At 38.3% G+C, this 72,089-nt stretch overlaps 1 protein-coding gene across 1 annotated transcript; it reads left to right on the plus strand.

The window, feature by feature from the left end:
- Positions 1 to 7,643: 7,643 nt before the first annotated feature.
- Positions 7,644 to 41,236, plus strand: LOC130874685 (olfactory receptor 10J1-like). Its single transcript, XM_057770107.1, has 3 exons — positions 7,644 to 8,143; positions 33,043 to 33,942; positions 41,218 to 41,236. Exons 1-3 carry the CDS (start codon positions 7,644 to 7,646, stop codon positions 41,234 to 41,236), a joined length of 1,419 nt encoding a protein of 472 aa, XP_057626090.1.
- Positions 41,237 to 72,089: the final 30,853 nt, after the last annotated feature.

The raw sequence follows: 72,089 nt of genomic DNA on the forward strand, positions 1-72,089 counted from the left end.
AATGGGGCAACCATCCCCAGACATAGAATAACAGATAATTACTTTTTTTGGTATGTTTATTCTGGGTTCACTGGTTTGCTAACAAAACATGTTTGAGATTCCAAAATACAGGTTGTTCCTATGAGTCAGTAATCAAAGACAAAAAGTTTTACTCTACTAATTGTGAAATTCCTAACGAGGCCCCTGGGGTAGGGCCTCGCACTAGTTCTCCTGTGCCCAAGAACAGTTCTCAAGGGACGTCTTTACAATATTGGATTTGATAGGCCTGTTTCTTTGTCTGGGTAAACCCCAGATAGCACACTCAGATTTAGGGTTTCCAGAGCTTTCTGCTCTGCTGAGAGACCTTCTGGGTTCAACAGAACCAAAGCTTTAGCCTGGCATTTGTCATTGCACTGTGAAAGCCCTTGCGACCCTCTAGAAATGCTGACCTGCTGGCCTTGGGGTTTTTAACTTTTCCCACTCTGGCTTCGTGGAACATCCATCCCAGGTCTTTCTGTTTTCAATTGCAGGCACCCCAGCCCCTAAGTAAATATCTATGGTGTCCTGTTCCAAGTTTTCAAGAAGTAAGTGCTTGTTGGAATACCACAAAATAAAATAGAAAAGCATAAGAGAATTGATTTTTAAATTTTCTGGGTTTCTTCCATCTCTCTCTTTTTCTTCCTAACGATTTTAATGATAGTGAAGTTTTAGACTTTCCTGATAACTTTCACAATGGCTGGTGGAGACCTAAAGTGATATATAGCATCCTTGCAGGCTTGTTTTTAAATAATGGAAGAATCTGTTGACCACCAGGCAAAGACAGTAAATAGACCACCTTTGTAATCCCAGAGTTGCCATCTGCTACTCAGGACCTGGGTGTCTTTGGAGGCAGCAATGCTGAGAGTTAGACATTACTCTCACAGCCAGTGTCTCCTTCTCTTCTAGTGCAAACATCTTGCTTGAATATTCATTCTGCAGGATTTTTTTTTCTTAATGGAAATACTTCACATGTATGGTCATATATGCCAGGGCCTCACTTGTCTTGCCAATTAGTAGATATGTGTGTCTGGCAAATGGTTTATCCCACAAGGCCTCAATTTTTCTATCAAAAAATTAAGAATGGTTTGGACACTTGCAGAATAATTTTAAAGATTTAAATCATGTAGCCTGTCTTTATTGGATAACACATTTTAACTGAATGTTACTTACTATATATGTTTCTAACTATTTCAGTCATAGCTTACCATCTATAAGCTACTCTGATCCATTTATTATGATCAGTCCTGGGTCAGGGGGCTTGTTCAGTATCTTTTCAGAAAGATAATCTGGGCATCTAGAAAATTATATATTTCCTCGCCCCCCCCCCTCTCTCTCTGTGTGTGTGTGTGTGTCTGTGTGTGTGTGTGTAAGTAAGTAAGTAAGTATATAATATATTGCCTCAGGGATTCTATACACACTTGGAGCAGAAGACAAAAAAAGAACAACATTCTTTCCGGATCTCCTCCATCTCACCAGGTATTAATATCTGTGTTACAAGTGTGTAACATCAAGTCCTCTTCACAGAGAACATCCAAACCAACCCTTAAGAAAATAAACAAATCCCTGTGTCTAATACCACTCTCCTAAAGAGAATGCACTCACTTTCTGGCATCAACATTTCATCTGTCGGTCCCTCAGCTGAGACAAATTTTTTTGTTCCAGTATTGAGATTTTTTTAGTAGCACAGGGTTTGAAACTAAAGGTCAGATTATCCAGGCTTCAGACTTAGTTCTGCCATATCTGTGATATTGGCAATTATTTTGTCCTTTTTGGAACTATTTCTTCTTGTGTCTACCATGTAGCTACTTGTGAGGAGAAAGGGAGATCTTGTAGGCAAAAGTTCTTAAACATTTCTCCTATCATTTTTTGAAAATGGAGCTGTTTACCAAACATAGACTGAAGCAAAAACCAACTCTAGATCCATCTGTGTGTCCCTTCTGAATTTTAAGTGGTAAGCCAGCATTTACATCATCTGTCTGTCTTTCTCTATATTATCCCTTTGTGACTGTTCTCTCGGCAGCCTTCCAATTTCTCCACTTAAAGAGTGCTGTAGAAATTACTGCTTCCTGACTATCTATATATCATCAGCTTTTCTTTTGCTTGGCTGCTTCAGACACTCCTTACATCTGCAATGCTCCTAAAGGTAAGAGTCATGTGCTCTATCTCTCACAGTCCTGAAGATCCGAAGTCTAGATTTTTACCTAACTACTGTGTCCTGACTCTGGGTACCCAAGGCAGAACTTTTATGGACATCCAACAAAATGATGAGTTTCTTCCTGCAGAAGGGAAGTGCTCACACACATTCTATCATTTACTGGTTCATTTAACAAATATTTGTCAAGTGCCTAAAAGAAGTCAAATATTGGATTGGTTCTGTACATCTAAAAACTAAACTTGTATGAGTAATCAAAGAGCTCATTTGAAAATCAGACTCCTAACACTGAGAGTCGGTGTATCTCTGATTCTTTTGCCTGAACTTGGAACTCTCTTCTGCCTATTGGGTTACGATGTCCAGACTTGATAGGAGAGCTTCTGCCTTGCTGTACCTTGTTTTTGTCATGTTTGGATTTTTTTTTTCTTTTCTTTTCTTTTTTTTTTTTAGGACTGATCTTTCTGAAGAGGAAAGAGACAGGAAGTGGATCTGGGGAAGAGGGAAGGTGGGGGAGAGAACCTGGGAGTGGAGGGATGGTAAACTGTGGTCAGGATGTATTTTGTGAGAGAAGATTCTATTCTCAATTTTAAAAAAGAAAAGTAAAAAAGTCAACAAATAATTGCAACCATATGTGACAAAATTAATCAAAGAATAAATAAAATGTCAAGAATAAATGATGAGAGAGATATACAAATAGAAAATAGAAGGAAGACCAACATTAAGGACATTTTTTAATCCCTACCTACAATGTTACATGTATTCATTATCATCCAACCTTCATTTTTCTTCCCTCTGTGATTCCTTGGCCCTGTGCCAGCATCAGTTATTAATTACTCTAACATTACTGTAAGTCCAGATGTTTGAAATATAAATCCTCTCATTTTCATTGGATGCTCCTGGGACTTCGATCTTGTGCAGACATATTAGTATAGTTGTTAATCCAACAAATTAGAAATAACAAATTAAAAATAACCAACTGAGATTTGAGTGACTTATATTGACTCCACAGATCAATTTGGGACTAGGTGAAACAATGAGAGTCTTGTACTAGAATTCATAAATAAAGCCATTTTTTCAAACTTCTTTAAATGCTTCATTAAAGTTTTGGAATTTTCTCCATAAAGGTCTTTATTCATGAGTACTTGATATTTTCTGAAATGATAATAAATGATACATTTCCTAGATTTAATTTGGTATCAGTTTGCTGAATACAGAAATGCAGGAAGTTGAACATAATAAGTTTTGTGCCCAAAACCTTGCTAAGGTCTCTTAATAATTCTGATAACTTGTCAGCACCATCTTTTGAATTTTCTGTAAATGCAATCTGGGGGAAAAAGGCCAGTTTTATTTCTTCTTTCTCAATCTTAGAATCTTTAATTTTTTTCTATTTTTTTTTACCTTACTGGGATAGCTAGAATATTCAATATAATGTTGAAGAGAAGTAGATAAAGCCATCATGTTTATCTTGTTCTTAATCATGAAGGAAGCCATTCACTACCTTGGCACGAAGTATGATGTTGACTGTGGGATTGCTGCCTGCTTTTATCAGTTGAGAGAAAACATTTTATTCTCAGCTTTCTACAGGTCCTTCTCAAGTGCAAATATTGAAAAAAATTAAAACCTGTATTAGTAGCAATTCAAAATATCATATGACTTTTCCATCTTTAAACTCTTCTGCAATAAAACATATAATTGGACTCTTAATTTTAAACAATTCTCCTTTCTAAAGCAAATCTTGGTCATTTAACCATTTTATATACTGGTAGATTTAATTTGTTAATGCCTCACACAAGAATTTGCCTTTATTTCTGAGGCAAATTGATTTAAAAGTGTTGTCTATGATAATGTAACATTGTAACTTTATTAATATTGATATTTCGAATTAAGTTTCTTATATTTTCCACTGATTGGAAAATGTATTTTCCATTTATTTTTGAGATTAAAATGTAAGTATGCCATTTCTCTCTTCTCGTTCCTGCTTCCAAGTATTGTCATATGCCTGTCCCTTTTTGTTTAAAATCCATGGCCTTTAAATCTCATTAACTGATTTTGTTTGCATACATATTCCTAAGTATAACCTTCTCAGTCTACATAATGTTAGTTTTATATGTGTTTTCAGGGCTGACCATTTGACACCAATTTACAAGCTCTTCTCTGGAGATGACTCTCTCTTTTTCAGCACTTCTCCCATGTCTGTTTCTTTGTGTACGGTTGAAGCCTTGTGCCCCAATGCCACCTGTTTTGATATATCCTTTGGTTTCATCTTTATTTATATCATATTTGGACAGTCAAGTTGATGAAACTTTATGGGTGTAGCTTCTGACATTACTAAGGACCCAAATCTCATCCCAAAGTCTCTAATCTTACTTTGTCCTCCCCCGCCCCCTGCTTTGGCAATGTTCAACGAGCTTTGGGTACAAGAGCGCATTGTAGATGTATCCATAAGTTCTGGGCTCCACAATCCTGGATTTTGTTTGGATATGGCTTTCCTACCTGAGAATTGATGCTACCCTTTGTGGAATGAGCCTTTCTATATCAATTAATTATTCAGACAGCTCCTCAAAGATGTAATCACAGACCAACCTAATCAGTTGAGGATTCTCCTTCAGACAGCTCTATCAATTTGAGAACTAAGTTTGACCAAGACACATGACTTTTTAGAGGTTTGGTTTCTTTGTTTTTTATTGTTTTTTTGAGAAGTTCATACAGTATATTTTGATCATTTTCAACCCTCCTCAATGGTTCCCAAATATATCCCTTCCCTATCCACCCAAATTTCTATTCTTTTTTAAACCCAACAAATCCAATTTGTTTTTCTCATATATTCTTAGATTTTTGACCTTCTACTTATGTATGGTCAACTTACCAGGGACAATATTGTCTTAAAGAAAACTGACTCTTCCTCTTCAAGAAACTATCAATTTCCAAGAGTTCCTTTGTTTGGGGTGGGATTTCAATATATACCTCCCTTCTCTGTGTTGAGATTTTGTCTGAGCTTGCACAAGGATTGTGCATGTGACAATTGCTCTGACTCTTATGTGCACCTGTTGTATCTGTTACTTATGTTGATTAACCACTTCTAGCTCTTACAGACTTTCTGTGCTTTCTGCTGCAATGATCCCTGGGCCTTGGGAGGAGAGGTGATTGATATAATGAACATTTTGTGAGCTTATTCTAAACCTCAGCCAGATGTAAACATCTGTGTGAATCACCATCTACTTCCAATAGACACATCCCTGATGAAGGCTGAGATAAGGCTATGAATATAAGGATAAGTCATTAAAAGTCAGTTTGTATATGATGTGTGTATATGTGTGTGTCTATTTAGAAGAAAGATTGCCATAGGTCCTCCACTAGGGTTTAGAACCTGACTAACCACAGGTTTTTGTCTCAAGAATTGTACCAGGTATGAAGTTTCTCAATTATTGATGACTAATTTATTTCTAGAATTGTAATCATTTCATTTAACTAAAAATATGTGAAAATAAAATTGTGAAGCTACTTTTTCTCTTTTTAGCCTGAATCTTCTCTAATTATGTTCCTTTATTGTTTGCCAAGAAAATTTATTTATGTGTTCTCTTATTTTCTTGATCAGTTTCACTAGCATCCTATATTCAAACTTATAAATATTTACTTGTATTTGCCTTATCAATTTATTTCTCTTTTATATTATTATCATTCAATTCATATTATTTTTCTTTCTATTTTTGTCCTACTTTTTATAACTTTATGAGATAGACATTCTGCTGGTTAGTATAGCCTCTTTCTAAAATAAACATCTTAAAATATAAATTTGCTCTAATAATCATCTACGAATAACACGTATGTTTTGGTATATTATTATTTTATTACCATTTGGTTCTAAATAGTTCCTGATTATCACCATGAGCACTTGCAATCATGGGTTACAAAGACAAACGTTGGCTTTTTTTTTAAAAATAAACTACCTATTTTTTAAAAAAAATTTCTAAGTTGATTACATTTTACTAAGAATATGATTATCTTTTTAAGGATAACTAATTTTAAGAAATTTTCAATATAAATTTTATGAACTATAGGCAATTGTTTTCATAAGCTCTAAAAAGGGAGATGTACTTGGACAAAATTCTTTAAATCAGGTTCTTAAATAAAATGAATTAAAATTTATCTTTAGTTCTAGTTCAACGACCCAATCTGTCATTTCTGAAGGAATAAGTTGGTTGTTTTTTTGTTTATTTTGTTTTTGCTTTCAAGGCTGGTCTCCAACTCAGAGATTTGCCTGCCTTGACTCCAAAGTGCTATAATTAAAGGTATGCACCAACACTGCTCAGCCTTGCTTTGTTCGTTTGGTTTTTAATTTTATTTGTGTGTGTGTGTGCTGTTCTATGACAAGTACACATGTGTGCACATGTATGTGCAGGCATGTGTGCACGTGCGTGCCTGAGTAGAGGCCAGATGCTCCTCAGCTAATGATCCCTAGATGTGATCCACTTTGATTTCATTATTTTTTTTTTAATTTTCTAACAGATAGTCTTCCATTGACCTGGAACTAACTAATCTGACTGGCAAGCGATTTCCAAGGATCCATCTCTCCAGTGAGTGGATTACAAGCATATATCCCCATCAGAGAGGCTTCCTTGAACTAAAGATGGGAATGAGTGTGAGACCCCAGGCAAACATTATGCAGAGACAGAGAGTCTAAATTGGATGTTTCCTTCAGGTCTTAGCCTTTGGAGGTCAGGATACTCCACAACAGAGGGAGTAAAAGATTACAGAGGTCAGAGTGGGTGGAGGCCACCAGGAGACCATGGCCCAACAGATCAACTAAGCAGGGCTTATATGGTGCACACAAACTGAAGAGGCAAGCAGGAGACCTGCATGGGTCTGCACCAAGTCCTCTGCATAAATGTTATGACTGTTACTTTGGTGTTTTGTGGTACTCCTAACAATGGAGCACATCTATCTCTGACTCTTTTGCCTGCTCCTGGGACACTTTTCCTCCTGATGGGAACTGTCTTGTTTAGCCTTGATATGATGGCTTTTGGCTGACTGTGTTGTATCTTGTTCTGTCCTGTTTAGCTACATCTCTTAGAGGCTTGTACTTTTCTGAACAAGAAACAGAGGAGAGCAGATATAGGGAGATAAGGGGTTATGGGGAGCTGGTGGAAGTAGAGGGAATGGAAATTGTGGACAAGAGGGATTGTATAAAAGAAGAATATATTTTCAAAAAAAGCAAAATATATTTTTAAAAAACACATGTCACCATGCCTGGCTTATATTTATGTTTTTAAAATATAAGCTCTATGGATTGGACTTGGGGTGTCTTTCTTGAGAGATGAGGAATTTATGGATTGAATTTCCTTACAGCTCCATCCATTCCGCACTGAACTCACACTACTGTACAGAATCTTTCCTCTGCGGTATACTCAGAGTCATTCCTGTCACACAGACTTAATGCTGACCTTCTCTTCGTCTTTCAGATCTGAGTTCCTCAATGAAGAGAGCCAACTTCACAGGGGTAAGAGAGTTTGTTTTCCAAGGTTTCTCTGATTTCCAAGAATACCAACTCACGCTCTTTCTTGTCTTCTTTGTCCTGTATATCCTGACTCTGGCTGGCAATGTCATCATTGTGACCATTATCCGTATTGACCACCACCTTCACACCCCCATGTATTTCTTCTTAAGTGTTCTCTCCACTTCAGAGACCTTCTATTCTCTGGTCATCATCCCACGAATGCTTGGTAGCCTTGTAGGTCTAAGCCAAACCATCTCCCTGGAGTGCTGTGGGATGCAGCTCTATTTTTTCCTTGGATTTGGAATCACCAACTGTCTCCTGCTAGCAGTCATGGGTTATGATCGTTATGTGGCCATCTGCAACCCACTCCGTTATAGCGTTATCATGAATTGGAGGGTGTGTGCCATTCTGGCATCTTCAGTCTGTGCCACAGGGTTCCTTCTCTCACTAGTTCAGGCTGTGTCCATTTTTAGGCTGCCCTTCTGCAACTCACTGATTGAACATTTCTTCTGTGATATACGACCTATCCTGAATCTGGCATGTACAGTGCCAGTCATCAATGACATCTTGACGTTAGTTATCACCCTCCTGGTAATCACAGTACCTGCCACCTTCATATTTGTCTCCTATGTCCTCATTATTTCCACCATTCTCAAGATCTCCTCAGCTGGTGGCTGGAAAAAACCTTTTGCCACCTGCAGCTCCCACCTCACTGTAGTTGTGATCCATTATGGTTGTGCTTCCATTGTCTACTTCAAGCCCAAGTCAGAGAACACCAGGGACCAGGACCAGCTGATCTCAGTGACTTATACTGTTATAACGCCTCTACTAAACCCTGTTGTGTATAGTCTGAGAAACAAAGAAGTCCAGGATGCTCTACGGAGAGTGATGGGGAGAAAATCCTTATCATAGTTGTTAATTTATGTCCAAATAGTTTCATCTTTTTCAAATTGAACACGATAGGTAAAATTATAAAGCCATGGTCTCGTGTGATTTGAAGTCTCAAACGTCATAGCCAAGGCCAGGGCCAAGACCAGAGAAGAGCTGGGAGCCAGCCTTTAATAATTTTGTTTCATTTCCTCAACCTCTTTGTTAACATAATAAAAAAACACAGGTCCTTTGCAAGACCTGTGCACAGACAGCCATTGGCCCTACTCCAGAAGATAATTACAAGGTCAAAGTATGATCTTATGTTCATTTCAGGCTTAAATTTAAAGGAACCAATCTATTTCTCATTGAATTATAAACCACACGTTAAACATTACTCAATAGAATATTCTCTTAATATAAATTAGATGCTTCAGCAAGTGGTGAGTAGGAAGTAAATGCACAGACATCTAACTGCCTTGTGTTCTAATAATATAAGCAAGGCAAAACTAAAGAGATCTTTATTTATTTATTTATTTATTTATTAAAGATTTCTGCCTCCTCCCCGCCACCACCTCCCATTTCCCTCCCCGTCCCCTGCCCTGTGGGAAGTCCAAGGACCACCCACCTCCATCCAGGTCTAGTAAGGTGAGCATCCAAACTGCCTAGGCTCCCACAAAGCCAGTACATGCAGTAGGATCCAAAACCCATTGCCATTGTTCTTGAGTTCTCAGTAGTCCTCATTGTCCGCTATGTTCAGCAAGTCTGGTTTTATCCCATGCTTTTTCAGACCCAGGCCAGCTGGCCTTGGTGAGTTCCTGATAGAACATCCCATTGTCTCAGTGTGTGGGTGCACGCCTCGCGGTCCTGAGCTCCTTGCTCATCCTCTCTCTTCTTCTGCTCCTGATTTGGACCTTGGGATTTCAGTCCGGTGCTCCAATGTGGGTCTCTGTCTCTGTCTCCTTTCATCGCCTGATGAAGGCTAATATTCAGGAGGATGCCTATATGTTTTTCTTTGGGTTTACCTTATTATTTAGCTTCTCTAGGATCACGAATTATAGGCTCAATGTCCTTTATTTATGGCTAGAAACCAAATATGAGTGAGTACATCCCCTGTTCCTCTTTTTGGGTCTGGCTCACCTCCCTCAGGATAGTGTTTTCTATTTCCGTCCATTTGCATGCAAAATTCAGGAAGTCATTGTTTTTTGCTGCTGAGTAGTACTCTAATATGTATATATTCCATACTTTCTTCATCCATTCTTCCATTGAACGGCATCTTGTTTGTTTCCAGGTTCTGGCTATTACAAACAATGCTGCTATGAACATAGTTGAGCATATACTTTTGTTCTATGATAGGGCATCTCTTGGGTATATTCCCAAGAGTGGTATTGCTGGGTCCAGGGGTAGGTTGATCCCGAAATTCCTGAGAAACCGCCACACTGTTTTCCAAAGTGGTTGCACAAGTTTGCATTCCCACCAGCAATGGATGAGCGTACCTTTTTCTCCACAACCTCTCCAGCAAAGGCTATCATTGGTGTTTTTTATTTTAGCCATTCTGACAGGTATAAGATGGTATCTTAAAGTTGTCTTGATTTGCATTTCCCTGATCGCTAAGGGAGTTGAGCATGACCTTACATGTCTTTTGGCCATTCGAACTTCTTCTGTTGAGAATTCTCTGTTCAGTTCAGTGCCCAGTCGACCAATGGAATCGAATAGAAGACCCTGGCTTTAACCCACAAACTTATGACCACCTGATTTTTGATAAAGGAGCTAAAAGTATACAATGGAAAAAAGAGAGTATCTTCAACAAATGGTGCTGGCAAAACTGGATGTCAATCTGCAGAAGAATGAAAATAGATCCATATCTATCACCATGCTCAAAACTCAAGTCCAAATGGATTAAAGACCTCAATATCAGTCCGAACACACTGAACCTGATAGAAGAGAAAGTGGGAAGTACTTTACAACACATGGGCACAGGAGAACACTTCCTACGTATAACCCCAGCAGCACAGACATTAAGGGCATTATTGAGTAAATGGGACCTCCTGAGACTGAGAAGCTTCTGTAAAGCAAAGGACACTGTCACTAAGACAAAAAGGCAACCCACTGACTGGGAGAAGATCTTCACCAACCCCGCAATTGACAAAGGTCTGATCTCCAAAATATATAAAGAACTCATGAAACTAGACCGTAAAGGGCTAAAAAGATCTTTTAAGCAATGGATTTGGAATCAACTAAAACTTCCCAGACAAACTATCTTCATAGAGCTCTAAAGGAACTCTAGGTCTCCTATCTGCCACATGTGGAACTCCTAATGAAGGGGAATGTCCTGAACAAGGAAGGGAACATTCAATATAAAAACTTTCTAATTGGCAAAACATAGTCATGAGAGTCTGGTCATATCATCTGAACACAAGTGACTTGGACTATTCTTTATTTCTTACTGAAGAGAAGTCAGATGGAGGAGAGAGGTTTCTGGGGCTAATAATAAAAGCATCCTTCATAGGAAAAATTTGTTTTAAGTTACAGAAAGGAAGAGGTGGTTCTAGAGGAAGAAGATTGCTGAGAATTCTGTGAAATTGGTGAATCAGGAAAGGTTAGGAAGAAATCTGAGAGTTGAGTCAGTGTGTTAGATAACATGGTGAGGAAGGCTAAGAGGAGCAGAAGGAATTTAGAAAATGTCCTTCTAATTGAATTCCTTGTAGGCCAAGTTACCAAGCCAAGGAAAGGTATTAGGTGAGAATTCCAGCCAGGAAAACTCCTTTGTGAAACAAATCAGGTGATACCATTACCACTGAATAACTGAGCTATGTAAATAGTAAGGAATTCTGACATGAAGACTTCTATAAAATTTAATTAACTGAGTTAGAAATGAAATAATAACAATTTACTGATCCTTACTTCAAAAAATGAAAACGAAAAGAACAGTGAAGTAAGTTTTAAATTCAATATGTGAGAAAAAATAAATGATGAATAAAATTTAGTAATTGGAAGTCATAATTATTGAGCAACTCAAAGTCTTTTATTACACTGAGAAATTAATTTCAATAGCCACAAATAATACATAAATATATATTATTTTCTTTGTTAAGTGTTGTCAAAGTACATAAATATCAAATAAAATATGCAAAGCTGTTGTGCATGCAATATAATATGTATGCAGGTAAATAAATTTTAAAAAAGTTCCAACATTCCTTCTGTATTGTCATTCAGAACTCCTAATACTCCTAATGAAGGAAAAAATTACCTAAAGTTTTTATGTAAATCTAGTCAGTCAATGATGAGTAATCCAGTTTGAGTAATGAAAGATATTTGAGGTTCTGCTCTTTGCTTTCTTTCTGCTTATCCTCACAAGGTCCTGGAGTAAATCTAGATTCTCAGAAACGTTTCCTACCCTGAAGGAAAAGGAACCTCATCCTTCCTCATTTCTACTCCTGCTTGTGGGATTTCAGGAAGATACATGACCAACATCAACCTTGGTGTCATGCATTGAGAGGACTTTGTATAGTCTTCAACTGTTCAACCTTGTTTGTGGTCCTGTGATGTAGTGAACTAGAGTCAACTTGGCATCCCCAAACCATCCACCTAACACCTCACTACCTACTCCTCCCTGCCAGGACCCAAGTCTTTCTGAGAGACTGCTCTGGGAAGTGAGGAACATTCTCACTTCCCTGTTTCAATGACTCCTTTCTGTCCTTGATGAAGGCATCACAGTTTAGCTGGGGGCAGGGATGAGAGTCTGCTCCCCAGTATCCCACTAACTGCAAAGCTGTCTTCTTTAAAGTTTGTATATCTTTATGTTATTCAAACCCTGAATTTGTTTCAGTCCTACAGAATATATTAGTGCTCATATTTTGATATTCAAAATCATTCTCTCCAAAGTAAAAGAGACTTTCTATTCTAGAAGAGTTTGCTAAACTTAAACCCTCTTTCAGTTTCAATACAAATGTTTCAGTTATGAGTTCTTAAAAGTCTTTTAAAAGGCAGTTGACTTCCCCTCTGGATTCTTCTGATCTTTCCCTGGGGCAAGTATCGTCACCTAGAACAATGTGGAATAATGATAACAATTTGAAAAAAAGAAGCATTAAGCTGCCACCCACAAAATTTCTATCCAGAGGTTTTTTTGGTTTGTTTTTTGTTTTTCTATTTGTTTTTGTTTTGAAATTCAGAAATCATTTACTTTTCACTCAGAACCTTCAAGAAAAAAAAAGCTCCCTGTCATAAGAAGCTCACTGCCCTCAAACAGAAAATCCCATTGTAAAAGTATAACTTTTCAGTAGTATAGTTCTCCTTCAGAATGGAGTTTGAGTCTCCCTTCCTGGAGGTTAATCTTGTCTGCCAGCTACATCTCCTTCTAATCTGTAGGATGAGGGTTTTTCCATCTTCCTAGTGGGAAAGATGGCCTTTGCCTGTGTCTGCACAGTTCTAGTTCCACAGAATGGTCCATCCAATCATTGGGTTGACAGAGATTTATTTTCCTGCTTAAAAAAAAAAGAGAAGCAGTAAGAAAAAGACTTAAAATACAGCGTGTGAGGAGGGGAGCTGTTAGGACCAAGTGCATGGCGGGGAAGGGATGGAGAAGATGGGGATTATTTGAGGTTGTTTATCCATGGTCACATTTCAGAGACAGTATCTTCAAACTGTTTCCCAAGCATTGTCTAAGTACATGTAGGGACTGATATGTTTCTGTGACATTTGAATAGATGACTGTCTTTTCACAATTTTTTGTTAGATCTACACATTAGGACAAACCTCATTTTCCTGAAGAAGGGCGTTAGTCTAGAAATACCTAGTATAAAATGGACACGATAGTCACCTGCCCCTGCTTCCCTGCTCTTGTCTGAAGTGGCAAGTTAATCTGACAGTGGGCAATTTTATTCCTTGCCTCCTACTATTTCAAGAATATCCTCTTTTAATCCAGAAAAATGTATATAATTGTCTAAGCACTTTTTTACTTTCTCTTTATTTAACAAATATATCTTGATTATCCCTCCCTCTTCTCCTCCCAGTTCCTCCCCAGTCTCCCTCACATCTGGTTCTCTTCCTTTCTGTCCCTTATTAGGAAAGAACAGGCTATTAGAGACAATCCAACAGAACCATAATAAAATATAATAAGATTAAAAAAATCTTTGACATCAAGTTGAACAAGGCAAACCAACAGAAGGAAACATGCCCAGAGTGGTCACATGAATCAGAGACCTACTCATTAACACTTTCAGGGGTCACACAGAAATACTAAACTGAAAGCCATGATATATATGCAGAGGACCTGGGATAGACCCATTCATGCCCTGTCGTTGCTTCAGTCTCTGTGAGTTTATAGGAGCTTTGCTTTGCTCAGTTGGATTAGAGGACCTTATCTTACTGCTGCACCTCCAGCTTTACATTCTTTGTGCTTCCTCTTCTCTGGGGTTGTCTGAGCTCTGAGAGGAAAGAATTGATGGGGACTTCCCATTTAGCGCTGTGCATTTCAGGTTCTTACTCTTTGCATAATGGCCGTGGTAAACTCAGTCTTATCACAGTTGATTTCCTCACTGATGATAACTCCTATTTGCCTTTAAAGATTGACATTTCTTAAGAGTCAACATTTTTTTCATGATAACATTTTCAGTGATAAACTATTCTTTATCCCACTTCAAACTGAAACAATTTATATTCTAGGAATCTTGATATAACCATAAAATTTCAATTCTAGCACAATTTTGTAGTCATTTAATTGGTCAACAGCATTTACACCCATAAATTTTAAAATTTTAGTCATACATTCTCATTCTTCTTTGGGTTTTTTGGTTGTTATTTATATCATTTCATACAGATTTTAAAAGCAACATGTTCGACTTATTCTTCTCAGAACACAAAGCACTAGATGGCAATTTATTGAAAGTCCATTGCATTGACAAATAAGGTTATAAAAGTTTATTTAATAATTTTGATTCTCACTTATCATGAAAAAATTATTTTCCCTATTAAAAACAAGGTCCCTATTGAACCAGAAATTTTCACATTTCTTTACATTGTTTTAATTGTGTTCATTTTGCACTGTAATCTGTGCTGCTTCCTGTGTTAATTTTACATAAGGCATACAGTGCAGATGGAGAATATTTTTTTCTTCACAAATACTCAGTTGCTTTGGGCCAATTCTTGCTAAAGATTTTTTTTTTTGTGGAACTGAGCTTGCACCTTTGTGGAATGTCAATCAAGCAGTTATGTGTGGATCAACTTCTGGGTTGTCTGTATTGCTGTTGTAACCTGGGGTCCGGTTTCTACCAGTTCCCCTTTCTGTGAACTAAACAGGAATTCTTCCCACTTTTCTGTTCCTTCTCCAAACACTCTGCTTAGCCCAAGGCCTGTGATTTTTTTTTTAATCCATATTTTGTAATAAGTTCCTCCATGTCTACAAAAGTCTCACCGAGATGGGAATTCCATCAAATACATAAATCAATCTGATGTATGGTCTTTCTGCCTCAGTAATCTCAGTAATGTTTTGAGGTTTTGGATTGTAAGACAATATTTATCTTCAATTATGTAGTTTTAATCTAATTTTTCGCACACAATTTTACACATATTTTGTTAACTGTAATTTATACTTAGGTAATTCATTTTCCTTGGAGAAAGTATAAATGATTTTCTTTTGTATGTCTATTGTGGCTGTGGATGCGTGAGAACCCCTCTGGGTAGCTCTGGCTAGCTTTGAATTCACTATATATCCCAGGCTAGCCTTGTACTCATGGTCTTCCTGCCTCAGTATCCCAAATGCAGAAATTATAGGCAATGTCTCTACATTTGGCTGCTATTGTGTTTAAAACTTTTATTTCATCATGCTTATTACTAATCTGCCCAAACAGAATTGAATTTCTATATTTTGATAATATATGCTTTGTTTTTTCTTAATTTAGTTACACAAAGAGTTTGTTATATCTTACTTCTATAGATATTCTGAGATTTTTAGAAATACAAATGAACATATGTAAAAAGAGAGAAGGTGTTTTTCTCTCTCATTTATATTCTTTTTATTTCATTTCATTGCCTATTTGAATGACTAGAATTTCTGCAATTATGTTAAATATGTATGATGGTAGCTATGGTTTTTAAAAATATGATCTTTATCAAGCAGAGGTAATTACCATGCATTCTTAGATTATGTATAGTTTTTCTTATAAATGAGTGGTGGGTTTTGTTAAAAGATTTTGCTATAACAGTTATATAATCATAAAGTTTCCTATTTAAAATGCTAATGTGATGAACACTAATCCTTGATGTTTTAAAATTGATCTAGCTTCACATTCCTGGAATAAATCCAGGATGGTCTATAATTCATTTTATGCACCATTGGATTTATAATAATTTTCTATTGTTTTGCTAATATTCTGCTGAAGATATTTTTTCTGTAAGGCAAAAGACAGAATCTTTTGATGAATTAGTTTGTCTTTCAAGCTTCTGAAATTGCTAACATAAAGTTACTCAAACTATTTTTGCATTATCTTATCATAGCTGATGAAGTTATTTCTTCCGTATTTATGGTATTTTTGACTTTGAAACTGACAATAAAACAATTAAAACATAGATATTTACCAATTTAATTGATTATTTATCAAGAACTTTCTTAAAGCTTTTCTATTAGTTTATTTCTCTTTTCTCCAGGTTTTTAAAAGTTTATTTCTTTATTTTTTTGCTTCTGTTCATATCTTTGTTACTTCCTTCCTTTTAATGTTGGAACCTGCCTTCTTCCAGCATTTCTAGCTTCTTCGTGTTTTCATTCATCTCATTGATTTCTTTCCTGCTAAAATGCTCATTTCAACATCGTAATCCCTTTCTGTATCACTGCTTTAGGTGTGTTCACATGATATAGCATCCTGAATATTTTATTTCCATTTTGTATTTAATTTTTTTCCATGGGACTTTTAAAAGTATGTTGCTTGATTTCCATGTTGTTTAGCTATCCCTGTTGAGTTTCTGTTATTGATAGATAGTTTATATCCTGGATATTTTTTTGTTGTGTTAGGAAATGCTGATTACTATATCAGTGTTTTATTTTAGCAGATACTCACCAGGTTTTCTTCTCCTAATTTGTGAGTTATGGTTCCAGTGATATTTTAACATTCGAGGCATTTTCTGATATTTTGGTCTGCTTGTCTCCTCTGGCATTTGTTGGAGGGACTCCCCATGTACCTTCCTTATTTACCTATTTCTTTTCCAATCAACAGTTTGCATAACAGCCAGTTATCTCTTATAAATGAAAATCATATTATACCCATCCCCAGTTAAACTCATCTCATAGTCCCATTTACCTACAATAAGTCTGTTTCCTCATAATGGGCCATGAGATGTTTGGTCTTTTCAATTGATATTTTTCATTTATTATTTTGGAACTTCATAATGCATATACCATATCTACATCATATGACGTCTGTTATCTGTGTTTCCCCCATTCCACTCCTGTGGAACCCCTTCTTCCCAACAAATACTCTTCCTTCTTTCATGTGTTCCTATCCAAGTCACATGCTGAGCTGAATTAGAGTTATCAGCACAAGGATGGACTAACTACAACATGGACCACTTCTTAGTAGCTACAGCACTGTAGAAAATAACTTCTCTTTTCAAAGCAACCATAACCGCCAATAGCTCTTCAGAGAGGGCAGTGCCTCATCGGAACCTCCTCCATCCCTGCTGGAGTATTAGCTGGCTCAGCCTTGTGTAAGTATTGTATATTGTAACTATAGCTACTGGGAGTTCATCAATTCACCAGCCTTCTCATGTTTAAAACATAATTTCTCTCCAGCCTCCAGTTTCTACACTATTTCTACACTCCTCTTCCACGGTATTTCCTGGATCTTGCAGTAGTCCCCATTTTGGGGACAAGCATCATTATTTCCCAACATATTGATAAGTTATGAGTTTCTGCATTATCCAGTGGGGGAAAAAAAAGCTTTTCTAGACAAGGCTAAGGGAGGTGGTTAACTATTTCCCTCGGGAACTTTTGAGCATAGGTTTGGTTTCCAGAACTATATACATTGAAACAGTGGCACATGACTGGAATCTCAGTGGTCAGGAGATAGAGGCAAGAGGACCAGAAGTTTAAGATAATCTTAAACTATGGAGTGAGTTCAAAGGCAGTCTGGGATATAGGAGGTCATTTCAGAAGAAAAACGGAAGTAGTTTGTGGCTAACTGTTAGGGAACTTTAATGACAAGAGACTGAGGAAAAGAAGAGAGAGAGAACACCTGGCAGGAACCAAGAGAAAAAAGAAAGCATCTGTCCTGACTTAGCATGAGCAAAGTTTTCAAGAGGGAAAATTTGATCATCTGTGTCAAATGGCAAGAATGATGAATTAGAATTGACCATTAAATTTGGAAATATAAGGGTAAGTGTAATCACTTGGGAAAAGATATGCATTGATACAGTTAAAACTATTCAAGAGTTAATAGGGCATTAAGAAGTTTACACAAGATGGGTCTGTGAATAAGAACCATTATGTGACAGCTTGGGGACATGAGTTGGATCTCAGCACTTACTCAAAAGGCCAGTCATGAGTGCATGCTCCTGATACCTTGGAGTTTGTAGGGAGGTCCAGAGATACAAGGATCAGTGGGGCTTGCTGGCTGCCAGTCCAAACGAAAGTTTAGTAAAAGACCCTGGTTCAAAAGTGGTAAAAGTGACATAAAAGCACAATTCCCCAAACACATGTGTTCATCCATCACACACACACATCACACACACAAGCAAACACATATTACACATCATGCACACACACCACATCACACTTACATTACACATCACACACATACACATTACATCACACACACACATCACACATACACCACACACATAACATCACACATCTCACACAGACATACCACATCACACATACATTACACATCACACAAACCACACACATATACATATCACATATCACACATATAACATCACATCTCTCTCTCACACACACACACATACATACCATATAACATAAGCATTACACAGACAAACACACACAGCATGCATTACACACACACATAATACTTCTGAAAAAAAATAATGGAGGGATAAATTGAAGACACCAAGCTCCTTTATATTGTTTTTCTGTAAAACAAATCAATTTCTTATCACTGAAGAGTAATATGGGTCAAGGATGATTGATTTCCTAAGTTTTACTAGCAAAATTAGAGCAAATGTATGCATGTCTTTTTAAACTGGTCTAGTTTGGTTCCTCTTTGCTGTCACATAACCCTGGTCCAAATGAAGTGGATGGGGTACATTTCCGTTTGCAGGCTGCCGTCCATACCATTAAGCAAAGCCAAGACAGAAACTTAAAGCAGAAACTGTGAAGGAACAATGCTATGGACTTGCTTTCCTTGGCTTGTTCAGCATCTTTACTATGCTGCCCAGGATTACCAAGCAAGGATGGTAACACCAACAGTGGGGAGTTTTCTTGATTGCTAGTTAAGATCACTACATTTTGAGGATGCCCCTTTCTCAATCTTCTGTCCTCTTAAAAGAACCCATTTTGCATCTCTTCTGGACCCCTACAATCCTGGGGTTTCCACTAGAACTGAGGTTGCACTTTCACTAATAGTGTCTTCTGGGTTCTCTTTGGAGAGGCTCTCACTCTAGTGCACAGAGGAAACAAGCCAGTAAGAAGCATCCTTCCATGGTTTCTGTTTCAAATTTCTTCCTTCTTGGCTTTCCTTGATGTCAGATTATAGCCAGAAAGATTATATAAATTCTTTCCTTTCCCAGGTTTCTTTCGGTCAGTGTTTAATCTTAGTTACAGAGAAGCAATCTAAAGCAGAACTCTCTACCCTTGTGCCCACATACCAATCTGATGGAGACGATTCTTCAGTTGAGATTCCGTCTTCTCAGGTGTGTCAAGTTGACAATAAAAACTAACCAAAATGTAAATGAACATGATCTAACACAAATTTGATGACTCAAAAGACGCACGGGAGGATGACTGAAGGATTGAGATGGGTGACAATGCAGTAGATGGCTTTACTAGCAAAATACAGAGGGCTCACTCATAGGGTTAAATACAGAAGATTTAATTTTGGAGCAGAGATTTACATGTACTTGAGATAGGTATGATGATGAAAATACACAGTACCTTTTAATTGCTTTGAATTCTTAAAAAATCAAAAAAAGTTGTCTACTGATGAAGGCAAAAGGATGAAAGGCGAGAAATACAGCAGGGTTGCCCAGCAACATCGACAAATCATTTAAGTTAAATGTCATGAATTTTAATTAAGACCAGTTATTATCTAAGTTTATTTTCTTGCCAGTTAAGTTCAGCTACATGGGTGATCTATGCAAGAATAAAATTTGATTTAACCAAGGTTGGCATTGTGGTTAGTAAACAAGCACAGAAATCAAAGGTAAATGCAAGGCGGCAATTAAAATGGTGGTCTATTGGATTTAAATAGGGAAGGAGAAAATGTCAGAGCAGAAGAGATCCTAAAAGTGACAAAAAAAACCAGACACAGATATGGAATGAAGGACATTGGAAGGTGAACTATCATTTAGGTTAGGATGCCATGGGGAATGAGCAGGAAAGAGAAGACATGATATAATAGATCAACATATGGGACTAGCCAGGCATGGCAGCACAGATCTGTAGTCTCGGAATTCAAAAGGCAGAGGCAGAAGGATTGCTGCAAGTTCAAGGCCAGCCTTGAATACAGAGTGAATGAGACCTCGTCTCATAGAAACTGGACCAGCAAAAACCCAAACCCCTTAAGAATAAAAATATTTATTTTCTGCATAAAAATTCTTCAAACTCTACTCAGACTTATAATAGTAGATAAGTACTTTTAAATCTTGCTTTGCAAGTAAACTTCATTTTTTAACCATTTGAGATGACAAGTCTCTTTAAATTCCTGCAAGTACAATAGGAAACTAATGAAAAGAAGTTCTAAAGAATGATGTGAGGAACATCTAATCTACTGAAACATCAGGTAGTAAAAGTCTGAGAAATATTTACTTTTCCATATACGATGCTGAAAACCAAAAACAAAATTATATCCAAATTAGTTTTAAGAAGTTCACTAAACATTGTTGCTCGCAACCAATTAAATTTTAGATGAATCAAATATTAAAGAATAAGAAGTGGAGAAGGCAGCACATGCAGCTGTAAAAACTAATCCTAGAGTGAGGAGGGCCCCGCTAAGCACTAATCAAAATGCAAAAGCAATAAAGCCTGATGTCAAGAGATAAATACATAAATACAATACTGACACGTTTTCAAATCCATAAACCCAGTAAAGACGACAAAATGGAAGAAAAATATTTGCAACATGTATAATAAAGGACATATTTTCTTATCATAGAACTCTTCTAAGAAAAGGACAAATGCACATAGTATGAAAAATGAGCAAGATATGTAAATGGACATTCGCAACAAATGAAGCACAGAAGCGAATAAGCACATAAAACGATACTGAGTACATTCACAAAGAAATCAAAATTCAAATAAGAAATGTACCAACTTTGCTTATCGGTTTGCCAAAATTTTAAAGACAAGGAGGTGTACAAGACTGATGGAACAGTGCATAAGGAACTTACTTCCTCAATGATGCCAAATGGGTGACTAGGTACATGCTGTTCTGGCTTCTGTTTGATATGTATTGTTTTAATGGATGAATCACTGACCATGTACTATTAATTTCAGCAATGTGTCTTATAGGCACTCCAAGAAATGGACAGTTTCATACAAGCAATGGTTCGTTCTTATGATCTTCACATTTAGGGTAAGCCAGGTCAAGTGTGATATTGTTAGAAGCTATGATATGAAATTGTTCCAATTAGCACAACAAACCATTTTGTCCTGATTTGTAAAGACATCAAGAGTGCATTGCTTTATGAAAAATCCAAGTAACACAACAGGGGGTAAAATAGATAAAAATACAGTGTATCTGAACGACAAAGAAAGGTCACACAGAGACACATGTTCACACATACACTATAAACACAAAACATTTCCAAATTTTACTCAGTAACATTTGCTTTCCATGTGACAGGGACTAGGAAGAGAAATGAACTGACAATATGGAAAGGGAGGGCCTTATGATACACTCCGAGAAATTATTTTGAAGTTAGCACTTCTAGTACATGAAATCAGGATGTTTAAAACATTTTTTGGAATTTCATCCTTACATGATTTCTTTAACAAACTCACCATGTATTCCTTCCTCTCTCACTCCTTCTATATCCCCCAACTACATGTAATTTTTTTTTTTAAAAAAAAGCAAAACTGAGTCCTCTTAATGTGACCCGTATGTGCATGGGTATAGTGATGCTCACGCCAGCATGGGCAGCCTTTTCCTGAAGAAAACTGACTTTCTTTCCCCTAAGTAGCTATACCCTGCCACTAGCTCCTTGGCTGAGGATGGGACTTAATGATCTCCTCCCAAATCCATGCTGGAATGTTGCATGGCTTGATTCTGTACAGGCCTTACACATGCAGCTAACACCTGTTATGGGCTCATGTATACTTCTGCCCTGCAATGTTCAAAACACACCATTTCACAGTAGTCCACTACCAACTCCAGATGCTCCAATCTATCTGCCCCACTTTCTGCAATGGCCCTCTAGCCTACAGGGTGAAAGTACACTATATGTATGTATGTATATATATACACATATATGTGTGCATACATATAGTATATATATACACTTGTATGTATGTATATGTACATATGTATCGCATTTAGGGAAGATCACTTTAATCTCTTATTCTTTGCAAATTGATTTATTATGGATCTCAGTATTAATCACTAAGAAGCTTTTCTGGTGAGGGTAGAGGGCTTCACTAATCTCTCTATATGAAGATAGCTATTTAAAGGGCTGGAGAGATATCTCAGAGGTCAAAAACCCTTGATACTCCTTTCATGGACTTAGGTTCAACTCCCAAAATTCACTTGACATCTCATAATGGCCTGTTGTCCTAGTTTCCAGATGATCAAAGCTTTCTTCTGGCCTCCTTGGGCATGCCTTCTGATCTCCTTGGGCTTCTATATGCTCATGGTTCAGAAAATATCATATGGGAATATATATATATATATATATATATATATATATATATATATATATATATATGTGTGTGTGTGTGTGTGTGTGTGTGTGCATGTGCGCATGTGTATAAAATAAATGAATCTTTAAAAAAGACAAGTATTTAGGGCACAGCTCAGTACTACGTCTGTTTTGCAGAATAATATTAGTAGCTGTTCCTTATGGTCTAGGACCTATTCAGCTACCAGTTCTTTGCTCAGTGAACAGTGTCAGGAATGAATTCCAAGTTGTGGAATTCAGAAATCAAAAAACAGTGAGTTATTCTCATAATATTCACATTGCTATTGCAGCAATTACATCTCCTGCCAAACTGGTCCTTACTGTACCTTGAAGGATTATATCTGGGTAAGAGCGTTCATTACTTTTTTTTCCCAGCAGTGTTATCTATAGCAAGGCACTGTGAAAAATCTGGTCAACAGGAATGACGCTTCCAGGTCACTACGAGCTTGATTTCTCCACTTCCTATGACTAAAGTTTGTGTTATCCTTAGCAAAGGGGACTTACTATCAACTCCTGAAAAGTAACCAAGAACAATTTCAATGTCCTGTATAAATTTGGTTTATGAGACCCCATTGATTAACCAATTGAAAAGAGATAACCTGCATTCTGTAATGGGCTCTTGGTTTGATAGCCTATGGCATCTGGGAGAAACATGATTCTCACAAATAGGTAACTCCATGTAAACTTGCATGTATGTATTTTAGGAAGCTTCTAGAGTATTGAATTGTCATATGCATTTTCCAAAATCTTTAATATTAGTTACCAATCTTTGTACCCTTGTTTACCACTCTAACTGGTGGCATGAACATGGGAGAGTAGGGTCTAAAAATGAGGTGAACTAAAATCTCATGCAGTAACCAACTTCATACAGAGCATCTGACAATTTATCCTCAGAAGATTAAGAATAATCACACAAGCATGGTGTTCAGTCACAAGGATAAACCACATTTGGCAAAAGCATGGTTTTCCATGCAGACACAGGAATAACAATAGCTGAAGTAACACTGCTATCCACTACTCCTGGGAGGAGCACGGAAGTGAATTCTGAGGACAACCCATGTCATGGAGGAACAGAGGTTACAAGACTTGTGTACTTGGAGCTGTTTCACAAGGCCTCAGAAGTCTCCCACTGCTTCATTCATGGGCCATGTTCCCCCACACCCTACTTTACCCTGCCCTCTCAGCCTCTTCACTACTTAACTCTTGCTGGCCCATTATTTTAGTTCCCCACTTGGTAACACCTACATTCCACTATTCCACCTCCCTTGGAAACTAACCACCATACAGCCATTTTCCAATTGCTTGACTTCTACAGGTGCCCTAATTTAAACACACATACCTTTTTATGCATGTGAACTCTTTATTATCATCATCATCATCCTGACCACAGTTTCCCATCTCTCCTCTCCTCCTAGCCCTTCCCACCTACCTCCCCTCGCTTCTTCATCTACTCCTTCTCCTCTTTGCTATTCAGAAAATGGCAGGCATCCCATGTATATCAAACAAACATGGAATACCAAGTTGTGATAAGACTAGGCACCTCCCCTTTTATTAAGGTTGGACAAGGCAACCCAGTATGAGGAATAAGGTCCCAAAAGTTGGCAAAAGAGTCAGAGACAGTCACTGCTTCCGCTGTCAGGACTTCCACAAGAAGACTAAGCTACACAGCTGTAACATATATTACAGAGGGCCTAGGTCAGTCTCATGCAGGCTCCCTGGTTGGCAGTTCAGTCTCTGTGAAACTCTATGAGCACAGGTTACTTGTTTCTGTGGATTTTCTTGTAGTGTCCTTGAATCCTCTGGCTTCTACAATCATTCCTCTCCCTCTTCTGTAGGATTCCATGAGCTCTGCCTAACGCTTGTTTGTGGGTCTCTACATCTGTTTCCATCACTTGGTTGGTGAAGCTTCTCTAATGACATTTGGGCAAGGCTCCAATCTATGAGTATAGAAGAATATCACGAGGCATCATTCATTCACTTTTCTAATTTCCCTAGTCGTGTTTGGTTCTATCCTAGGTCTAAACATATCTTAAGATAAACGTATGAAGACATAGTCCAAAATTTAGATTGTTCTTTTGTTGTTACTTTGTTTCATTTTATTTTTCATGGAAAGCACCTAAAAGTGTTTATATAATAGTAGTAATGAGGGCACCAGGTATCTAGATCTTGGTTTCTGAATATGATGCAAAACGATGCTAGGTTTCCTTGTAGAAATGACTTAATACGGGGCCAGAGCAGGGAATGTACATAAAGGGACTAAACCTTGTCTTGGTATGAAATGTAAACAAGTACGCAAAGAAAATGAGGACAGATGCAAAGAAAATCTAAGACAAGCTGAGGTCATTCTCACTGGATAATTCTGCAGTGATTTGAACACCAATGTGAATAAATATTAGTAACATCTAATGTTGCTTAAAACAGCTAGCATTGCAGTGTCTCACATGCAAACCCAGGAAAGAATTAGTGGACTTGAAGTCACCAAGGAAACAAAACACTAGGGTGAAAAATGAATAGGAAACAGAATATAATTCCAACATACCACACTATAAATTAGAAAAAGGAAAATTATTAACTGAATTTTAAAAATACTATATACTATGGTTTAATACCTGAACTGAATACTATGAACTTATATAATGGTTGGACAAAAGAATGTTCACCTTATTAAGAAATACCCACTAAGGAATTTAGGAGTATGTGACTCAGTGGTTTTAATACACTCTTAAATGAATTGAGAAATACATATATATTCTAGATGATTATGATGATGATGATGAAGATGGAATAAGGATGACAATACAACAAATACAAAACACTTCAAATAATTAAGATATCTAGGTAGATTATTTAAGTGGTTTTGTTCTAGTCTATCTAGACTCCTTTACAAAATTTCAAATTGTAAGTAAGATATTTTCTGTACCCCAAATTTCAAAAAAAAATATAAAAATATATTTGCTCGGGAAAGGGCTAGATCATAAAGGATGTGTTGCCCAAACCGCAAGCATTCCCAGTAGAGGTTTATGCTCAGACTTGGGATTGTTCCTAAGAAGTTAGCAGTGAGCCATTGGAATATTTTGTTTGTTTGTTTGTTTGTTTTATTTTATGTATGTTATTGGATGCTAGAATCCTAGAAGCACATGATATCTGTCTGATCAGCTGGTTCCTGCTAACTTTGTGCTTTATGACAAAACTGTTTTCCCTCTGGTGTGGCATCTAAATGTTGCCAACCAATGACAGGACTGGCTCCCAGGTTAGCACATTTTGTAGGTGTTGTGTGCATGGTTAGTAAGAGCAAGCATGCTGTGTGAAGCCACTGGCAAAGGTCACCTGGAAGCTCACGTCAAGCTTCTCCTAGACTGCCTGTCAACCACTTTTAACTGATTTAATTCTCTGTCCTTTTTAAAAGAATTATTTATTTTACATACCAACCTCATTTCCTCCTTCCTCCCCTCTTCTTCCTCTCCCTACCTCCCCCCAACCAATCCCCCATCCACTCCTCTGAAAAGGTAAGGCCTCCCATGGGAAGGCAGCAAAGCCCAGCACATTAAGTTGAGGCAAGACCAAGCTACTTTCCCCTGCATCAAGGTTGAACCAGGCATCCCACCATAGGGAATGGGGTCTAAAAAGCCAGCTCATGCACTGTATCCTTGTTTCACTATCAGCCATAAACAGGAATGTACAGATTTTCTGTCATCTAGCTTGAGTGTGTTCCTAAAACCCCAGTCAATGATAGTCTAGATAGTCTAGTGGATAAAAATAAAGTCTGATGCCAAGGCTAAAGAACACACATGCTATGGCACATCCCCCTCACCCTCCCAAGGAGGATAGATAGGTAGATAGGTAGATAGATAGATAGATAGATAGATAGATAGATAGATAGATAGATAGATAGATAGATAGATAGATGATACATAGATAGATAGAAAAACTAATAAAGCAGAACTCAGACAAAACATTTAAACAAGTGGAGAACCTGTACCAACATATCCAAAAGTGTTTCTTTATTTAGTGCAACTTCAAAAGTCTAATTCTAAAATTATTAAAAGCCGCAGTTCAGTCAGGAAGAATAAAATAAGATAATCTCCTTGATAAAGGTTATTATGAAATTATAGCTGTTAGGACTATGGAATTTTGGTAAAAGGTGAAATTAACTAATGTAACAATAAAAAGTGCTTGAACTGACCCTGGCTTCCATAGATTTTTTTGAGCTCTATTAGAGAAGTGGAAATGTAGAGCATTGGGAAAGGGGGCATGCTTCAGGAAAAGGGACCAGGTTAATTAACCACCTGTTTAAAATAAATTTGAATCTCCATCTTGTATCATCTATAACAATTAACTCTGGATACACTTATTTATGAGAATATATAATATGATGCTTCATCATAAACTAAAACGGATTATTCTGGTATTGAAGAAGATTATTTTTCATAGACAATAAACTACAAAATGTAACATACAACAATATATTTGGCTACACTAAATTAGTGACTGTTCAATAAAGTGCATCATAAAAAAATTAAAAAGCGGGGGGGGGGAGGAGAGAAGGAGGGAAACCATGGTGGAGATTTAAAATTAATTAATAAATTTTATTTTAAAAGATTTAAAGAAAAGAAGTCAAAAAGTGGGAACAAATACTTGGGATAAATAATGAGGATAGTAATTAAAATACTTAAAACATTAAATTTTCTACAAGTAATCCTAGTACTGGCATTTTTAAAAGGCATTTAAACTTATAAGCTAAAGTCCCATCCCAGAAATTAAAATATAACATTGAATTTTTAAAAAACTCAAGTCTTAGTGAACAATATACAATATATTTTGACTATTTTATAAAAAACGCATGTGGTGAACAATAACCTATTATTTAAGGATTCATACATGTGATATCTCCTTCCCTGCTCCCATATCTGTCCTTCCTCCATCTCAACCATTCCACTCCCTCAAGCTCTCTCCAGCCCTCCCCTTTTCTCCCTCCCCACACCCCACCAGCCCCCCCATGCTCCCAACTTTTGCCTGGCGATCTTGTCTGCTTCCAATTTCCATGAGGATCTATATATGTTATTCTTTGGGTTCACCTTATTACTTAGCTTCTCTAGAAGCTCATGTCCTTTGTTTATGACTAGAATCCACTAATGAGTGAGTACATACCATATTCATTTTGGGGGGTCTGGGTTATCTCACTCAGGATAATATTTTCTATTTTCATCCATTTGCATGCAAAATTTAAGATGTCATTGATTTTTACCACTAAGTAGTACTCTAATGCATATATATTCCACACTTTCTTTATCCATTCTTCCATTGAGGGGCATCTAGGTTGTTTCCAGCTTCTGGCTATTACAAATAATGCTGCTATGAACACAGTTGAACAAATGCTTTTATAGTATGATTGGGCATCTCTTGGGTATGTTCTCAAGAGTGGTATTGCTGGATCCTGAGGTAGGATGAGTCCCAATTTTCTGAGAAACGGCTACACTGATTTCCAATACACAAATTTGCATTCCCACCAGCAATGGATGGAGCAGGGAAGGAGATATCTTCATTGAGGGAGCCATTTTGGGGTTGGCAAGAGGCTTGGCTCTGGAGGGGTTTCCAGGAGTCCATGAGGATGACCCCAGCTAGGACCCTGGGCAGTGAAGGAAAGGGTGCCTGAAGTGGCCTTGTCCCGTAGTCAGACTGATGACTATCTTGAATATCACCATAGAACCTTTGTCCTGCGACAGATGGAGATAGAGACAGAGACCCACATGTGAGCACTGGACTGAGCTCCCAAGGTCCAGTTGAAGAGCAGAAGGAGGGAGAATATGACCAAGGAAGTCAGGACCGAGGGGTTGGTCCACCCACTGAGACAGTGTGCCTGAGCTAATGGGAGCTCACCAACTCCAGCTGGACTGGGACTGAACAAGCATGGGATCAAACTGGACCCTCTGAATGTGGCTGACAATTGGGGCAGACTGAGAAGCCAATGATAATGGCACTGGGATTTGTCTCTACTGCATGTACTGACTTTTTGGGATCCTATTCTCTTTGGATGTATACCTTCCTAAGCCTGGATGGAGGGGGGAGGGCCTTGGACTTTCCACAGTGCAGGGTGCCTTGCCCTTTCTTAGGACTGGAAGGGAGTGGGGGAAAAGGGTGTGTGTGGGAGCGGGAGGGAAGTGGGAGGAGGGGAGGAAGTGGAAATTTTGATTGGTATTATTTAAAAAGTAATAAAAAAGAATAAAAAACTCCAAAAAAGGATTCATACATATGTAACAATAACATTAAATGCATACAATCAAATTAACATGATGCACACTGTAGGAACCCCTGGAGCAGCGAGGGGCTCTGGAACAAGGAGGTGGAAAGACGGGAAAAAATATCTATGTGCAACTTTCTAGTTGAACTGAGTGACAGGTTCCCAGATGCTTGCCACGATTTTCTTCTTACATATTCTCAATGCAGTGCACTGTAAGTACCATGGTTATGTTAATATAATAAATGGTGTTTCTAAACTAAACAAACAAACAAAAAGAAATACCAAGCACAGAAGCCAAGCCTACTAGTGTACATGTGTGCCTACACACAAATCACTGCTGGTGTCTTCTTGCCAACTGAACCAAAGTGTTGTTCATTTTGAAAATTATTTATGAACTTTAATTTGCCTTTTAAAGTGCCATTAACTGTACAATAACTTCATTTTATTCTCTATGTCTATGTGTGTGTGTGTCTGTCTGTGTGTTTCTGCCTCTGTCTCTCCTTTCTGTCTCTCTATCTCTCTCTATTACTCTCTCTCTCTCTCTCTCTCTCTCTCTCTCTCTCTCTCCCTCTCTCTCTCCTGTGTGTGTGTCCACAGAGACCAGAGATACTGGATCCTCCTGCAGCCAGAGTTACAGACATGGGTGCTAGAAACTGAACTCAGGTTCTCTAGAAGAAAACTCCACAATCTTAGCTACTCTGCAGTCTGTCCAGCCCCTAATATTTCATTTTCATTTATCTCTAAGTATATTGCAATAAAAGCAAATTCTAGTAACATTTTTGTATTTGTTATGTATTTATATTTATAATCCCCTACTTTTAAAGGTTACTACAAATTCTATGGATAAAGAAGACTATGAAAGACAAAATGAAAAAAATATTGCACACAGGAGCATTTTTTCAGGTTTTACTATGAATTAAGACATTTATTTATTTATTTATTTATTTATTTATGTGAGATGTAAAAGGGCTAACTAAGAAGAAAGCAGAATGGTTCAATAAGGAGACATATGCTAGAGAAAATTTAGAGAAAAAAAATCTCTTTAGGGACATACAGGACTTGGACTTGGAGCAGGGAAGTCATGTTGATGGTGACCCCATACTGTGCTCATGAGGTTCAACGTGTTTATCCAGGTATCTGTTGGTCCTGAGGTGATGTCCAGTTGAAATTGTTTTGATGCTCTGTTCTTATGGACTTCCACAGAATATTGTGTTATCATTTTAATATCTAATTTTGATTTCTGTGGGATAACAAAGGAAGGAAGGAAGAGAGAGAGAAGAAAGAAAGAGAGAGAGAGAGAGAGAAAGAAAGAAAGAAAGAAAGAAAGAAAGAAAGAAAGAGGGAAGAAAGAATGAAAGAAAGGAAGGAAGGAAGAAAAAAAGAAAGAAAGAAAGAAAGAAAGAAAGAAAGAAAGAAAGAAAGAAAGGAAGGAAGGAAGGAAGGAAGGAAGGAAGGAAGGAAGAAAGAAAGAAAGAAAGAAAGAAAGAAAGAAAGAAAGAAAGGGAAGAAAGAAGGAGGGAGGGAGGGAACATAGTCAAGATTGACTATTTTCTTTTAAACAGCAAAAACACAAAGAAAACGTGTTCAGCACGGAGCAGGGTTCTTGTCTATGTGAGAACCGCAGTTTCCTGGAATCTAAACTCAGAGCTCGCCGGGGTTTTGTAGCCATGGTTTTCTAAGTCTCAACTGTGTAAAAATAGAACATTATTTAAATAAATTAAATCTGACAAATAAGCCACATTTATGTCTACTTGTAATGAAAGTTGCTTCAAAGTTCACAAAGCACAGTGCTACAGCGTCTGGCGAAAACGCCCTCCACATAACGAGGTCCCCGGGTATCTGATGCTCCCCTGTCCCAAGGTGACTCTTGGGGTACTCAGGGAAGAGCACCCCAAATCCCTGGGAGTTTCTCCTTGGAGAACCTTTTTTGGGCATCAAAATCTTCTCCTCCAGATGGGAAAAGCATCTCAGACCCAAAGAGCTCCACCCCTGTGCCTTTCTTTCATCTGGTCTCCATCCTGGGACTGACTCTGTGGGGACCAACTGCATTCAAGACACCTCTTTCATGACTCGGATCTGTGAATGTTTGTGATCCATGGCCACATCTCCAGCCTCTACCTCTATTATTCTATTGCAACCCAGACTCACGGGGAGAGAAGTAAGTGAAATCTGAGGAATGGCATCAGTGGTTAAGACGATGCCCTATGAGGGAGTGAAATACAACACATGGGTATCCTGGTAAAAGGTTCACGTACTTGGCAGAGGTGGGTAGTGGTACCTGGGAATATTTGTCTTTTCTTCTTTACTTTTTTGCGTGTTACTTTAGAAGATCTCCTATTCCGTTAATTGCAATACATCAGGGCTTCCCAGGATTAAGAATTAATCTTAGTTAAAAAACTATGTGAATCTGCTATGCTCCTTGAATTTCAACAATTCTTATTCTAGAAAGACATGGTTTATAAAGCTATATAAAGCATGTTTACAGTGACTTGCCACACTACACACATCAGGGTCAAAGAACTTTCCTATCAAGAAATGGTATGTGGCATCTAACATAAAATTTATTTTGTTTGCAACCTTATCTGATTTCCTTCTGTGCTTGCAGGAGCTGAATTCAACTACACATTGATTTCTTATTTTTAATCTGTTTGCAGTTTTCCTTTATGAAAAGTGGCTTATTTGTGAAAAATGAATAAATTGAACATTTTAAAAGCACTAAAGAATATTAACTTTGAAATGTACCCAATAGTAAATCATTTTGTAGTGTGGCCCATATGCTTTGATTCCAGCAAAACATACTTTTGAAAAAAAACTACCCTTCTTTTGCTGAATTAATTATTTTAGAGTTAACCTTTCACAATTATATGTTGGTTAACGATAGAGATGGTAAAGGCTGCTAGAAATGTTGCACTACCAGTATACTACTAATTATATGTTGATAATGAGGTGCTTCTGGCCAGTGTTCTAATGACATAACTTCAATATTAAAATACAACCCAATTATTTATTTGCTTGTTGCTGCCAGGGCATAAATATGAGGGAAAATGAGCCAGAGGTTAAAACACTATGCCTCCTGTTCCCTAAATAAAAGGTCACTGTAGCACTCTGACTCTCTGCTTCCTAGTGGGCAATTTCTGTGTTGGAACAATGATTAGTTAAGATTCTTCAAGCAGACATGCATGTCCTGCATTGCTCTGGCTGTATGGAGGTTACAAAGAGTGAGAATGCATGGTCTCTGTCTAGCTGGGAAGGGGACAGTTGCATAATACAGTTTTATGAGGTTGAAGGAACAATCAAAAGTAGTCAGAAGACATGAGTTTGAGTCTTAGGTTAATCCTTTGATGTCTATGTATACTTGGACAATTCCCTAAATAAAACAGAGATGGTGGTCTCAAGCTCCTCATCTCAAAACAAAACAAAACAAAACAAACAAAACAAAAAAAAACTACCAGTCTTGTTTTCATACTTCACAAGATGGGGATGAAACTAAAGAATATATGTGGAATCTTTTGTGATTTCAAAGGCACAATAAGATGCTAGAAATACATAAATAGAAAGAGCAAAACACTCTTTGCTACCCATATATGCAAGTACATATAGGTGGGGCTGGGGAGGAAAGCAATTTTATAGAGAATATGGCTTGCTCATTTTTGAAAATGAGTGTCATCTAGGGAAGAGAAATATAGAGCCGTTTCAATAGGCACATCAGAGTCAAAGGAGTGGAATGGAAAAGCAGTCTGTAAGTGCAGTAGCCAGCGCTCCACATAGCCTTACATGCTCAGGACTGAGTAGGTAGCTACAGAACCCAGGACTCTATTTGACAGCATATTCAATGTTTTTAAAGTTCTATCTTATGTTATAGTTAGCAGCATATTTTTTTGTATGCTAACAGTGCTATGATGTTATTATCACTACATCCCTATAAGCGATGTGGAAACTTGTCTTAAGGACATTAAGCCCTCCTCCAAGATAGAGCAACACATGACAGAAGAAGTAAATCATTTACAGCATTCAACTCCAAAAGGTGAGCAATTTCTTCACACTGGAGCACTCCCCCAGGTTCTACTCCTCAAAGAAATTGATGGGGGATGTGAATATAAATAAAAAGGAACCTGCAGTAGATCAACCACAAAAAAATTTCCCAGTCTCCCAATATTTCCCCTTTGGTATCATTAACATTTTTTCCTTCTTAGATATAATATCTGACATAATGAAGAAACAGAACCACACTTTGGTGAGTAAGTTCACTTTCCAGGGTTTCTCTAACTTCCATGAGCACCAACTCACACTCTTCGTTGTGTTCTTGGTACTGTATATATTAACCCTGGCAGGTAACGTCATCATTGTGACCATCATCAGTCGTGATCGTCACCTTCACACTCCCATGTACTTCTTCCTCAGCATGCTGTCAGCTTCAGAGACGGTGTACACACTTGTCATTATACCAAAAATGCTCTTCAACCTTATTGGTCTGAGTCAGCCCATTTCCTTGGCAGGTTGTGCCACTCAGATGTTTTTCTTCATCACGTTGGCTATCAACAACTGTTTCTTGCTCACAGCCATGGGATATGACCGCTATGTGGCTATTTGCAACCCTTTGAGGTATTCAATCATCATGAACAAGAGGGTGTGCCTCCAGCTGGTGTGGGGAGCCTGTAGCATTGGTTTAATTGTAGCCATGATACAAGTGTCCGCTGTGTTCAGGTTGCCCTTCTGTACCGCCAAGGTGGCTCACTTCTTCTGTGACATCCGACCTGTGATGAAACTCTCCTGCATTGACACCACTGCCAATGAGATCCTGACTTTGATCATAAGTGTGTTGGTGATCTTGATCCCTATGAGCTTGGTTTTTATCTCCTACATTCTCATCATCTCCACCATCCTCAAGATTGCCTCTGCTGAGGGCAGGAAGAAAGCCTTTGCCACCTGTGCCTCTCATATCACAGTGGTTGTTATCCATTATGGCTGTGCCTCCATTGCCTACCTTAAACCCAAATCAGAGAACACCAGGGATGAGGACCAACTGATCTCTGTGACCTACACTGTCATCACACCACTCCTGAACCCTGTGGTATACACCTTAAGGAACAAAGAAGTTAAGGAGGCTTTGTATAGGGCCATGGGCAAGAAACTTCCATGACAGTTTGTACGCATTTCAAACAGGATCACTGAAGATTCTCCAGGAATTCTCAAGAAAGACATGGAGACATTTCCATGAAGTTATCAGTCATGATCCCATTAAGCAGTGATTGGGTAAAAGAAGGTGAGAACAAAATATCCACAAATTCAACCACTTAAGGAAGGGACACACAAGCAGGCACGTGTCTCACAGACGAACAGCAATAAAACTCTAATATTGAGAAATACATCAGCCATCTGGAAAGCCTGATATAGAATGAAATCGGGAGAACAGACAGAATTAATTAGGGGAGGCTGCTATAAGGCAGGGATAAAGGGTTTTTAGTATATTCTATAATACTCATGGGGGGGAGACATAGGCTTCCCTTTATCCATGTAAAACAAATAAGTGTAGCACATAACTGTCCTTTATGAACAATTTACAGCCTTTTGCTTTATAGACACCCCATATAAAATGAATACCAGAGTTGAGAATATTGAAAAGTTAGCAGCCCATGAACTTGTGGATCTTTTCCATGGAAGCTCCAGGTTATAAAATTTGGAAGTTTATGTTTTCGGGGTCATAGGAGAGAACTATCTTTGGGAAGTCATTAAAAACCATTGGTGATATAGTTTAAGAAGTGACAAGAGTACTCACATAAGCCCTAGCTGTGTGAAAATATATTTACTTTCACCTATGTTGGCGAGATTATATATGAGCACATGAGCCTGGAATACACAGATTAGAATTGCTTTTGGAACTCCTCACAGAATGAATGAGAACTGCTAACTAACATGAATAAAGGAAGGAATCTAGACAGAAATTAGGGAAGTGCAACAACTGGGGAGATTTGGATGGATAAAGAGGATGTAGCTATTGGTAACATAGTGACTCAGTAAAAGAAAAATGCTGTCTGAACTATCAACCCTATATATTAAGGTTCCCTGAGCTCTTAACTGATAAGACGTATTTCACTCTCACCTTCACAACAGGCTACAGATAACCAATGCCTAGTGACTTGGTTTTCAGACTACATCTTTATGGCCTTCTTTGGCTTTTTATCAATTAATGGAAATCCTTCATGTTATGATCAGCACCTACTCAGCCAAGGCATTCCTCTACTAATTTTGAAATATCAACACAAAAGCAGCTCTCCCTTTAAGAACTATTTAATAATACCCCTAAAGATACTATTCCCGTGTGTCCTCCAGTCTAATCCCAGACATTCCTACATGACCATATGACCAGCTTGAACATTTCTTATGTTGCCTGTATGGACTTTAATGTAAAATGTGTGGCAAGTAATTTTTTTATCTATACACAGTTATAGCTGGAGGGATGTTCAACACAGTGGTTAACATTTCATTTCTACCAGGTGGTGTGTTTCTCAAAGACAATATATGTTCTTTAAATTAAAAAGCTAGAGCTTTATTCAAATATTTTAATTCTTCAAATAACTCACTAAAGCTCAGCCTTAGAGATGTACTTTTTGGGAATTTGGAGTGAAATCTAAGAGAACCCAAAAAGAGTTTATTCTGTATCTACTAACTGAAGACTTTTCATTTACTTAACAAATAAAAACTAAATTTACATCCTGATTTGTCCCTTCAACATTATCAGTCATAGATAATCTATATCTGTAAATTTTATCAATCACTTAAAATACAAGGCAGCCATATTTAGAAATCAGCAGAATTAAGTCACAAGAACATGAACCTATATTTATATGATTATATATGCAGATTATGTGTATATATGTATATTTAGTCATATATAACGTGAACAAATTTTTCAGTTTCTCTAGTTCTCATCTATAAAAATTACATCCAAAAGTTCTTGTCAAACACATGAAAGGATAATGATAAAGATTATTTGGAAGTGACAAAATGGACAGATATTCTCTATTACTGTGAGTGGGAAACACAGCTGCACTCCCCATAAACTGGATCACTCTTTATTTGCAGAACAGGTTGCTAATCTGTGCTTTGTTTTTCCATGGAGTATGGTTTGAATCAATTGCAGCAAAATAACCACAGTAGGAATTGCTGTGAAGACCACAGGAAATAGTAAGAAATACCATGTACCATTAACATGATTGTAACTGTTACTAGCAAACATCATCCCCATGTTCCTACCTCTTCAAATGTTTCTGCTTAATTGTGTATTCCCAGATTCCTTCCTTACACTCTTAAGTCCTAATTATTAATATTATTAAAACTTTCACTAAGTCTATAAGTCACATATCTTGGTCACTTATGAAAAATATTTCCCACACCTTTTATTTCTATTGTTTGTAGTAGGAGCTGCGGGCTGAGTTCCTGCTGCCCCAGCTCCTGGTTGCCTGGCTAGCTTATGCTCCGAAATAACAACACACAAACTGTATTCTTTTAAACACTGCATGGCCCATTATATCTAGCCTCTTCTCAGCTAACTCTCGCACCTGGAATGGCCCATTTCTAATAATGTGTGTAGCACCCCAAGGTGCGCTTACCGGGAAGATTCTAGCCTATGTCCATCCTGGGTCGGAGCTTCATCGCATCTGCCCTGGAGAGCAGAGGCATGGAGTCTGTCTCTGAGAGGAGCTGCCCTGCATCTCAGCTCACTTCCTCTTCCTCCCAGCATTCTGTTCTGTTTACTCCACCCACCTATGTTCTAACCTATGAGGGCCAAGCAGTTTCTTTATTATTTAACCAATGACCTTCCTCCATCATTTCCCCTTTTTCTGTTTAAGCAAAAAAGGAAGGCTTTAACTTTAACATAGCAAAATTACATATAACAAAACAGTTATCAAGTAAGAATTACAGTTACAATATTTACATCTATTTGATCTTTATCATAACTAAGGAAAACTATAACTATCTACCTATTCTTCAACTCCATCAAAGACTCCAGAAGGATATAATATTACCCAAGTAAATGAGAAGTAAGCAACTTATAAAACTCTAGAAACCACAGAGACATCTTGCTGCCTGGAGTCACCCAAAGTTCCTCTGTACCGCTGGGGCATTCATCTTTAGCCTACAGGTCCATAGTATCCAGAGATATTTCCATGAAGCAAGAAATTTCAAAGGCAGTTCAGTCACTATCTGCTGTGTCCTGCAGAATGTCTTGCAGACTCCTTCATGAATCAGGAACCCCGAAAGATCATCTCACCTTTAGGCAAGTTCAGCAGTCCTCTCTCTGCGGGTTCTCTGTGTCCAGTTTATGCAATAGTCCAGGCAAGAGCAGTTTCTTGCCCAAATGGCTATCAACCTCCATAAAGTGCCTCTTCGATGCCCATCTTCTTCTTGAAGTAGATTGGTGCTGCCAGGAGCAGGCGTGTCTCATTGTCAGAAAAACCCTAAGTTATTAAAACATTAAATAGCATATTCCGTAGTCTTTGAAAGATATGAAGAATGTCTATCTAAAATATATCTATGTACATCTAGAAAATCTAACATGACTACAAACTTGACTATTATAGATAACTATTCATTATCAACTTATATACATAATATTTTTACATGAGCTATACAATCACAATACCTTAATCAATATCAGAAATACATATAACAAAATTGACCTTAAATTTAAATCACTAAAGCAAAATCCATATCAATACAAATTATTCATACCTATATCATATCCCCCTTTAAATGTAAAAGAACATTTATAAACAATATTTGGGAATATGGACGTAGTTATTTCTCTCCAAACTGCTTCCTGCTGAATGGGGGCACTGTTAATCAGATATTTCAGGGTATAACCTGTGTGCTAGGTTCATCTCAGTCGTCAATTGAGTGAAGTAATTTTTTTAAGGTGTTCACAACAATTTTTCAGGAGGGTGTGGTCTATCATACCATATTGGGATGGAAGCAATCCGCAGGGTGTCATCATCTGTGAAAACAAAAGAAGAAACTCTTTTCCAAAGTATCATATCCTTAGATCCAAATTCTGAAGTCAAGATATTTTCAAAATATCTATGTTGGATTAGTTCAGTAGCATTTATAAACAAATATCTTTTAGCAGCTGTTGCTCCTTCCTCAGCATTCAAACAATTCAAACAGAGCATAATAGCATACAATATCAAAATTCTCTGTGTATTTTCCATCTTTGTGCACTTTATTTTAACCTCTATTTTGTTTATTTTTACTTTTATTTTTTGCTTTTTGAGACAGGTTCTCTGTATATCTTTGACCTGGAATAACTTTGTAGACCAGGCTGTCCTTGAACTCTCAGAGATCCTTCTGTCTCAGGCATTGGGATTAAAGGTGTGTACTGCCACACCTTGAAGTCACAGAGGTCAATCTCCCTCTGCCTCCCAGGTGTTGGGATTAAAGGTGTGTACTGTCACACCCAACTACTTTCTTTCTTCCTTTTTTTTTACTTTTAAGAACTTTAACTTTTAGCCTGCATATATTTTTAAACACACTGTAAATCATTTAAAGGTTTTCTTTGTCTTTGAATCTCTCTTTACTGTATATCTCTCTTTTTCTGACCACACGAGCCTTTAAATTACTGAGCAATATGGGTAGGATTAAAGCCATGGCTTTGCCAGCTAGATCCAGCCCATTCCTTAGCTTTCCAGCCTCAAGGCAGAGGTACTGGCTGTGGCCATGTTTATCACCACAACTCTGTGGTGTTTCAAGGTCCTTGCCAGCAAACAAGCTGCAGCTTTCTGCTCATAGACCACACTCATTCAGACTGCCTGCCTGAGTCAGAGTTTGCCCTGGCAGGACGACCCAGAAAGCCAGCATTTTAAAACAGCACAACTTTTTTCCTGCTATGGCTGAAAACAAACAATCATGTAGTCAGCTTTTCATCAACACCGTTCAAGTGTTTATGGCAGGACCTCTTAAATGAGCTGCAAGGTTTCACAGCTGAAGCTGAGTCAGGAAGCCTCTCTTAGATGAGAGCACTTGCTTGTCTCTAGCAAGCAGAGCAGACCCGAGAAATTGTTGCTCCCAAGAAAACATGCTTTACTTTATTCTTTCCCAAGCTTTCTCAGGCTTTCTGTGGATTCAGTTGTCCCCACGTTTGGATGTCATTCCTGCCACCCAGCTCCCTGCGGCCTGGCTAGCTTATGCCCCGAAATAACAACACACAAACTGTATTCTTTTAAACACTGCATGGCCCATTATATCTAGCCTCTTCTCAGCTAACTCTCGCACCTGGAATAGCCCATTTCTAATAATGTGTGTAGCACCCCAAGGTGTGCTTACCGGGAAGATTCTAGCCTACGTTCATCCTGGGTCGGAGCTTCATCGCATCTGCCCTGGAGAGCAGAGGCATGGAGTCTGTCTCTGAGAGGAGCTGCCCTGCATCTCAGCTCACTTCCTCTTCCTCCCAGCATTCTGTTCTGTTTACTCCACCCACCTATGTTCTAACCTATGAGGGCCAAGCAGTTTCTTTATTATTTAACCAATGACCTTCCTCCATCAATTGTTTGATAGCAATTTCAGCAGTTTGTGTCTGTCTTCTCGCAACGTATCAGTTTTCCTCAACCTAGTTCACTAAATTCCAAAACGGTTTCTAATAACCCTAATATGAACTACATATTACATCCTGGCCTTCTCTTAAGTGCACAACCTCTGTGAGTGTGTACATAGGCACATGTACAAATACAGACACATCCATAGAATGTACTTAGCCTTCTGTTGTGCAGTTCAGGCCTGTGTTTCCCCTCTAAGTTTATCTATTCTCCTCTAATATATCTTATTTCAGTAACATTAATGAGTATAGCCACTCTGCTGCATTTTTTGACTAAATACTCAGAATGAATAGCAGCTTGATTTTCAACTGATGTCAGTGCCAAAGTTCAATGTCAGAAGATTATATTTCCAGAATACTGAAATAAAATTAAAATCTTTTTTTTAATATATTTATTTATTTATTATGTATACAATATTCTATCTGTGTGTATGTCTGCAGACCAGAAGAGGGCAGCATATCTCGTTACAGATGGTTGTGAGCCACCATGTGGTTGCTGGGAATTGAACTCATGACCTTTGGAAGAACAGGCAATGCTCTTAACCACTGAGCCATATCTCCAGCTCCTAAAATTAAAATCTTATTTTTAAAAAATCTGAATTATATTTTTAAACATTTAGCAATCATACCTAGACACATTTTATTTTTCATAAGGAACTCTTAGTCGCCACTGCCAGCTTCTAGGTTTTTCTATAAGTCATTAAAACATATGTTCACGGCATGAGGGGGAGGCGAACGTTTTTACTGGTGAACTGAGATAGGTGAAACAACCAAATGTCTTCAGAGAAATTCCACATTTTTAGCATTATATTACATTATATTACATAATAGTTGTTTGTTGAAATAACTCACCATGAACACTGTCCTCTATTATTTAGAAGTTTAATTAAAATCATGCTGTAAACCCTGTCACCAATATTGTGAAGACTCATAACTTAATTGGAATTAAGAAACTGAAAATTAACTAAGCCAGAATTTTAAAACTTGTTTAGAAATTACCAAAAATTGTGTGTGGATGTGTGTATGTTCATGTATATGGAAGTATATGTATACGCAGGCAAGCCAAATGATAACCATAGGTATCGATATTTAGATACCATCTTTGTTTTATAATCTCACAGACCTTGTATCAAGAAATAAAGTGGAGAACAATTGAAGAAGAGACCCAGCATCAATCTTTGGTCTCTATATGTACACACAAAGAGAATGTTGATCTAAGCTTGGAACAAAGAACACAACAAAATGCCAATTTAAACCCCTATATGGGATAAATGGTATCTCTGAACAGCAGAGTGTGTCGTTAGTCTGACAGACTAGAGTTGCTTAGAAATCTTTACCATGTTATATAATTAGAACACACACAAACAACTATATATACACATACATACATATGTACACATATATACATATAGTAAATTTTGAAAAGTAAATGCAGTCAAATCAATAGAATAAGGTATTTCAGAGCTATTTATGGATTAAATGGAAGGTCTAGTTCCAGACTAAGGACAATATAAAAGTAATTTCATATGCTGAGGTAGGGAGGAGCATGAACAATTAGACTACAGAAGGATTCAAATCCATAGGAGATACAAGCCCCCCCCCCCCCCCCCCCCCGAGGAAGCTTTCTTCTTCACATTTTTTTCTAAGAAGTCAGAATCATGTTGGTGTTTTTAAGACAAGAACAACACCTAGACAGAGAGTCATGGCAGGGATTCAGGGTCTATAAAAAATAAAGATCCAGGGAATAAAGATCCAGGGGAAGATAAGGACATAAATGAAGGAGAAAGCAACTGCAGGAAAGAAGTGTTGAGCTAAAAATCATTAATATGTAAGTTTCAATAAAGGCACTTATATAGAATAATTAACCTAAACTCTCATTCAGTGAAATCTATACATTTTTGTTAATAGAAGTCACTATTTTAAAACAAGTATAAACTTTAGGAATTGTGTGGAAGATGGAATTTAGATTAAACAGAGATAATACATTCTCATTATTTCCCCTTTTCACAAAAAAAGCTCTACTAAATTTGAGATAAGAAGGAAAAGTAGTCATTTCAATAAAATGTTCATAGAAAATAACATCAGATGAAAACAAAAAAAATTTAGTAATTTTAAAAGTACTTCAATCAGTTATTATTGAATCCAATGCAATTTCACACCAAAGAGAATATTGATCTAAGTTTGGAACAAAGAACAGAACAAACTGCCAATTTAACACCCTGTACAGGAGAAATGGTATCTCTGAACATCAGAATGTGCCGTTAGTCTAACAAACTAGAGTTGCTTGGAAATACTTAACATGAATCACCTAAGAGATTGCTGGCAAGTGGTTGTCTACAAAGATCTGCAAAGCTGAAGTGGAGCTGAAACTCCATGATGATGCAAGATGAGGAAGAAGAGGTAGGAGGACATCAGTCATCCTTTCAACAGCTTCCAGCTCAGAGTCAGGACACTGAAGAATATTCCACTGTGCACCTCAGCACTTCAAGGGAAAGACACACATCTAGGCGGTTGAATGTCTTATTTTAGAAAAATGAAGTTTGCACTCATAGACTAGCTCTATTACATTAGTAGGTGAAGCGAGGAAATAATTATACCCATAGATAAATATATCTTTAAACTCTCATCAGGTAGGTTTCTGCTTGCAGTACATGCTGACTAACACAGACCAACAATTGACCAAAGTACAGAGAATAAGAGACTGCAGAATGCTCAACTCTAAAGAAAACACATACCACACAACCCCTTCCCAATGCTCATTGTGGAGAAAGGAGCAGAAAGAGTACAAGAGGTTCTGGATGACAAGGAAAACTCTTCTGGACACAGCAGATGGAGCATCTGCACATCTGAACTGGCAGTGGTCTGACACTATGCACAAAACCTTGGTCAGCACAGATAAGATCAAATCCTGGTATGGAGAGGTGAGCTGAGAACACAATCCCCGCGCCCCCTCCCCCCCCATCTATGAAGTTACTGACAACTGGTAGCTACTGGGAAAGTCCATTTTTTCTAAGGGTGTAGTTACTAGTAAGTTGACTACTTACTGAAGTACTTTGGATAGCACAAATTTGCCTTGAAAGTTAAAATAAAAGGTGTAAAGTTGTATGGGAAGGGAAAGAGAAGGATCTGGGAAGAGTCGGGAGGATGAATATGAAAAAGGTGGCAGATACAGAGAAGTAAGCCAGATACACATCAGGTGTGCAGTTTCCTGTCAGGGACTAAAGGGGGATAGATACTGTTTCCCAAAGCAGTTTGTTTTCTATTCACTGAGTGATATTGGGGATTACACATTCAAGAGTAGGGTGATCAATAAGAATATCTCTTTTATTCATATGCATAAACACATGTGCACACACATACACACACACACACACAGAGATAGAGAGAGAGCGCCAACAAACATATGTGAAAATAAACCCAGAAATGCCAGAAACATGACTCCTAAATAACTGAACTAAAACATATTGAAGATGGGCAGCAATGGCAGATAAAGATCTCAAAAGTTTTCTGATGAAAGTGATTATTCTAAAAGAAAACAGACAGGTGAATTCAATACAGACATGGAGAGGAATGTCAGAAACAGAGGAAAAAGTCAGCAAGTGAAAAAAGTCACAGAAACTGAGATTTTTGAATAAATAACAGTAAAACTGAAAATGAAAAACCCAATGAATCAAAGGCAAATACTGTGGAAAGCACAGCCTATAGACTTGAGTAAGGAAAAGAAAGAGAACAATATTGAAGAATCACTGCATTCAAATGTAAATAAGGAAAATAAAATTAAGTGAGCATGGACAGTATCCAAAAACTCAGGGATACAATCAAGAGATGAACCCTGAGAAGCTACGAGACAGAGGAGCTGAGATAAATGCTAAAGTTACAGTGATTCCATTCAATAAAGAATGTATCAAATCTAGAGAAAGAAAAAGATTCAAGCAAAAGAGGCTTTCAGAACCCTAAATAGACATAACCAGAGAAGAATTTCTCTGTGACAAATTATATTCAAGATGTCCAAAGTACAAAGCAAAGAGACAGAAAAAAACTGTAAGAAAAATGCCAACTCACCTACAAAGGCAGAAATATCATAATAACACCAGATTTCCCATCAGCCATTCTCAATACCAGGAAAGTATGGAGTGCTATTTCAAGCCCTGAAAGTAAATAACTGCCACACAAGATTGACTTATAAAGCAAAGCTATCTTTCAGAGCTGACAGAGAAATAAGAGCATTGGTGACAAGAATGAACTAAGTCAGTTCATGAGCAACACTAGTCAGCACCACAGAAGGCTCTGAAAGGAATATTATATATAGAAGAAAAGGAAAGTTCAGTGTAAAAGAGCAGGAAAATGCAGAGAATAGCTTAACGAGGGAGAACTAGAAAGGAATCCATCATGCTCATCACAGCAAAGCCGTGAATCCCTGATACTAATAGAGGAGAAAGTAAGGAACAAACAATGATATCACCAGCAGCAACCTCCCCAAACCCCGTCATCATGCTTGAGACACAATGCAGGAGTAGGGTGGGGCTGTCAGTATAACTGAGCTAATTCAGATACTGTTGTTTCAAAACCCCATGGTATGAGTTGCATTGTTTCCCAGCCACCTCATATACTTTGCTATAAAGATAAAAAACTCACTAACGTAGCTCACTATTGTTGTGACTCAAAGAAGAAATAGAATTTAAAGAGAAGCAGAGGGCAGAGTGGTCCAAAGGATGGACTCTGCAGTCATATACTCAGGATTGAATGCTACTTCCTCCAGATCCTATCTCTGTAGCCACAGACATGGTACTTAGCTTCTCTGTGTCTCCATTTCTCCACCTTTAAAATGGCCTTAATTATAGTCCTCTTCACAGACCCATAATGATTTAATTAATAAAAGCATCAACGTTCTTAGAAAATTGCCTGGCACATAGTAAATGCTACACAGTAAATCCTAAGTGTTTAAAATTTGAGACATTCATCTGCAGAGACGGTTAATGTAGAGTGCATAACCACCCCCAAGTCTCCAATGATAATTTAGAAAGAGAACTAGAAGATAACAATAAGGGTCAATTGGGAAAATAATGGCATAACGTCTGCATAAATATCAATTTATAATTTATTCAAAGTGATTGGACAGTTAATCACTGCATTACTCTGTGAGATCAGCAATCAAACACAACCCATCTAAAGGGGAGAGCAACCCCAAAGGAGAATTTTATCTCATTTTTTTTTATCCATCAAATATTTCCTGTTTTCTTACTATGTGTTAGGTCTGTGTGGTCAGCTCCTAGTACACTAGTATACAACAGTTGCTTAATAAATATTTATTCAATGAATATTTAATTACACAATTCTTGGTGTTAAATGCTTTACTGTGTAACTAAGAGGGAAGAATATGTAGAAATGGCAGTTGAGAGAAAGAGTGTTCTGATGGGGCTGGTACAGAATACTGTGAAGGTATAAGGAGCAGTGTCTAGCTCAAGCCATGAGCTGGAGAACACTCTACAGGAGGCACCATCTAAGACAGTGAGAGCAAAGGGAATGATGTGTGTACCTTGGGCACATAAAGGTAGAGGGAGCAGAACTTACAAGGTACCAAAGCAGAGAGATTACAGCTCACGGATTTAATATGAAAACCCTAAAGCCAGAGGGTGCGCGACTGATTTTTATTTCACCTCAGACAGTCTGATCTCCGTAGAATAGACTTTAACCATCTATAAAATGGATATTAGTATTTACCTTAAGAGGTAAATATGCCAAATAACTGGCATAGTAACGTCTCAAAAATGTTGACTATGATCATTATTATCTTTATTAATGAGAATAATGTCCTGTTTGGGGGATAAAGTGAGGTTCCAAATTAGTCGAGTGCTGCATGACCCATAGTAGTCTTAAGAGGCAAAATTCATGGAATCTGTTTTAAAGAAGAAAAACATAGTTGCAGGAAGTGCCTCGATGTGTGGGGCTCTCCAGAATCAAACATGGGATTTAACTGAATTGAGTATGCCATGGTGTACTTCCCACCTTTGTGAGTTGTACATTGAATGAACCTATATTAGCTTTGTTAAAAACCATACATAATTATACTGAAATGAATCACATTCCTTCTCTTCTGCCACTATAAGACATCGCAGTCTTTGCTTATCAGGAACTTTGCACACAGCAGCCTTTCCCAGCACACCTGGGCATTTCTTCAGCTGCCTCTAAACATCCTCCAGTAGCAGCAAGGACCTCATCCGCCCTGCATGAAAGCGACATGGGAATTCCATGACGGTTTGTGCTTCTGTTTTTGCTACTTCCTTGTGAAACCCATCACCTTAAACACCTCTTGTCCAGTACATACTTAGAAACAGGTTGTCGTGGCTTCAAATCTCACCTTCTTTTTCTTTCATAACTCAGAGAACTTAGTGTTTTAGGTCATGTCTGTGCCCTCTGTTTCCGATGCATTGTTTTGCATTAGAATGCCTCAGGAAAGTTACCTGCTTCATCCTGCCAGGTGCAAAGGGACTCCTAGCACTTATTTCCATTAACTGTACTTTACAAGCTTCGAGGAAACTATACAGTTCTATGAAGGTGAACAACCATTTATCTTTACATTTAGCATGTATCTATAGTCTACCCAAGAACAAAAGTTCTTGTTTGATGGCTCAAATGCTGGAGACAGCTTTCCAAGGTTTAGAAAGCACCAACCCATTACATTTTCTTTTACACAGCAAGAGGTTAAATGGCTTTCATTGAATACACATCTTTAAAAATACTGCACATATTTTCTCCCATAGGTGATGCTCAATGCTTTTCTGTATTTTGTATTATAGAATCCAGCATTTACCCCCACCATGTTTCACATACAATGAACCCTCCTCCCCATTTCGTTTTTGTTACGCATATTAGAATTTACTGTGATAATTCTACCTGGGTTTTCTCCATTTCTGCACATCTTACAAACAAAGCCTTGACTGCCTTTGTTCCAAACGATTATTTCAAAAATGTTTGTATCGTAAACAGCCTTGGAAGATAAAGAAGCATCTCCCTCCGGAGTACATGGCCAGCAGGCTCACAGCACATTATGGCTGACTTCAGTTCCAAAAGCCCTAACTTCCACTTTTCTAATACAATTTGCCACAACACAAATACACTGCCTGCATTTAAACACAATAGTGGAGTTTTACATTTTCCACAGAGATTTACGTGCAGAAGAAATGCTGTGTAGATAATTCCTTTTCCCCTTCCTAGTAAATGGTTACAGATGGGGGAAGAAACTGGGATGGGAGGATCAAATGGGGAGAGGGAGGAAAATATGGGGAGGAACAGCTGAAAAATAAGGGTCATTTGTGAGTCATATGGAAACTTCATACAATAGAAACTTTTTAAAAATATATGCAGATATGAAAGAAATCTTAAGGGATCCACCAAATAACAGGAAAGGCAAAGCTCCAACTAAACATTTCTAGCCACAAACGAAACTCCAGTAGCGAAAATAGTTACATCTAATCAAGTTGTTGACCAAAGGAGCCCATGGAAAGCTCCAAACAGCCCAGGTGGTTTCCAAGACTCTTGGATGTTCTCATAAACTGTCTTCAGACCTATTGCTTAAGATAACACCTATATAAAAAAATACCTACATAACTCAACAAACACAGAGAAGTTGAGCTTCATCCCTACTGACTATGGTTCATTGTACTGGAAGGTACTCTGCATGCTACAAAAAAAAAAAAAAAGAAAAGAAAAGAAAAGAAAAGAAAAGAAAAGTAAACATCAACCCAGTTACAATACCCTTTGGTCGACAATGATGACTTACCTGCAAGATGTACTGGGACAATAGTGGCAGAAGACTACATAGGTCATGGACCTAGGTGAAAATAAAATGCCACTGTTATAGTCAAGGAATGTAGCTTTAAAACAACTCCTAATGACATTCTGCTATATTCAGATCCGAGTATTGCTCGGCCATCAACAGAAATGCTTCCTCCTTCAGTAGATGGAAACAAATAGAAGCATGGCTGGACAGTGGGCACAGAGGGAGAGACTTTGAAACACTGAGTCTTAAACAGGATGTCCCACTCAAGTCCCTTCCCTTGGGTCTCAGAGAACTCTGATGAAGAAAAGACAGGAAAGACTGTAAGAGCCAGTGGGGATGGAAGAGGATCAAGCCCTCGATGCAACGGGACCCCAACCCTAACCCAGAAGCTATCTTCCATTGATGAAACCACTTGCAAAGGAAAAATTGGTTGTTTCAAATAATAAGTATCGCTGGTGATATAAATCACACTTAAGGGCAGGCCTCATGCCCAGCAGTAGATGGTCAACTCAAAACAAATTCAATGGTGGCTTTAGAGACTTTTTGTCTCATAATGTTTTGTCTTGGAATTTTCCTTATATCACAGGTTTTTTACTTATATATTATAATTGCCAAATTTGTTTCTATGGGTTTTTTGTATATGCAAATGTATGTGTCTCTGCAGCTATATATATTTCTTGTGTTTTTTCTTTGACTATTTTTATATTTGTTTTGTTTTGTTTTTTTCCTATTTTGGTTTGTTTGTATTTTATCTTTTTTAAAAGATGTCTGTTTATTTTTCAATGAGCAAGAAAGAGAGAGAGAAAGAGAGAGAGAGAGAGAACTGGTATAGATGTGGGTGTGAGGTGAGCTGGGGGAGAGGAAATTGTAAGCAGATTATAATGCATTAAAATTTATTTCCAATAAAAACGTAAAGTGCCACATACAAGGCCCAAAGGACTCCCCAAGCCCACCTGAGGCCACCAGTCCTCTTTCCCATCAATTTCCAGAATCCTAGCAAGAAAGTCTGCAGCCACCAGAAAGTCCTTGGAGAGTCCAGTTTCAACCGCTGCTTATTCAGTCCCAGACCAGCTGGCCTTGGTGGGCTCCCAATAAATCAGTTCCACTGTCACAGTGGGTGGGTGCATCCCTCGTGGTCCTGATTTCCTTGCTCATGTTCTCCCTCCTTCTGCTCCTCATTTGGACCTTAAGAGCTCAGACCGTTGCTCCAAATTGAGTCTCTGTCTCTACCTCGATCCATCGCCAGATGAAGGTTCTAAAGTGATATGCAAGATATTCATCAGTATAGGATAGGGTCATTTCATGTTCCCTCTCCTTAGTTAGAAGCCAAGGACAATGGCACTAGGTTTCGATCCTAATACATGAACTGGCTTTGTGGGAGCTTAGCCTGTTTAGACGCTCACCTTCCTGGACATAGATAGAAGACCTTCGTCTTCCCGCAGGGCAGAGAATTTGGACTGCTCTTCAGTATCGAGAAGGAGGGGGAATGGGGTGGGGGGAGGAGAAGAGGAGTGGGGATAGGGGGAGGGGAGTGGGGGGAGGGGGCAATATTTGGGAGGAGGGGAGGGAAATGGGAAACGGGGAGCAGGTGGAAATTTTAATTAAAAAAGAATTAAAAAAAAAAAAAGAAAGTCCTTGGAGAGATTTTCTCTGGGGAAATGGAGAATCTCTCAGTGCAAACCTGCTTTTTCACTGACTGTCCTGTATAGACAGGCATAGTCCCTCAACTTTTGACAGGCTTCTTCCTTAGAAATTAGTGGACAGTCAAAATCATTTTTATGAAGGTAGGCTATACTGAACCAATGAAACCCATAAGAAAACTGAAAAGTGGAAGATAATGCATTAAATAGACAGAAGAGGTTTGTGTCCAACAAATGCATGCTTCAGAACAAGCAACTAGAGGAAACAGAAGAAACCCGTGCATTTCCAGACTAAGTAATTAGCATTCTTAGCAAAAATAAGAAAAGAACACACATTCAAAGGCATTATCATATGATACTAAAAAAACAACTCTAGAGATGAGGATGAAAACGAGAAATTAGTCATAGTTAGAAGACCGAGATTGCAAATTAAATTAGACTTATAAGCAATTACACTAGAAGGTAGAAAAAGAGTCCATCTTAATCAGGAGAAATCATGTCTAAGCTAAATATATACATTTATAACCTAAGTAGCTACAGCAAAGACACATTTGCAGTGATGTAACATTCCACATTATATTTTCTTGGGGATAAAGGACTGTCCTATCAAAACAAGGGACCCAGGAAATAGAGAAACTAATGGAGAGAAAATGGAATTACAGAATATTAATGAAGAAAAACTAGGATTATAGTGTTCTAGCAGTAACAGACAGGAACCCAATTGAGCTTTAAAAAAAAAGGAAGAATGGAAAAACTCCTTAAGACAAAAGGAAATTAAATAAATAGGAGTATAAATAAATAAATTATGTAGAAAATTACCTGACATGCTTGACTATTTTACTACATGGAAAGATTCACGGCTCTGATACTAAGTTTGAATGCTAATTAATTATAGATAATTATAAATTAAACAAATAAACTCAAGGTTCCATAAGGAAAAGTGCAGGAGATGTGCACTTATAGTAAGCTGCACGGCTTAGCTGTGAATCATATTTGCATATCATAATAATACATGATCTGAAAATAGACTTCATTTTTACAGAGAGGATGGCAGGAGGGGAAGCATGTGGGTGTGTTTAGGTTCATGTTCAGGCAGATGAGATTACAAATGAGCTAGGAAATCAGGAGACAAAGTCTAACGTTTAGAAATCAAGAGACATCAATATGTGCATCTTCTCTGCACTCTGCCCGTCTTGCGGAGGCCCACACATCGAAAAGCAGGAGAAAGAGTCAAAGCAGCTGCCTCTAGGAAACAAGAGTCAAAAGTGGACAGAAGACTACTTTCTAAATAATGTAGAACTATTTTACATTTTCAATTTTTATTTGGATAATTAAATTGTTAACAACTAAGTATTACTGGAGGAAAAACAGAAAAAGTAGGTGCATGGTTTTCTAAACAGAAAGTGGACACTAATACAAAATTAATCAATCAGAAAAGGCTTTCTTAGAAACAAATAGGAACTAGAAAACCTTAGTAAATGGAAATAGAAAGCAGGATATTTCAACCATTTATCTAATTCTAATAAGCATTAGCGGATTAAGCTAGCCCACTGAAGCAAAGAATATCACAAAGTGAATTTTGATAATCTGACACTCCATTATTTTAATATATGTTAAAATAATGCACCACAGAAAGTTTCAAAATAAAAAAATTGAAATGGTATTCAGGCAAATACAGAAAAATAAAAGGTAATGCCATATTTTCAGTAGCAAGCAAGATATTATTCAAATGGAAAATCACTAAGGGACTTATAATATTGATAAACTAAGTAACTCACTGGAACATATTCCATTCATGACTTTATAATGTCCTAATAGTATAGCTTTAAAATATAATATGATAGAAAATAAGAAAACTATCAGGAGAAACTGGCAATCAGCCAATCACAGCAGAAGACAACACTACATTTCTTCAGAAATTGAATGACCAAATTGTCAGTGGGTTCACAGGACTTTAAAGGATTTCAGTGACAATTAATACGCCTTATTTAAAATGCTTGAAGGCCCCAATATTGCTTCAACACTGATACTGTATATTCCCAGACAGCAAGGCAATAAAATGGGAAATTAGACAAGGGGAAAACACGGCCAAGCCCACCCCTGTAACCTTTCCACTTGGGTAGACTTTGTCTAACAGACACTTCTGTCACGCTTACTGGTAGTATAGGTTGTTCTCAGAACTCTCAATATATGCATTTACAGTCTTTATTGTAATTGCTTGAAGTATGTACTGTTTTCCCTCACATTTTATAAAGAAGGAAATTAAGACACAGGGGAATTAGATAACTTCTCCAAAGTTATACAGCTAGAGACAGAGCAGAACACAAGCCTGGGGATCATAAATCCAGGCTCTGAACTTTTGATATCTTTCCTTCCATTTATTTAGGGGTGAGGGTAGGAGTGGAAGTCGGAGGACAACCTGTGAGAACCAGTTGTCTCCTTCTACAACATGGCCCCAGAGACAAGACTCAGGCGATCAAGCTTGTTAGCTAAAACTTCACCTGCTGTGTCATGCTTCTCTGACCCTGAGCTCTTGATTTCTTGGTAGGCCTTTTCTCTCAACATAAATAAATTGTTAGTAAAACAAGGACTGAGAACTAAAAACAGATAAGCCTAGACCTTAAAGTCCTCTATATTAAAACTAATGTGACACACCAAATGCTTGCAAAAATATGTGGATTAATTGTAAGAATCAAAAGAAAAATTCAAAAGAGTAGTAAACCAAGAGAAAGTAGAAGCCAAACGGTGAAATGAAAATTAGCTTTAAAAATAAAATGAGTCTTAAACAACAAAGGTTTTCTTGGTTTTAGGTTTTTGTTTCTGAAGTTTGAATCTCTGAAAAAAATTATTTTTAATATGAAATCTTAAACAATATTATCCAGAAAAAAACAGAATGACAAAATAAGGAAGGTAGGAGAAATGGGTACAGAGACTGATACAGATAAGCCATGTAGTTATAAAATTAACTCCTGAGCAACTTGATATTAAATCAAATTGGAAAAAAAGATGGAATAGCATAGTCAAAATGTGTCTGTCTGTCTGTCTCTCTGTCTGTCTGTCTCTCTCTCTATATATATATACATTTTATTTATGGCTTACGTACATATAATTACATGTTAGGAAATACATTCATATACTTTTTAGTGTGTCTATACCTATATACTAATACATTCACATATATATAATATCTATGTATAGAATCAGAATTAAACCAATAATACACAGAAAATGTACTGCAATTATCCCTCCAATGAAAGTGATAATAGTGAAAAAGATATCAAGTTCAAAATTTAGAAGGTTGTGAAATTTCCCCAATACTTAAAAAAAGTTGCTAATTGCAAACATTGGCTACCAAAAATAGATAAAACAGGAAGACATAATTATCAGCCAATAATGAATATAGAGAAAACTAACAAATTGAGTTCAGCTATGTATAAATGAGCAACTAGGGTCTGTCTTAAAACATAGGAATGTACTCACATTCAAAAAAATAATATAATTCACCCCTTATCAGTGAAAGAAAAAAGGCATGTAGTTATATCAATAGATAATGAAAAAGGATGTGCTGAAATCTTTAAAATTCATTCATGATAAACTTGCAAACAAGAACTCCCTTTCTCTTCCACTGGGCATCTGCCTGGGTACTGTAATAAGTATTGTGGTTAAGAGTGACTTAATCAGCCTGGTCTACAAGAGCTAGTTCCAGGACAGGCTCCAAAGCTATGGAGAAACCTGGTCCTGAAAAGCAAAACAAAACAAATCAAAAAGAGTGATTAAATCATGAAGTATATTGAAATAAAAATCTAGAAAAGATCAAAATGTCTCTATTACTCCTAGAAGTTAGTTTCATATTAAACCTAAAGCAATGTATCAAAATAAGCACAAGATATAAAAGTCAGAATGGAGAACCCAACTGCTAAGGTGTGAATATAATTTAATTATAAATGCTTCTTCTTCCTTTTCAGAAAAGTTTCCTTTATTCCAGATGTTTTCATCTTATTTCAAATGAATGTACAGTTGGAATCACAATTTTAAATATTCAGTCATTTTTCCAGCTCATTATTTTAATATCACAGTTTCATTTCTCCTGGGTTTCTGCTCAGTTCTCTCTCAAATATCAAAAAGATACACACTGAATAAGAGTACCCAGGATAACTTTGAAAGGGAGTTTTGACAAGTAAGACCCCAAATTAGCTGAATGCTTCAAAATCTGCTGAGATCCACTGTCCACTTCACACTTGTCTATGGTTGCTCCTTGCAGAATTCCAAACGGTCTTGCTGAGGCTACACACGGGCTGTTCTCGGTCAGTGGAAAATACACTATGTATTTATCGCTTAGCTGTGGTGTGCTGGCTCATAATGTCTTATGAGCCTGAGTACTTCCAATTTCTCCTGGGTAAATGTTTGAGAACCTTGAAAGAGATTATGCAGAATGAACTGAATGCCTGGCTACAGCTGCATGCTTGTCATTCTCTCTGGGTTTAATTGGCTTGTCAAAGATACCACAATAAACTATATGGCGTTCAAATATTCATTTCTTGGTATAATGGAATATAGAACAGAAAGTCTTTCTTACGCTTTGAACATCCAAGAGAAACTAGCAATTCTAGAGAAGACGAATTTAGGAATGATTCAGATGAAATCCTTCTAATCTTCCATACCAAGAAGGTCCTCGGCTTATCCCAGGTGAAACACAGTGGTGATGCTAATGCATTGCAAAGCCAGCAGAAACAGGCATTTGCAAAGGTTCAATATCCTCAGCAGATGTACTGCTCCATGTCCCTGGCATATGAAAGATGATCAACCAGTAGTTTTGAAAGAGGTCAATAAATGATTGAATCACAGTTACTCCAACACTCAGATTGAAGAGCTCTCAAAATAGTTGTTTCAGTGTTTAGGACTGGCAGACCCCAGGATATAAATGACCTGCCTACAAAACTACAGCCTTAAAAAATCTTTGGGACCTGAGACTCTGTTTATAGCAATCATTCAGAGACAATTGTTTCTGGTCATCCCCTTGGCAAGGCAAGATTATGTCCTCAATCCAAGTCCCTGTGGAAAAGCCCCGATTGTGTATGTACATGATGGGGTTGAAAATCTTTTTGTTACCGAATCTCCAGTTATCATGGTGTTGGATCATCATGTGTGTGGCTCAAGGGAATTTACTGCTCATGAAAACAAGGCAACCCACAACCATCCATAACTTCAGTTCCAGAAGATTCAGAGGTCTCTTCTGTCCTCTGCAGATACTAGACATGAATACAGAGTACATAACATATGTGCAGGCAAAACACTCAGACATATACAATAAAAATAAATCTTAGAGAATGAAAAAGTGGTGCTGTAGGAAGGCATATGTGTGCTGAATGATACTTCCTGCGTATTTGTTTTTTCTAGATCTGACTAATCAGGTTAGTCCGTCTCTGTGATATAGTATTTGTGCAGTGGGCCCGCTGCAGCATAATGGGAGGACCAGAAACAATGGTTCAAGTTTTTGTCTTCTGGGTCAGGAAGGAGCCCAGCTCTGGCCTGTAAGATTCAAGTCCTGTTCTTTTTTTTTTTTTTTCAAGTTTGAAAAGAAATGCTTTTATTGATTTTTATTGAGCTCTACATTATTCTCTACTTCCCTCCCTGTCACACCCCTCCCCTTCAACCCTCTTCCAAAGTTCCCATGCTCCCAGTTTACTCAGGAGATCTTGTCTTTTTCTACTTCCCATGAAGATTAGATCCACATATCTCTCTTAGAGTCCTCATTGTTGTCTAGATTCTCTGGGATTGTGATTTGTAAGCTGGTTTTCTTTGTTTTATATTTAAAAACCACTTATGAGTGAGTACATATGATAATTGTCTTTCTGGGTCTGGGTTACCTCACTCAAAATGATGTTTTCTAACTCTATCCATTTGCCTGCAAATTTCAAGATGTCATTATTATTTTTCTGCGTGTAGTACTCCATTGTGTAAATGTACCACATTTTTCTTAACCATTCTTTGGTCAAGGGGCATTTAGGTTGTTTCCAGGTTCTGGCTATGACAAACAATGCTGCTATGAACATAGCTGAACACATGTCCTTGTGGCACAATTGGGCATCCTTTGGATATATACCCAAAACTAGTATTGCTGAGTCTTGAGGAAGGTTGTTTCCTAATTTACTGAGAAATTGCCATACTGACATCCAAAGGGGCTGGTACAAGTTCTGTTCTATAACATGATGAAGCAAAGGTTTATTTTCTGTGACTTAATGTGGCCTTATGGTTCTTGTCTCATGAGATACTAATTTTTCTTTGAAATACTGACAAGTAGAAAAGAAAATGCATGTCCAATTTTGCCACAAAACTTAGAAATCAAAAAGCATTAATAACAGGAAAAATTGTCACTTGTATTAGAGAATATCAAACAAAGATTTCAAAGGGTTTATTGGTCAATTTACCCTAAACTAATATCTTCTTGGTGTCAGCTGAGTTAGATCAGGAAACTAGGAACAACCTGTTCTGTTTCCTCTGTATTCTATCACACTGTTAGTACTTGGTACTTGGTCTAATGAACCAAATTTTCCCTCCCTGTCTTGTAAAGGGTATTTCCAAGAATGCATTATTTCCTCCTTTTGTGTCACAGAGTTCAATTATGTGTCATAAGGGCATGAGTTTATGATTAACTAGCTCATGGATCAATGCAGCATTTGTGCAGGTCATAAGTGGGGGTTTGCACAATGAGAGATGCTGCACTCCTCTATGCAGGGATTCCAAATGAATTTCTTTAGGACTTCCAGAGCCCTGGGTTTGCTCACTCATGCCAGTTAACATCCAGATATTCCACACATGCTTGAGATCATTCTTCTTTCCTGCTTGAATACTGTCTTGCTCTGGATGCTGTCTGCCTGCCATGTCTCAGGGTGAACAGCACAATTTAAAAAGGAAGCTGCCATACAAGTTGAAACCAAGCCTGGGAGAGAGGAAGTGTTAGAAAACAATCTGAATTGTTCATTGACATAAAGTGTTTGGGATTTAAAATATGTGACCACATTGATCACTGGGTACCACTTGCTGACATGTACCCTACCAGATTCTACCAAATGTCTTCTCAGCATATTAACTGTTAAGAATACGACAATCAAGCTACAGTCCAGAGACCCAGAATTGTTAGGTAAAGAAAGAGGATAGCCCTAGAGGAGACATATGGATTTCCCTGGGGAGGGGAAGTAAAATAGAGTTTACAGGTGAACTGGAGATGGGTGGGGATTTGAGTGGGGTGGAATAGAGGGAGAGAGTGTGGGAAGAGACAGGTGGAATCAGGGACATTGGGAATGTGTGGAAATTTAATGCAGTTGAATCTTCCTACAATCTATGAGGGTGACCAAAGGATTTGGTGTCAGAACTGGCCATCTGTTGTAGCCAGGAAAGGCTTCCAGTGGTAGGACTGGGTGGCATTCAGTTTTCCTGTTGGCTGAGGGGCTCCTACATTGGCGATTCCTAAATAACCCAGCTGATTTTAGGATGGAAGATCACTCTCTGAAATCAGTGGGACCCCATTGCCAAAGATGACAGCCACACCTCTCATTGAATGTAGAGGGGTAGAGCTGGTGCTTGCATGAAGCTTTCACCCCTATAATCTGTTCACTTTGGCAGGAGAAGTTACTCTTCTGGCTACTGAAAGAGAAACCTAGATACCAAGCCAGCCACAAAACCTCCAACCTATAATCAGTCCATCCTTCAAGATGTGCTGGGACAAGGGCAGCATAGAACTTGAGGACATTGACAACCAGTGTTTGGTTTAACTTGAGGCCCATGCCAGGAGAGGGAGCCTATTGGAGCCCACAAGACTATACTGTAAATGCATAGCTGACGGACCAATAGGCAGATCCACGGGAAGTGTATATGTCCACTTCCACATAAAGCAACCAATTTTGCAGAGCTATGGGAACGCTTGTATTTCGAGAATGTCTCTGTCATATCTGTAAAGACCCTGTGAAGCCATGATTCTTCCCTTTGAAATGCGATTTGTTCCCTAAGCACCTTAGCAGTGTGACTTCTAGACAGGTTCCATTCCCCCACAATATGAGGCCTTAAAGTGATAACATTGCTTTTTTGTTCTAATAGTCAAATTTACATAGAATCAATCCCACAAAGCCACCTACTAACAGACCACATCGAAATTTTTATGGAAGACTGAGCAGGCAGGAAGGCAGCATGCTCCATCATTGATAACAAACAAATCTGGGAGTCATCAAGGCTGGTTATCACCAAAAAGATTATATGAGGAGAATGGGTGAATCCAGGATACAGGGATGTTTAGTAACTTTATTTAATGTTTTGGAATGTGTTGGAGGAGAGAGCTGCTTGTTTGTTCCTGGCCACTTAGCCCCAAAATAATCATACAGAAACCATATTATTTAAAACATTGCTTGGCCCATTAGCTCTAACTTCTTATTGGCTAACTCTTATTTTAATTTAACCCATTTCTATTCATCTGTATATTGCCACATAGCAGTGTCTTACCAGCAAAGATTCAGCATGACTGACTCTGGCGGCTCTATGGTATCCCTCTGACTCCACCCTTCTTTCTCCCAGCATTCAGTCCAGTTTTCCCCATCTACCTAAGTTCTCCCTATCAACAAGCCAAGGCAGTTTCTTTATTCATTAATGATGTTCAAGCATACAGAGGGAAATTCCACATCAGGGATGTCAGGTACTTCCCCTTGAAAGCTGGCTCTTCCCTGGGCCGGGTCACCTGTTCCAGAGTACTGCTTTGTCAGGTTCTACCTGCCCCTTTTTGTGATTTTGATATGCATATTATCATTGTCCTTGCCTATGGAATTTTCCAACTATGTCTGTAAAAACTAGAAACCTTGTGAAGATCAGCCCTTACTCTTATTCCTCTTCTTCTTCTCCTCACTACTTCTATTTCTTCCCCTTACTCTCCTTATTCTTCCTCTCCTCCACACCCCCTTCACTTTATTTTTCCCCTTGTATAAAAAATAAAAAAGAAGCAGAGGTAATGTAGTTGAGTTCATTTTTTACCCTCAGATCCTCACCTGCCATAGACACCCAATTCTGAACCCTGAGGGGGTGCTGAGGCTAGTACTCAAGGTCCCCGATAGGAACCCATGCTCTACACTGCCTGGATGGCCAGGAAGAGGAGAATAGTTAGCCCACAGACCTAGGGTAGAATCAAACAAGACTGTCAAATAAAATCAACAAAATGATTGCTAATGATATTCTGCTATACTCATAGATTGGTGCCTTGTCCAGTCATTATCAGAGAGGCTTTCTTCATCAGAAAATATAGGTGGTTACAAAGACCCACCCCCCAGCCAGACATTATGTGGGAGAAGAGTCTAAATTGGAGGTATCCACTGGATCCCACCCCTCAGAGATCAGGCAACCCTGTGGAAGAGGGGGGTGAAAGATTGTAGGAGTCAGAGGGGATAAAAGACACCAGGAGTACATGACTCACCAAATCAAATTATAAATTTCATATAGACTCACAGAAGTTAAAGGAGCAAGAACAATTCCTGCATGGGTCTGCACCAGGTTTTCTGCATATACGTTGTGGTTGTTAGATTGGTGTTTTTTGTAACTCATAACAGTGGGAGCAGGTGTGTCTCTGGCTCTTTCACCGGCTCTTGGGACTCTTTTCCTCCTACTGGATTGCTTTATCCAGCTTCAATATTAGGGCTTTTGCCTTGTATCTTGTTTTGTCCTGTTTGGCTGTTGTCTCTTGGAGGCCTGCTTTTTTCTGAAGTGAAAACAAGTGGGGGATAGATCTTGGGAAATGAGAAGGTGGAAGAGGACTGGGAAGAGGAGAGGGAGGGGAAACTGTTTGGAATATATTGTATGAGAGAAGAATCTATTTTATATTTTAAAAAAATTTAAAGTAAAAAAACTGATGCCTAAATAGATGAGAAACATTTCATGGTCACATGGGAAATAGGGCACCTGGGGTTGATTTGATTCCAGACTATCCCACTCCTATCACCACACACTTCACTATCTAGAATGGGTATGAAAAGTGAGACTTTCAAATTCATAGATTGATGGAATTGGTAACAATTATCCATGACCTCATAAAAGAAAGAAAATGTGGGATATGGACTGTAGGTGATATGAACACACAGAACTGGATCCCAGAGTTGTAGGGAATGAAAGTGGGAAAAAAAGGAATGGAGGCAGCAGAAATTCAATGTGTGTTTTCGTGTTATGTACTAAGATGTGAGCTTGGCAATTCACATACAGTAATTCATACAATCTCCATAGCAACACTAGGAGTAGATATTATTCTTCTATTTTATAGGTAAGCAAATGGAGACAAATGAAACGAGCAATGGAAATCAGATGCCTCTCCATTTACACTGGGGTTAAAGCCAGGGATTTCTATAAACTTAAATATTTTGTTGCTTTTATCACTGTTGTCTTATAGCTACTAATATTTCAAAGTGCTACAATTTTTACTGTGCTTAATTAGGGATGAGAAAGTAGAAGCTAACATACAGTCCTCATAGGAAGAGAACTGAGATATTAAATTGAGTGATTTCTGGAAGATGAGAAAGAAAGCGAAAGTGAACAAGAACCATGGAATGTTCTGGGTTCACACTGCATCCACCTTGACATGAAAATGCAACATCCCTCTTCACTGTCATGGTACAGACCTTAGATATTTTGATTTGACTGGTAAGGGGCAATGTTTTGTGCCTAGATTTACCAAATGGAAATTCCTCAGGGACAGAGATAGAGCTGACTTCTTAACTCCCAGATGCGTACTTCATGTATCTTCTATCCAGGCCTGAACCAGTTCTCTCTAGGTATGCTTCTTTATGGTGTGACCTTGTCACATGACCAGCCAAGGCCAGTTCAAACTATAAATTTGGTCTCAGTGCCTTTTCTGATATATTTATACATACTGTATACATATGTATACACACACACACACACACACAGCCAAGCTACATGAGGCTTCCAGTACTCCTTTTTTGACTTATTCTTCCCTTATGTATACATCATGTTTCTCTTCAACTCCTATATCCTGTTAACCCCAGGAAGTCTTAGAGTGTTTGGCTAGAATCTGGCAACCAATGATGTATCATTCCTGAGACCCTGCTGAAAACCTTGGATAACCCTGTTGCCTCCAATCTGTCTATTTCATTTTTTCCCATAGCCAAGTCCCAATTTCAGAGCTAGGCCAGAGTTTTCCTTACAAGGCTTTGGTAGAACCACAGATTCATCTATTTTATGGTATTTCTAGTCTTATACCCTACTGACTTTTCCAGCAATGATATTGTTTGACAGCTATCAGATTTCAAACTCAACCATCAACTTCATACACATATATGCTTCTTCCTGATTGTACTTTTCACTTTGGAAAACTGTTATACTGTGTCCGTCATGAGCGAAATGCTTTTCCATCTTCACTACCAACAAGAAATCTCAATCCCAGGCTGTGCCACTTAGGTCTTCTATCTCACTTTTGGTGTCAATAGCTGTTCCTGCTCATAGCCGTGGGGTACGACTACCATGTAGCCATCTGAAAATCACTTTCATAATCACTCATGGGCAAAAAGGCATGAATGCAGCTGGTGATGGATCCTGGAGTATTGAGTGGAAATGACATAAGCACATTGGTGAGTTAGAACCTAGTCTCAGCATGAAAATCAAAGCACTAAAACGGCAGTCTCCATTCTATGTATGACACTGTACTATTACTGAAGACATCACATTTTTTTTTTGGACACAGGATTTGGATGGGACCTGATCTGAAAGCCTCCTCCATGAAAACTACCTTTTATAGTACCAGAGGATGCCATGAAAGTTGACAAAAGAAAAAGAAAAAACGTTCAATATGATATCTATGAGTCATACAACAATCAGCATGGTAGGGTGTTCTTTAAGGTTCCTAATGGGCTTAAGGCATGCTCAACATGAGGGGAATCATGTCTGGTATTGGAAGCCTAAACAACTACCCTGGACTGGTGAGGTCATAGATCTTAGAGGAGATCCTCCAACTGCCACTGTACTAGACCAGCATAATTCCTAACTACATATTAAATATATATCCATATACCCACAGGTAAGTGTAGCTCATTCATCATCTGAAAATTTCACTTTCTTTGCCTCAAGATAGAAGCAACTGTGGAATGTAATTCTAGGATATAATCCTCTGTTGGACTAGGATCCAGTTAAACTCCCGCTGAGACTACATTCTTGCTGAACCCTGTTTGCCACATTCTACTCTGTCATCCCTTTCTATGATTCTATTCCCTGAAATAATCACTTGGATTTGGGTCCTTTTTTTGAGATCTACTTACAGAGAAACTGATCTAACAAAGGGGATATGGTAAGTTGAATATAATTGGGCTCTAAAAGAATGTGAGGAGTGGCATTATTAGGAGATGTGGCTTTGTTGGAGTGGTGTGGCCTTGTTGGAGGAAGGGTGTCACTCTGAAGGTTGGTTTTGAATTTTCCTATTCTCCAGCTACTTGCAGTGTCAGAGACCAATTCCTGTTGCCTGCAAGATGTAGGACTCTCAGCTACTTCTCTAGCACTGTGTCTGCCTGTACACTGCCATGTCCCACTGTGGTGATAACGGACTGAACCTCTGAATGCTAAGCAAGTCCATTAATTGAATACTTTCCTTTATAAGAATTGCCGTGGTCATTGTGTCTCTTCACAGCAATAGAAACTCTAAGATAGGAGGTATCTGTATGTACTGGGAAATAACTAGTCTTCATTCTGAGTGTTCCTTTTGCATCTGTTGCACATACAACAAAAACTGAAATACAGTAGAGCCTTCATGGTTATTTATAGAAAACAAGAATGATAGACAGCTGTGGGTATCAAAAAAATGCAACTGGCATCAGCAAGAAGTCCCCGATTCTCTCTCTCTCTTCCTTTTTTATTATTTTAATACTTGCTGTCATTCATGAAATACCATTTTTGATTTGTTATTGAAGATATTCTAGGTATTAAGCATGTTTAAATACTTTATTCCTTCAATCCTCACTGTAAACCTTAACAAGTAGATGTTTTATAATTCTTACTTTGGAGATGGAAAACCATGGAGACCTGAAATGATTAAGTAAATTTCCCAAGGCAGTATGGCTCATTTGTGGCATAGTCTGCATTTAAACACAAACAATTCAGTCTCACAGCCTGTAGCTGCATTTTAAGCTCCAGTGATCACTTTAACCAACTTCTTCCTTTATAATAACTCAGCTGTACTACTTCATTTGTCTAGAAAAGAAAATTCTCCCAAGTATGGATTTATGCATATCTTGAATGATATTAGAGATGCCTAGAAACAGGTTTAGATGTTTAGCAACTGTGTTGCAGTTCACTTTAATTTCTCAAATATTTTAATGCATCTTTTCTCGACTTGATCAATTCACAGAGGAAGTCTGAGGAAGGTAGATGAGGGCTTGCCATAGGTTGAAAGGAAACTAAGCTGGTATATACTAAAACGCAGAGACTTCAGTTTCTGCTAGACTGCCAAACCCATGCACATATCCTCTTTCCCACAGCTCCTGTCCACCATGACTTCTTTCTGAAGACCAATGATGTTTAATGAGAGCTACTTCGACAAGGTAATATTGTATGCAGAGTGCAGACTCTGGGTCCAGAGCAATACATACCTCAAATATTAGTTCACCATTATGCACATGAATCATAGGAAAAGTCATTTAATCCCCCCGATCTTTGTTTTCTGTGCCTATAGTGGATCTGATAGTACCTCAACCTCCACCTCTCAGAGTTACTGACTGGGCTCATTAGCTCAATGAAATAACATTTCCTGGCACATAGGAAACAGTGGTAGCTATTAGCACCTCCTCACAGTAATGTCCTGACCACATTGTTCTGAGTCACTTTGAGGTCAACATTAATCACCTTGTATGGTCTTAATGAAGATTTTCGGTTTTAACAACAAAGTGATTGAGTTCTCTCTCCCAAAAGGTCTTGACATTACAAATGAGAGTCTCCTATAATCTCTGATCTGTTTTCCAGTAAAGAGTAGTTATTTTCCTAGGTTCTTCCAAGAATTACTGAATACAACTAACTCATGTTAATAAATAACTCAGTCACCTTTCTGGTTTTTTCCTCAATATCACCCTTTCTTATACCATGCTAATTTACTGGCATGTCAAATATATCCACAGCATTCATTCTCTTGCCTTGCATAGTCAGTATGAGGAAGCCCAGAATTCTTGTGCGCATGAATTCTCACATTCAGCATGAAGAAACCCTTAAATCATGCACAGCTATTTTATTGTAATATTCATTTGATGTATACCATTTATTAAATTCATAGTTCTTCTTTCAGACTTAAGTTTTATATGATTAGATATAAAGAGTGCAATTATTATTATCCAATAGTAATCAAGTCAAATTTCCATGTTTTGAAATTGGGCCAGCAAGGTATCTCAGTGAGTAAAGGTACTTGCTACCAAGCCTGACTACCTTAGTTCAATTCCTAGGACTGACATGGTGGAAGAAAAGAACAAACTCCCAAGTTTTCCTCTGACTTCCACATTCAAACTGTGGTGTATATACACATCTATTACACACACATGCACAAACACACAAAAAATACATACTTGTAATTTTTAAGAATTTACAAACATTTTGAATTAGGTACCATCTAATAGAGCTGTTGGCCAAGGAGCCCCATAGAAACCTCTGACATCCCAGGCTACTAATTTCTCTCCAAAAACTGATGGTAAGTCCCTATGACTGAAAACAACACCTACATCTCACTGAACATAGACAAGTCAAACTGGTGCTTACCTTGTTACTAAAAGGTACTCTGCATTCTACCAGAGGAGTAAGGTTAGCACCAACCCATCTACAAATCCTCCCATTTACGATGGTAACCTGCTTGCACAATACTCTGGTACAACAGAGGCAGAAAAGTTGTAGGAGTACCCAACCACTATCTGATTGGAATTAAGGTCCACTCCACGAGATGAAACCCTGCTTGGGTGGCAAACAATCTGAGATGAAATAGACCATGAACTTAAGGGGGAAAAGCAGAAAGCAATGCTACTGTTTTGCTAAAGGACTGTAGCTTTTAAATTTCTCCTAATGACATTCAGCTATACTCCGTAGACCAGTGTCTTGCTCACCCATCAACAGAGAAGCTTCCTTCTGCAGTAGATAGGAACAAATACAGAGATCCATAGTTTCAAAGTGTTCAGAAAGTGAGAAACCTTGGAACAATCAATACAAAATGGGATGCATTCATCAAATCCCTCCTTTCAGAGCTCAAGGAACTCTGAAGAAGAGGCAGAAAGATTATACGAGGCAGTGGGGATGGAAGACACCAAGGAAACCTGCCTTCTATACACAACAGGACTGACATACATAAGAGCTCGCAGAGGCTGTGCGAACATGCAAAAAGCCTGCACAGCTCTAAGGTAGATGGGGTTCCAGGTTTGAAAGAGTTAGTGAGCACAAGCCTCCACTGCTAACTCAAAAGCTATCTCCAATAGATAAACTCTTGCAAAGAAAAAATTATTTTTTTTCCAATAGATCCTCACTGAGAATACAAACAATACTTAAAGGCTGCCTTGATGCCCAGCAAATCGATGGCTAGCAGAAACCCAGTGATATTTTTGGAGGTTTTTTGTCTCACAATGTTTTGTCTGTGCATTTTCTCCTTACAAAATTTTTGTTTATTTATTATACTTTTGAATATCGTTTTTATGGATTTTCTGTGTGCACAAATGCATATGTCTCTGAATCTATATGTGTTTCTTGTCCTTTTTCTTTGGCTCTTTTTTTAAAAATCTGCTTGCTTGTTTGGTCCTATTCTCATTTGTTTGGTTTTTTTTCTATATTATTTTGTTTTTAATGCCACTAAAGAGAAAGAAGGGGTGTGGGTTTGGGTGGGTAGGGAAGTAGGGAAGGTCTGGGAGGAGTTGGGGAAAGATAAATTGTTTTCAGAATATACTGTATGAAAAATTATTTTCAACTTAAAAATATTAAAAAAAATTTGAGATCTAGACTCAGTTGACAACATGCTCACCACCTAAAAGCCAGGTGTTATAATCTCAGTCCTGGGAAGCAGGCACAGCTGGATGCCTGGAGCTCAATGGCTTGGCAGTCCAGCATAGTCAGTTGATGGAGGAAGGTCATTGGCTAATAAAGAAACTGCCTTGGCCCATTTGATAGGCCATCCCTTAGGTGGGTGGAGTAGACAGAATAGAATGCTGGGAGGAAGAGGAAGTGAGCTCAGATGCAGGGCAGCTCCTCTGAGAGATAGACGCCATGCTCTCCTCTCCAGAGCAGGCACGATGAAGCTCCGACCCAGGATGGATGTAGGCTAGAATCTTCCCGGTAAGCACACCTTGGGGTGCTACACACAAGAATAGAAATGGGCCAGGCAGTGTTTAAATGAATAGAGATTGTGTGTTGTTATTTTGGGGCATAAGCTAGCCAGGACCAGGAGCTGGGGCGGCAGAAACACGGCCAGCAGCTCCTACTACAGATGGCACCCAGACATGGGGCACTGAATCTACAGAAAGCCTGAGAAAGCTTGAGAAAGAATAGAGTAAAGCATGTTTTCTTTGTAGCAGCAATTTATTGGGTCTGCTCTGCTTGCTAGATGCAAACAAGCACTCTCATCTAAGAGAGGCTTCCTGACTCAGCTTTAGCTGCAAAACCCTGCAGCTCATTAAGAGGTCCTGCCACGAAACACTTAAATGGTATTGATAAATGCTGGCTGCATGCTTGTTTGTTTTCCGCTGTAGCAGGAAAAAAGTTGTGCTGTTTTAAAAATGCCGGTTTTGTGGGCCATCCTGCCAGGGCAAACTCTGACTCTTTGAGGCAGGAGGTCAGCTACAGAGAGAGCATTTGAGTGTTGTAGCTTGTTTGCTGGCAAGGACCTTGAAACACCACAGAGTTGTGATAAACATGGCTACAGCTGGTACCTCCGCCATGAGGCTGGAAAGCTAAGGAATGGGCTAGATCCAGCCTTCAAAGCCACGGCTTTAACTTGGTAAATTAAAGACTCATGTGGTCAGAAAAACAGAGAGATCTACAGTAAAGAGAGATTCAACGACAAAGAAAACCTTTAAATGATTTACAGTGTACTTAAAAATATATGCAGGCTAAATGTTAAAGTTCTTAAAAAAAATAAGGAAGAAAGAGATTAGTTGGGTGTGGTAGTACACACCTTTAATCCCAACACTTGGAGGCAGAGGGAGATTGACCTCTGTGACTTCAAGGTGTGGTAGCACATGCCTTTAATCCCGATGCCTGGGAGGCAGAGATAGAAGGATCTCTGAGAGTTCAAGGACAGCCTGGTCTAAAGAGTTATTCCAGGACAAAGATGTACAGAAAATATAAAATAAAAGTAAAAGTAAATGAAATAGAGGTTAAAATAAAGCCACACGAAGATGGAAAATACAATGAGAATCTTGATACTATATGCTATTATGCTCTGTTTGAATTGTTTGAATGCTGAGGAAGGAGCAACAGCTGCTAAAAGATATTTGTTTATAAATGTTGCTGAACTAATCCAAGATAGATATTTTCAAAATACCTTGACTTCAGAATTTGGATCTAAGGATATGATACTTTGGAAAAGAGATTCTTCTTTTGTTTTCACAGAGGATGAGATGCTGTGGATTACTTCTATCCCAATATGGTATGATGGACCACGTCCTCCTGAAAGGTTGCTGTGAACACCCTCAAAAAATTACTTCACTCAACTGCAGACTGAGAGAAACCTAGCAGACATGTTATACCATGAAAGACTTGATTAACAGTGCCCCCATTCAGCAGGAAGCAGTTTGGAGAGAAAAAACTGCGCCAATGTTCCCATATATTGTTTATAAATGTTCTTTTACATTTAAAGGGGGAGATGATATAGACGTGAATAATTTGCATTGATATGAATCTTGGTTTACTGATATTAATTTAAAGTCAATTTTATTATATGTATTTCTCATATTGATTAAGGTATTGTGATTGAGTAGTTCACTTAAAAATGTAATGTATATAGGTTGTTAATGGATAATTATTAATAATATTCAAGCTTGTAGTCACATTAGTTAGATTTTCTAGATGTACATAGATATATTTTAGGTAGACATTCTTCATATCTTTCAAATATTATAGAATATGGCATTTTAAATGTTTTAATAACTTAGGGTTTTTCATGACAATGAGACACTCTGCCCCTGGCAGCACCAATCTACTTCAAGAAGAAGATGGGCATCGAAGAGGCACCTTATGGAGTTTGATAGCCATTTGGGTAAGAAACTGCTCTTGCCTGGACTGTTGCATAAACTGGACACAGAGAACCCGCAGAGAGAGGACTGCTGAACTTGCCTAAAGGTGAGATGATCTTACGGGGTTCCTGATTTATGAAAGAGTCTGCGAGACATTCTGCAGGACACAGCAGATAGTGACTGAACTGCCTTTGAAATTTCCTGCTTCATGGAAATGTCTCTGGATACTATGGGCCTGAAGGCTGAAGATTGATGCCCCAACGGTGCAGAAGAACTTTGGGTGACTGTACAGGCAGCGAGATGTCTCTGTCATTTCTAGAGTTTTGAAAATTGCTTACTTTTTGTTTGCTTAGGTAATATTGTATTCTTCTGGAGTCTTTGATGGAGTTGAATAATAGATAGATAGTTATAGTTATAGTTTTCCTTAGTTATGATAAAGATAAAATAGATGTAAATATTGTAATTTTTACTTGATAACTGTTTTGTTATATGTAATTTTGCTAATGTTAAAGTTAAAGCCTTCCTTTTTTTTTTGTTTAAACAGAAAAGTGGAAATCATGGAGGAAGGTCATTGGCTAATAAAGAAACTGCCTTGGCCCATTTGATAGGCCATCCCTTAGGTGGGTGGAGTAGACAGAATAGAATGCTGGGAGGAAGAGGAAGTGAGCTCAGATGCAGGGCAGCTCCTCTGAGAGACAGACGCCATGCTCTCCTCTTCAGAGCAGGCACGATGAAGCTCCGACCCAGGATGGATGTAGGCTAGAATCTTCCTGGTAAGCATACCTTGGGGTGCTACACACAAGAATAGAAATGGGCCAGGCAGTGTTTAAATGAATAGAGTTTGTGTGTTGTTATTTTGGGGCATAAGCTAGCCAGGACCAGGAGCTGGGGCGGCAGAAACGCGGCCAGCAGCTCCTACTACAGTCAGTGAGCTCCAGATTCAGTGACAGACCTTGCCCAAACAACAAGCATGATTAAGAAAGACAACTGATTTATCACTCCCTGGCTTCCATAGCCACCTGCATACATGTGCACAGGTATCCACATGCACACAGATGCACATACCTGTATGAACATGGCGGTGGAGGAGCTTCGATATCTCCACTCAAAGTAACTGGAATATGGTAGGAGAAGATGCAGGAGTAGACATCCTGCAAGAACCTCAGGGAAATCTGTTTTGTGTCCTCCTCCAGACCCTGAATGCCTCCTACTGACCCAGTGATCAGTGCCAAGCATATTGAGGAGGTCTAGACCTGAAATCCTAAACTAAATTGATTATCATGATTCACCTCCAAGAACTATCAGAACCTAGTTCCAAAAAAAAAAAAAAAAAAGAAAAAAAAAAGTGACATGCAGAAGTAGAGTTGTCCACAGCAAGTTTATTCCTCCTTTTTTCAAGCTTTGTTTGTGGAGCCATGCTGTATACATTCTATCCTTGCCCACCCCAAATCCCAGGCTTGTTTACTCTAAGGTAGCAGCCTGGGCTTCTCATACAGCTTTCACCTATAATTTAAATTAATACTATTGACTTCACCAGGTCCTTTGGAAGATTAAATGAGACAGAAATCTGTAAACATGTCTATCAAATATTAGTTGGACTGAAATTAAGCATCTCTTCACCATGTATCATATTTTTATAGCATTACCCTTGTTCCTCATTTTCAAAATCCTCTTAATTATCCCAGGACAGCCTCCAACCTGATCCCCTGCCTGTTGTGACCCAAAGGCTACTAATCATATCTAATGATAGGCAATTGATATGGAAATAGTTTCGATCTGAATGAATGAACTTGATGGAAAGGTTCACTAAATGATTGGCTTTCCCCTTCCATGATCTACTACACATTGATTTAGGCACAGCCCTATTGATTTTCCTCACTCACATCGATTTCTTCACTGTGACTATCCCCAACCTGTAGATAAAATCCCAATTATCTTTGTTATCTTAGAAGCTTAGCTGGTTTCTCTGCCTCTTCTCTCCTGCCTCAAATCCATCAAATCACTCTATTGGCAGGTCGGTCAGTGTCGGGGATGTCTTTTTGCAGCAAGGAAGGCAGAGGGATATGAGAGAGGGTAAGGTGGATAGATGTTTTAAAACAAAGTCATTTCCTTAAGTGACCAGTTGCTAAGTCAGTGAACTGGGAGAATAATTTAAAGCCACATAAGAGGTCCTTATAAGTGATAAAAATCTAAATGATGTCAAACTTGCCTCACCTGGCCTCAGTTCACCCACACAAGGCAGCTTTTCTATATTCAACCTCCCTCTAATCAAGCCCCATCTCCTTCTTGTCTCAGTCAAGATGATACACTCACTTTACTTAATTGTCATCTCTCACCTAAAACTGAACTATAAACTCTTTTTTTTTTTTTGATTTTTCGAGACAGGGTTTCTCCGTAGCTTTTAGGTTCCTGTCCTGGAACTAGCTCTTGTAGACCAGGCTGGCCTTGAACTCACAGAGATCTGCCTGCCTCTGCCACCCCTCCCGAGTGCTGGGATTAAAGGCGTGCACCACCACCGCCCGGCAAAACTATAAACTCTTTAAACGTCTGAGCACCATCTCCATCATGAGTGTAGTTCCAGAGACTTACCAAGGACTGGCATACAATAAGTACCTGAAAAATGAATGAAAATAGTTCAACTCTGCATGTTATAATAATAAATTGTTAAAGAATCCATAGAAGAAAAAACTTGCAACTGGGTAGTAGAAGCTTACCAGAGAGAGAAAAGAAGAAAACCCTGTATAGAAAGGAGAGCCCTGAAAAGCTTACCACTGTCTCCTAGACACCAAGAGTCTAAAGATTATTCATTTCTGACCCTCAGTGCCATGACAAACATAGGGGTAATGGGATGCCTGTGCAACCAGGGATATCTTGATGTGTATGCACGTGTGTGTGCATATGTCAGTGTGGGGGCTGGGGTGCTACTGGGAATTGAATCCAGTGCAACCTAGGTAGCTCATATCTGACTTCTTTTATTCCAAAATAAATTCCAGATTTTTATTCTGCATAGAACCTATGCCTGAAAGTAGTAGAGCCTAAACTTTCTAACCCAACCTTCTATACTGTTTTCTACTTGAAACAAAACTTTTCCAAGACCTCCTTAACACTCATCTGGAGTTTGGGCAAATAAGACCCCCACATAGTGCAATCTTCAGGTACCTCAGTGGTCTCCACTTAGCTCCAAAGGCACACAGGATGTCTTTGGGGCATAGCCCCAAGAAGTACCTCAGGCCAGTCATTGGAGGACATATTCTCTGGCTTTCAATACCTATCCACATGGAGGGCTGACAAGTGTACCCAGCTTATAAGTCCAACTATATTTCTGCAAGAATGTTTCTCCTTTGCCTACCGGGTCTCAGCCCTTTCATATCCCTCTTAGTCGCTCGTTCTTACCTGCCCCCGAACAATGGGACCTACAGAGCCCACCATTTCAATCTCTCCCCCTTGGCCTCTTCCAGGAACATCCTGCTATTCCTACTGGCTGGACAAAGCCATGTAAGAGCTCTTTAGGTAAGGGGGCTTTTTACCCTGGGTTGAGATTCTTCGTAAGAATATATTCCTTCCCCTAGCTTCCTTTGAAGAATTATACAGTTTTAGGGGTAGGGATGCTCACTAAAATTTCAGAACCATTCTTCTTCCTCAAGACAAACGGACTTCAGCCAGATCAGATCTCTCATCATTAGTCTCTAATAAGAATTTCTTGCCTCTCTGAAGAAGTCGCCTTGGCTGGTACTGCCTGTGTGTTTTTTTGTTCAGAAGTTCGCAGAGATAAATGCCATATATTTTAATAACTAGATTATTTTCTCTATTGGGAAATATTCTCTCCTGCAGCTTTAGTCTACTTTAGCATTCTTAGTACAAATGATTAGCAGCTGGGCATCAACTTCTGTTAAATGGATTTTTATAAACTCGAAGAAAGTCTCCATGCTTTCATCACGGATGTGATTTACTTTATGTAAAAAGTCACTTTCTGAATATGCATAAGCAAATCAGAATATAATTTAAATACCCTACAGGAGCTTACTGTTTAAAGAGACAAAAAATGTGAAATATTACGAAAATCGGACTGATCCTCATCCTTCAGCAAAATGATATAACCTCTCAGTAACTCTGCTTTTTATATTCAGAGTCTGCCTTTCCTTGGGTGAGGGACCCTTGAATTTGCTGCATCTTTCCTGATACAATTGTTTACCTCTGCAGGGTAGGTGGATGCCTATCCTTAAAGTCCCATTGGCTGTAAATTTCTCTTCTAGTTTAAGGAAGGGAAAAAATGTAGAATGGTTTACAACATATGTGAATCAGTCCTGGGAACTGTCAGCAGACTTCCATCATTCTGACAGCAGAGGGAAACGATTGGTGGTTGCTTAAGTTTTGCCTTTTACTTTCAGAAAAACAAGATGAACCTTTCTCTAGCTCTACTGTTTAAAGGACATAAAAGAATGATGATTCATGGTCCTAAAAGTCAAGGCCCCTCCAGTTCATTCCTAAACAAATAGTTTCCAAGCATCTAATTTGTATATAACTCCAAAGTAGTAAAATATGAAATGTATCTGAGGTTTTTTTTATATGAAGAAACAAAAATAATGGGGGTATAAAGTAATCCAGCTAAACCAGAGAACATGAGAAGAGCATGACTGTTGTAGAGGACTGAATATTTGTATTGATCTCTGTGTAGGAGGAAGAGTAGCAGGGCATTAGAAACACTTAGCAGCTGTGCAGTCAGATGAAGCAGACTAGATGAGCCTGGGACACACAGGCTGTCACAACTGTTGGTCCTAAAGTTAAGTAAACCAAGTGACTAACTACAAAATATGTCCCCAAATTCATAGCTGATCGCGAAATTTAACAGTTTCAGACTAAACTGAAACCATATTACTATTATTTGTTTATATTTCTGATTTGATATATGAAGAGTCAGAATTATCCTTGTCACTGGAGTTCTTTCCCAAGGGTTTTTCAGAACTCTGAGTACCATTCACCCTTTTACTTTCATTCACTAAACTCTGTATTATAAATCCAGCAGGCATTGT

Source organism: Chionomys nivalis, chromosome 5 (assembly GCF_950005125.1).
Source record: "Chionomys nivalis chromosome 5, mChiNiv1.1, whole genome shotgun sequence".
Taxonomy (NCBI): domain Eukaryota; kingdom Metazoa; phylum Chordata; class Mammalia; order Rodentia; family Cricetidae; genus Chionomys; species Chionomys nivalis.

Excerpts from the sequence above, each read along its gene's own strand:
- LOC130874685 (XM_057770107.1), top strand. The coding sequence starts at position 7,644 with ATGAAGAGAGCCAACTTCACAGGGGTAAGAGAGTTTGTTTTCCAAGGT. Across the intron at positions 8,144-33,042 it reads GTGTCCATTTTTAGGCTGCC|AATGAAGAAACAGAACCACA; the intron begins CTTCTGCAACTC and ends AATATCTGACAT.